Genomic DNA, 66,064 nt, shown 5'->3' with positions numbered 1-66,064 from the left:
TGCTGTTCTTCACCAGTCACACAATTATATACATTTTAGGTTGCTTCAGGGTTTTATATTACATTTGAATAATTTCTGTGTTTTCAGGGTATTCCCTTTATTGGTAAAAAGCTCTGAAAAATGTAAATAACACCACTGTCATGAAGCAAACTAGGAACATAGAGTAAGAAGATGGTGGTGATAAATAATGTTTTTGCAACCAGACATAATAAAAGCTAACTATTCTGGATGCTTCGATGCTAAACTGGAATCTTGGGATTTAAACACTACAGACAAAATGACACACACCCCCCCGGGGTACGCACCCATCATAAGTGTTTATGTGTGTCTGCCCCCCATCACTCTTCAGTGCGCACAGGATGACGGGGAGAAAAGCTGCTGACAAAGAAAGAGAAAAACATCCTCCTTCTCTTCTCTCTGCTCCTCTCCTGCTCTCCTTCTTAAAGACGTACATGATTTGGCCATTTGAGTGACAGGTAAATTGGCCCTTTGAAATCACTCGAGGGACAGAAAGACTAGTCCAAGCACTTGGCCTGGATCCTTGTATTATGTCATACGTCATGTGGGCATAGCAGCATCACAGCTGCTTTAGGATACCATAACACTGGGTATCATCAAGAAAATCCTGTCAGCACTATAATGAATGAGCCGTCAGTGTCACTCTTCCCTACATCTTCTTTCTCTCCCCCTATTGCTTCAAGTCTCCCCGTCTCTTTCTGTTGTTCATGTGTGTATGTGTGTGTGTCATTTAGCCCGGTTTTGTGGGGGCCATTTGTCTTCTCTCACAATACACCTTGTGAGTGTTGATAAGGGTTGAAAAATTACTGAACACAAGTTGCTCCCATCACATGCATGCTAGTTCAGATCACACACACACACTCCCTCTAATATTTCACATGGAGAAGAAAGGAGGGCATGCATCATTCTGACGGAGGGAGAATGGAGAGAGACATCTCTCTGTTATCTGCACATGCTCACTGTAAGAGATTTATAGTACACGGCTTTAATGGTTCTCCCCACCCACCTTCCCCCTCTCACTCTGTCTCACCTCCAACAGTCTCTCTCTCTCTCTCTCTCTCTCTCTCTTACACAAACACATGTTCTTCCTTTCCTTTCTTTACCTCCTTCTCTACTCACATGCCTCTACTCTCCTTTCATCCATCTTTAAATGTGAATAAAGACATCAATGTCTGAAGTTGGATTTGTGTCTAAAAACGAAGTATCTGTGAATTAGGACTGAGACAGGGGAGATAGAAGAGTGTAGGAGGAGAGAGAAGAGGGTAGGAGGACAGAGAAGAGGGTAGGAACCATCAGTTAGGAGGACAGAGAAGAGGGTAGGAACCATCAGTTAGGAGGACAGAGAAGAGGGTAGGAACCATCAGTTAGGAGGACAGAGAAGAGGGTAGGAACCATCAGTTAGGAGGACAGAGAAGAGGGTAGGAACCATCAGTTAGGAGGACAGAGAAGAGGGTAGGAACCATCAGTTAGGAGGACAGAGAAGAGGGTAGGAACCAGTGTGTGCGAGTGTGTTTTGTTTTTGTAAATAAGTTATGTCCCCTAGTAAACTATCGGGCTAAGCCTTGTGACATCAGTACATGACTCCCTAATAGGGGATGTATCAGTGTAAAGCACACACCACTTAAGGATGTGATTTATAATGCATGCATGTGTGTGTGTGTGTGTGTCCAAGTGTGCGTGTGTGATTATGTTCAATCAGAGTACATCAGTCCTGGGCTCCTAATGGCTAAGATGACTGGAACAGAACAATTGTTTCCTCTTGACCTCCTTTTGCTCATTTTATATAACATAAACATGAAGCGAGTGGAAGAGAGGAACAACAAGAGGGGGAGAGAACTAAGCTGGGTGTACAGGCAGAGACCTCTTTGTTGCCTAAATAGATACCCATCCACCATTGAACTATGATTTCAGGCCATGCCCTTCCCTCCCTCCACACCTATTCCATGTTTGATACAGTATCCACAAACTGCTGCCCACCTGTTCAGTATGATCAAGGGCAACACAAGGACGCCTCATTTTCTCTCTGCCTCCCAGCTCTCTTTCTCTCTCAGCTCTCTTTCTAGCACAGCTCTCTCTCTCTCTCTCTCTCTCTCTCTCTCTCTCTCTCTCTCTCTCTCTCTCTCTCTCTCTCTCTCTCTCTCTCTCTCTCTCTCTCTCTCTCTCTCTCTCTCTCTCTCTCTCTCTCTCTGTCTTTCTCTGTCTTTCGCTCAGCTCTCTTTCTTTCTTTCCCCATTTCAAATCAAATCAAATCAAATTTATTTGTATAGCCCTTTTTACACGCAAGCATGTCACAGAGGGCTTCACATACGCCCATAGAACTGCCCCTCAACCAACCTAAACCTACCTACCATTTGTCCCACAGCTATACAGTGTAGCAATAGGCTCAAAGGCCTGTGTCTGAATGTTCAGAATTCTACATAGTCAAAAAATGTCTGCATTACTTACCTAGATCACCAATCCATAAGATTGTGTGTGTGTGTGTGTGTGTGTGATTTTCCAGATATTCTGTGTGTCAATCTTATTAATTGTCCAGTTAGTAATTGGTACAGTTTGAATGAACATAATTTAATTTAAAAAAATGTTCTTGCATGTTGGTATGCAAGAATGGTTTGCACTCCATACCCCTACCCACTACCCCTCACCCGACCCATACAAGCACACACCCTTTCACCCACCAATAGAACCCTATAATTTGCCAGATGCAGCAAATCACTTGTTACCATGGCAACTAAAATGGGTAGAGTTTTTCTCTCTCTATTCTCTTTTTTGGCTGAGGTCTACACACACATGCAGCATAAAATGACAAACACACACAGATGCACACACACTGTGCTGTTACTGGTTGAGGTGCAGCAGAGACTAGGGAACAGAAAGAGAGATAGCAGAAGGGTCTCCCATTTAAGGGGGGTTCCCCCAATCATTTGATGCCCAATGCATTCTATTAAAAAAATGAAACCGTGTCAATATGAAGAAAAAAAATGGTCTGGTCTAATCCAGTACCCTTGGAAGAGATGGAGAGGATCCTGGGAAATAGAATGAGCTGAACTGACACTAACACTGAGAGACAGGCTCATTGACTCTAAGCCATCCTGCATACTAATTCAACAAAATAGAAAACACACACAGTCAAAACACAAATACACACACAAATACACACACACACAACACTGTCACTGCACTAAACAATGAAGAGGTTATACTGACTTTAAATCACAAGCTGCACAATGACACCCTGCACATTGCAATTTGCCCTATTGTATCGTTCTCTTGCACTATCTGTTTTTTTAGGTTAGATTGGTAAATTATGGCTACTTATATTTTATATTTTATTTTGTATTCCCCTTAGTATTAGCTAGAACCCCTTAGTATTAGCTAGACTTTGCTCCTTTTGTATAGTTAGTCCAGTTTCAATATTCCAATATGTTTAATGTATGCACCTCCCTGCCAAAGTAAATTCCTTGTTTGTGCAAACATTCATGGCGAATAAAATCCCTTCTGATTCTGATTCTAACGGTCAACTGGGTATGTGCATCAAACCTGTTCTAAATTTAACATCATTAACATTGATGAAACAACCTTTATGGTTAGGAGAGAAATGCTGGTGTTTCTATAATAAGCCTTCTGCAACCCAAAGTAGGGTAACGCTGAGCTTGTAGAACCTAGCGGGCAGGGGATTATCCTCACCCACACACACACACACACATATGCATACGCACAACTACACACTGTGGCTGCGTCTGGTTGGAGCTGATAAGAGGAATTTTCCTCTCCTCAGGGAATCAAGTAAGAAAGCAAATAGAGGGATGGAAATGTGGAGAGAGGGATGGGGGAGGAGTAGAATGAGGAATGGGGAGGAGTGGAAAGAGGGATGGGGGGAGGAGTGTACTGTAGCTGATGCAGAGGGGATAGTTGAGATTTGAAGGATGAGTGTGTGTGAGGCCTCCCTGTCATCTGTAACACAGAAAGGCACATGCAGCTGCCGTCATCCTTACATGCCTGACAGACATCCAGAATCCTTTGCATCTAAACCACTGTGGCCAGTATGTTGCTGGTGCACAGCACTGACCAAACTCTAACAGCAAGAAATACATATAAATTGAGGCAAAAGCATTTTCTGAGATAAAAATGAGAGTATCTGAGCAAAATTCTAAACTGTGAGACATTCTAACAGTTTGAGAATGTTATTTGGTTGTTGCTCTCTCTCCATGTGTGTGTGGCATGCTTCTTTAAGGAGATGGCAGCTAATCAATAAACACCATGTAAAGCCACATACACAATGTTCTACAGGGGGTAAGTATTGAGCATCCGACTCCATAAATCCCAATACTCCTGGCACAGTTAGCTAAGTGTCAAAGCCAGAGAAAATACGCTTGTGCAAGTCTGTGTGTTTGTATATGTGTACTTATGTGTGGTGATCACAGTGACGTCAGCATTCTCCCTCTTCACTTCCTGTCAAGTTATGCAAATCTGCATTTAGACCTAGAGAGTCTGCATTTACCTCTGCGGGGGTTTAATACTCTGGCCAATCAGAACTCTGCTCTGAGCATTTATATAGATCTGCATATAAGTAAAGTGCATGCAATTCTAGGCCAGCTTTTGGCTATGTGGGGCCCTAAGGTAACTTGATGGTGGTCCGAGGATGGGAGCGGGGGGTGCTGACACCTTCCTGTAATTCTATTTTTCTTTTTTTTCCCAGTCCAAACTACCTGGGCAAATCAAGTAGATAAAAAAATAGCTTTTTCAGGGTATTTTGATGACCATGGCCCGAGGTTGCAGGTCTGGATGAGAGGATCCTGCTGACAGGACACAAGTGGCATCTACTGTGACCCTGAGAAGACGGGGGACTCAGCTGGATCCAGGACAATCTGCTGAGAAGAGCACAAACGAGGCCTTCTCTGGAATACCAGAAGACCTCAACCTCAACTTCAACAGTGTTTCACACATATAAACACACCCATAAAGTTGAACAGGCCACGTAACAGTGAATGACCTGCCAAAGAGCAGCAGAGGTAAACTACATAATTGAGAAAGGACGGTGATTGTTACTAATAATAGGCGTCCAATGTCTGTTTACGTCATGAACTTGTGGATGTTTTTGCAAGGGCTCCCTCACATAGACTTGATGCTGATTGGAGGCAGGCAGGCTGCAGCACACACTTGAACCAATCACATGGTGATGTGTCACATTTACCCCCTTGTGGTGTCCCCATCCTCACAGCTAGTGGGTGCGGACATGATAAGCAGCCAGGAGTCACACAAACACACACACAAACATGCTAACATCACTGGACAACCTCTCACTTCCCATTAAGTTCAGCGCTGCCCTGAGGAGAGGGGTAAAAATACCTCACCATAGAAAGGATGAACCAAAACAACACTATGAATGTATGTGTGTTTGTTCATGTGGATCCTTGGTTATGCCTGGTATTACTGACCACTGCTGTATCTTTTTGTGGTTGTAATCCAAAACTACTGCAAGTTTAAACACTATCACCATCACATTTTACTGAATGTTCAGATTTAGTTCACTCAACAGAGACAAAGGTTGGTCAGCAATGTGACTGATTAAAATGACCTTGAATTATTACAATGTTTTAATGAAACACAGTCATTTGCACACTTCACAGCATTGGGGGGTAGAGTACAAATGTTATCACTGTTTAGCATTTACATGAATCATTCCTATAAATATTGTGTGTGTGTGTGTTTAAAGCCAGACAAAGACAGCTCTATCTAGGGCACTGCGTGGGTGTTTTAAGACCATCAACAAATCAGATCAAATGCTCAGGCTTTTATTGTCATCTTTCCATTTCTTTATCCATGGTTTCCTTTCTTCTCTCAAGTAATTTTATGGCATGCTTTCGGAAGTGTGTGTGTGTGTGTGAGCAGAGAGTTACGTAAATGTTTAAAACTGATTGTGTGTCTGTACAACAGGTCAACTATCGTGCCGAGTTGTCAACCATCACACTCAAACATGATCACATGCAAACTTGTAAACCTTTTACTCGACTAAGTGGAGGGCTGCATAATACAGCAGTGAAACCATGCTCAGTGACATTAACACACTCCCTGATGTCACTCAGCCAGAGGGAGGCAAAGACAGCACTTTTGTTGAACAGATTAAAGTCACACAAGCACAAACAGGAAAATACCTGTGTATAAGCACAAACAGTGACACGCACACCATGTTGACCTCAGAAAGTTAGAGATCTTTAATGGGTCACTCTGGCCTTGTTTTGCTGGAGGTGGTTACTGAGCACATGGACCAATCTAGATGCTGATGCACAGGAGTGAGATTATATATGTCATATGTACAGATCAACCAAATGATCACTGAAACTGAAACTAACTCTATTAAAAAACATACACGTATTGATATACTCACAATCTGTTTCTTTCTCTCTCTAAATATCTCAAACACACACACACAAACACTCATATGTCCACCAACACAGATGTACTTCTTTGCCATCCCGAAACACTGCCCTCACTACATGACAAATCACCTTATTAAATGTTGTCCTTTCAGATGCACCACACTTTCCTCTGATTATTGGTTTCAGATAAAAGCAATATTTCCTCTCATCTATTTCCGCCTGGTTGCTGTGTGTTTTGTGTGCGCACACACACACACATAGACACACACACACATTTCTCCCCGGTCATTAATAATCTTCTGATGGCAATACTAAGGTTAGTGACCCATAGCCAACCCATTAATCAAACAATACAAGCAGCATATGATCATAATAAATATGCTTTAATGAATGTCCTCCTGTATCATAGATGATATTTCTACTCTGCCGTGGGTACAAAAGAACAGACCCACATGTAAAAGGACCAGATGTATCCAAATTAAGGAAAGGACATGCCACCCCAGTTCAGGAGATCTAAACTCCAAAACCAGGGCAGGTGGACAGTGGACTGGATTAGTCAATGGAACAGCATCCTCCGAGGTGATTGGCCTACAATAGATCTAACTGGGACTTGAAAATAATTGATAGATATTAAGCTGATTGGGTTTTTAAATAGTCTGTTTGTATAATTTCATGTAAAAAAAAAAAAACTATAGACATGGCCTAGGTAAAAGTTAAGAACAAGTTTACATATAAACGTGGCGTCAGTATGCCCTCCAGTGGTGAAAGATGATCAAAACCCACCAGCTGGATGATGGGCTTGTAAAGAGATGTGGCGCCACCTAGAGGTATTAAATTCCAATGTGTGTGTGTCTGTGTGTGTGGTGGCAAGTTGTGAATCACAACTCAAATGGATTTGTAGTGCATCTAGCAACTTTTTATTTCACTAATCAAATCATTTTTGTTTTAGTTTTCATGAATTGGAAAAGAAGTGCAGTAGGCCTATATCTGAACAATTAGGCTTTACATCACTGCAGTACTGAAACACACGCAGCCACAGCTGCTTAGCAACTAGAAAAGGGGAGGAGTGGGGGAGTGGCGAGACCAGGGCGAGACAAATTAGGAGCCATGCTAAAACGAGGGGAGTCTTGGAAGGTGTGGTCTAGCAAATGCCGGCTAGCCAAACGAAATAAAGCGGAATCGATTGGTAACTGCCCTAGTTCAAATAGAAGCCGGCCTTTCAAGTGTTTTTATACCAGTAGGATTTCTTTGCATCAAAATTAAGACACAGCTTTATCAAAATGTCTAACGGCAATTGGAAACCATTTATTTTCGGCGGTCTGGCTTCTGTTACTGCAGAATGTGGTAAGTTGTGTGGCTGCAAGCGATTGTGTGTGCATTCATTGTAAGCTACTTATTAAGTATCATCTGTCCGTTTATTGGCCTAATCGTGTTTCTCTTTGCTTCTTAGGAACATTTCCAATCGATCTGACCAAGACCCGTCTACAAGTCCAGGGCCAAGTAGGTGATAGCAAATATAGAGAGATCCGCTACCGGGGCATGCTACACGCCATCAGCAAGATCTGCAGAGAGGAGGGGCTCAGAGCGCTGTACTCGGGGTAATTGGAATGCTATTTCTTCGAATGCTCAAAAGTCATGTATTTGTAAAAGAATACAGACGGTACTCATAATGTCTCCATCCTTTCCCCCTGTCTGTCTCGTCTTTATGTCTGTGTGTGGCAGTATTGCTCCTGCAATGTTGCGTCAGGCATCCTATGGGACCATTAAAATAGGGACCTATCAGAGTTTCAAACGACTACTGGTGGACAGACCTGAGGGTGAGTGCATATTGAGCCCCTGGACTCACTGACACACACAAAGGTTGGTGTTGGTGTGACAGTGATATTGTTATGAGGCTAGAGAAGCCCCAGGGATAGGTGAGGATCAGTTGCTCACACAGATTCCTACCACAAGTAATAGGACTGGTTATGTTGGTCTTACCTCCATGTAGTGGAAAGCATGAGAATGTTACCCCCAATACACATTCCAGAGCAGCGTGGCAACTATTCGACATGGTGTGTGAGATATGGGTATGTTTGTGAATTGGCTAAGATTGTTTCACACCTATAGTCCCCTTTCTCTCCTCCTTCTAGATGAGACACTGGTGACTAACGTGTTGTGTGGTGTTCTCTCTGGGGTCATATCCTCTTCCATTGCCAACCCCACTGACGTCCTGAAGGTACAGCATACATACATGCGATTAGAGACACACACACACACACACACACACACTGAATAGGTTTGGGATTACTAGCATATAGAAGTTTGGCTCCTGTCAGTGGGGAGTTGCTGTGTGCTTGGGGTAACGGCAGGTTAAAACATTGTGTATCAGTGTCTCTGCTGGCAGTGCTAAGTTATCATGTGCTTGTGAGGCTTTGGAAGCCAAGCTCAAGTTGTTCAGTTTCATCACACCATGTGATCAACTAGCTTGTTTTAATTATAGGTGGTTTTAAGGCATGACATTACAGGACCACATACTTTTTCTCTGGACATGTTAGTGGCTATTGGCTTGACTGGAGTCATTAAATGCATAAACTGTGTCAATTTACTGGTTTGAATGTTGATCAGCCTAATATAGGCAAGAACACTATTAATCCCCAGGTGGGGAAATTTCACACACTACCACTCTCACTAATTCTTGTGTGTGCACACAGATCCGTATGCAGGCCCAGGGCAGTGTGATCCAGGGGAGTATGATGGGGAACTTCATCAACATCTACCAGCAGGAGGGAACACGAGGACTGTGGAAGGTAGGTAGGTTGGTTGGGAGGGAGAGAAGGATTTCCACCTCCAAATTCGGCTCTTCCTCATTCTTGTCTCGTCCCATGTTCTCTTCTGCTGTAATGATCTGTTCTAGGTGCTGTTGCGAGGAAAAGTAGGAGTGCACACACACACACACACACACCCATACAGACAGGCCCCTGTGGCTGACAGACATCTCGTTAGTGTTCTGTGTCTGTCAGTAAGGTTTGAGATTGAGCTGTGCCCCCACATACCCCATACATACCCATATAGTGCACATGTCTCTTCTAGATGTTTCACTTGCCCTCCATCTTCACTTTCTTTCTCTCAGGGTGTGTCTCTAACGGCTCAGAGAGCAGCCATCGTGGTGGGAGTGGAGCTGCCTGCCTATGACATCACCAAGAAGCATCTGATCATGTCGGGTCACATGGGCGACACGATCTACACACACTTCCTGTGAGCGATTCTAATGACTGAGTACAGAGCACATACGCGGTATTTTTCACACACAGATACACCATGTGCCAACAAACGTGTCAGCACACGTAGGCTGTGTGGTCTAGCCTCTTGTCTCCTTCCTCAGGTCCAGTGTGATGTGTGGTTTGGCCGGAGCTCTGGCCTCCAACCCTGTAGACGTGGTCCGCACACGCATGATGAACCAGAAAGGAGGAGCCCTGTACCAAGGAACACTAGACTGTATAGTGCAGGTGAGGCGGCTAGGAGAGATCTGTCTGGCTGGGTGTGTCTCTTGTCTGTCACTTGCCCTCCTATCTTTGTAACCAGGAAAAAGATAAGATGACTAACAGTGATCCTTCTTTTCCTAGACATGGCGGTCAGAGGGCTTCATGGCACTCTATAAGGGATTCTTCCCCAATTGGCTCCGTCTAGGACCATGGAACATCATCGTATCCTTTCCATTGCGTCCCTCGTGAGCGCATGTGTTGGTTAATCTACACGAGATGAGCTCTGTACTCATGTGGCGTCTCTCTGTGCGTGTGAGTTGCGCTTGCCTCCATGTTTGGCACATTCCGACCCAGGCCAAACTTGGATCATGGAAGCTGAGGCTAATTCTCGCTAATTCGTTATGTAATGTCCTATTTCAGCCCATCATCCATGGGCCAGAGGCTTGGATTGGGGCAGGAGGGAGGGAAGGAAGGAGAGACAAAGCTAAACCACTTGGATTAATGGATTGCTTGAAGGAGTTGAGAGAGGAGTGGTTGTACCCACTGGTTAGAGGGGGACTATTGGATAAAGATGGTTGAGTTAGGATCATAGAGAACTGCAAATACGTCAAGTCTGGTGACATAATCAGATTATTACAGTGTGGTAACCAGGGGGAAATGGAAAGGGAGGTAGTATGGGGGATTTGAGATGGGGGAGGGGGGGGGGGGTAATTCCCTTTGCGGGAGCTTGGTCCTCCATGTTTCTCTTCCCCCTCTCATGGCCCTTGACTCCTTTATCAGTTCTTCATCACCTACGAGCAGCTGAAGAAGATTGAAGTCTGATGGACAGAACGAATTTATAGGTGAGGGGAGAACAAGACCTCTGCAGAGAAGGGAACAAAGACCAAATAAGTCCAGACAGATGTGTATGGAAGATGAATTCCCTGGACTGAATGTCTGTGGCCTTTCTTGGCATATGTGGGAAAACATCCAGTAGGTCCTCCAATCCGACTGGTCTACAGGGTTCACATAGCATGGAGATGCACACCCGTGTGCCAACACGTCCAAACTCAAACTATCTCCAACCTCAGTCTTCTGTGGACTATACCCCCATGACTGGATCAGTTTTTCTCATTTGCTGCAGTCCCAAAGAAGTACAGTAGTGAGGAAGTTAAAGAAAGATGCTAAGTTTAATGTTGTAGCTTGACCAAGGGACCTCATGTTAATAATTGCCGATATAATTTGTGTTAAATGACTAGGGCTACCTTCACAGTAAAATGCCACCCTGTCCTGAGGGTTTTCCATTTCCCCAAAGGGCACTGGGGGACACTGGCCCAATAGCAAGACTTATCTCAGATTGATGACCTGTGGTGACATTTATACTGCTCCATGTTCCACTCAGCTGGTGAACATTAGCAGTACACCAAGTGCCTTAGTATATGACACTGCTGGGTACCCAAGTTGTGAGAAACATATTTAAAGACTGTTCTTTGAATACTTTATCAAACTTGCTAATCATTATAAAAGCTCAACATCATCCATGAGTTGTACTAGATTCCCTTGGGTGTTTATATTCAGAAGAAACACTGCCCAATCTATTTTTATGATGATATATCGTGTACACCTACTTGGCTTTGAGTGTGTCACGTGATTGGACAGACTACTCTTACAAACCATTTACTATAGCACCAGCTGTAAATGAAGTGTGAAGATCAGAGGACAGGTGGCCACACACACCTGATGGGGGTCTCCATTTGTTTGTTCCCTGTGGGTGACAGGGTGGAGATGCCCATATCGGTCTGAACATGATGTACAAACTGAGGGTGTAGGTCAGATATATTTAACCCAACACAGCGTGACGCACAGCCCCAGTAACCCTCTCCATCTATTAATGGAACAGGCGTGTGCACACCCACCCATTCAGATGCCAGATATTATGTTGAATCAGTCAGGAATTACATTTTTATCAGGGTTGGCCAAGATAGTCAGGAATTACCTCCTCTGTACATCCCCCCTATGGGAAGCATCACTACAGCAAGGGTGGTAACTTTTAAGGGTACTTGGCTGGCTCTCCAGTAGTAGGCTTTTTGGCCTGTTATGTTACTTTTCCTTTGCAATGTTATGCTTTGTAAGAACATTTTAAAACAGAAAGTATTTTCATTGCTTTTTTTTTAGCTGCAAATGTTGCATACTGCTGCAGTGCCCCGTTTGTTATGTACTAGTTATTCAGGTGTAAAGGTGGATCAATTTCATTACATAAAATACTTTGCTGTTGAAAGTGGTTGTTCCCAGTGGTTTTTATGAAGATCAATGCACTATGACACTGTGTATGTAAGTCATTGATGTAAACAAGATCATGTCTATTTAAAATGTGTGACCATTAAAGATGCTGTAAACAAATTCCATCATTTGTGTGTGAAATTAGTTGCTGAAAGCATGTTCAATGCTCTAAAACTTTGTCGCACTGAAATGTAGAGTTACACCGTTGAACAGTTTCCCACCCGTTTTCAGCTCAGGTTTTGTTTAGGCGGGCCGAAACCCAACCTATCTACGTCACAGCCACCTATCTACGTCAGATCACAGATGGTTGCATTCGGTTAGTCAGCTGGTACAATGCAAAGACAAAGTAATTAATACATAAAACACTCAGACTGCAGGTAGGTCTGTTCTGATATATGCTATTGATTAAGTTAGTGTTGCTGTTGTTGCTAAATTCAATGAATTTGAGAGGGCGGAGCTTCAGCTCCTTCAGGCGACAAGCCCCCCCTGTCTCATACAGGGAAGACCTCGGATTTTCTCACAATTTAAAAGCCTAATTTAACATACTTGTCTGTGTATTTTTTTTTTTTCATTTGAATTTGGATGGGTAGTTAACAACACATTCTTCTGTGGTGTGATTAACTTAAAACTCAGTTTCAATTACACTTTACAGCATCTTTTAAAGCTATTTTCATGCTAGTGGGATCAATGTGAAGCCTTATTGCAGAGTCCTCTTCCTCCAATGGGTGGCGCTGTGAACCAAGTGTTCTGCATTTGGTTCTCACTCGCCTCTCCTTCAGGACCAGAAATCTAGCACAGCCTTGTTGTTTCAGAGCGACACCATCTAAAACCCGCGCGCACACACAGTATCTCAAATAATGACTCATGAATAATTCACAGCATCTCAGATCTAATTGTTCTTTTATTTCTGTAGATAAATTCCCAGTTTTCCTCATCAGAGCTTTTCTGAGGAGATGATGGAAACTCAAGGGACACAGTGGGAGAGATTGCCATGAACTCGATAGTGTTTGTGTGTGTGTTCCTTGTTCTTTTATTTAGGAATAGGCACCATGGGACTCATTATCTATATGAGAACGGTTGTTATTGTTCTGGTGTATCTGAGCCACTAAGGGGTGGGTTCTGTCATGACGACCCTTCACTGATGACACGTAGCTCTCTGCTTCTGCTTCTAAACTTCTCTTCTAAACTTGTGTTCGGGAGGCAAGTCTGCCTGATCTGAGCTGTCCTCGGGGCGGAGCTGTGAGCCAGAGGCGCTCCATTCTGTGGGTGTCAATAGGCCACTGTTGAAATCAGGCTTTCCGTGTCTCCTGTCAGATCAATGTTGTTTTATTTAGACACACACACTTTGGTGTGTGTGAATAGGGGGTTCTGTCTGCCTGTCTAAAATGGTGGTTCACCCAGGACTGACACCACTAGCCTGGTGTCTCTGTTCTGGCACTACTAGCCTGGTGTCTCTGTTCTGGCACCACTAGCCTGGTGTCTCTGTTCTGGCACCACTAGCCTGGTGTCTCTGTTCTGGCACTACTAGCCTGGTGTCTCTGTCCTGGCACCACTAGCCCAGTGTCTGTCCTGGCAAAGTCTCTTTAGCAGCTGTGAAACACGAGGTGCCCCGGAGGATTCCAGCAGTCACGGACACGGTGTGATTTGGGTGTTAGTTGACTGCTGCCCCCCGGAGGCCGTAGCTGGGTCTATTGTGTTTGAGGGATCAGAGTGTCTGTGCTGAAGGGATAAGGCTCTGGCCTCCCATTCCAAACAGTTATTCTCTCTGTGATAGTCTGAAACAACTGGATGTAAGGACATACTGATGGACATACAGACGGTTTGACAATTGGACGGAGATACTGGCAGACGGAAGGATAAACAGACAGTGTGGACAGAGTGCATGTGTGGTTCGATTGTAAAGCCACATTTAATTTGTTTGGCAATTGCTTTTTTCACAAATAGGGCATAGAGAAACGTTACTCATGAGGGACCACTGAAAAAGAAAGTGCTTGGTTTAGAATTGGGCCCGGGTGTCTGTAGAAACAGAACCAATGCAAGACCCTACAGCTAGGAATGGAAGAAGGCCCAAGGAATGGGTAGCATGAGGCCAGGAGGAGTCAGACAGTACTGTCTGTACAAAACTACTGGAGAGGACATGAAGACACTCCGACTTTCAGCTTCTCACTGGGAGGATGGTGCAGTGAAAAGTGTCACGCCTATTTAACACCTTTGAACCATAAGCACTCTAATTTTGCTCTCTCGATAGTGTATCAAACTGTCCCAGTCAGGATCTAAGTGAGCCTGAACCCCACACACTAGCAAAGGCTTGTGGCCTACATTTAATCATCTGAACGAGAGAGCGACCCAGGGGAAGGAGGATCACATGACTGAGCTGCTGGTGAAACTGGAGGAGTGGTCCATTTAGAGACGGGAAGTGAAGAAAATGGTTCTGGCTATGTTCCATTTCAATCTCTGTAAGTGTGATTTGCCGGCTGCCAGAGCAGGTCAAAGCCACGGTCATTCTCAGGGGTTTGAAGAATTAAGAATCCCAATACATTTGGAAGAATGTGACCTTGAAATATCCTTGTCGGAGCTTTGAACTGACGTCAGTGTTTCCCCCCCAGATACCTATCACACACTGTGAGGGAAAAGTAAAACTGACCCTCAATGTTCAGTCCATCGTTAACACCCTTATGAACAGCCATGATCTGGCCCATGTTACTTGAGGATGGAGCAGTGTCATTGCAGATACCCAAACTGACACTGGGAAGAGCTGTTTCCCTTCCGCTGTGTTGAAGAGAGAGAGAGATTGATATTATTCTCTGCTTGTCTCCCTACCCCACCCCTCTGTCACATCTCCTGCCTCATATCCCTGCTCCAGATAAGGAATAAATATTTTGAAATATCAGTTTCCCTTGGACGACCAATTTTGAAATGGTCTACCCTGAGGCATAGCAGTCAGTTGTGTGCGCCTCACACAAAGACGCACACTCACAGATGGGCACACACACACGCAGCCATGTTCAAATAACACCCACAAGCAGCATCAGCAAATCACACACAGTCACTTCCATTTCTGGTGGAGGCTGAAACCAGAGAGCAGCTCTTCCACATGGAGTCTGGGTGTCTGGTGGCCAAACACTGTGACTCTCTGTCCATCCAGATGAGAGTCTTTCAGAGGAGAGCGAAGAGAAAGACAACTGCACAAAGAGAAAGGTGGTAAGAAGAGAAAGGAGGTTGATTGGCGCAGACAGGAGGGATGAAGAGGAGGACGATAAGAGCAGTGGTGACAAGATAGACACAGAGAAAACGACAGGCACCCTGGCTGTCCAGCTGTGCTCCAATCAGCATCCATAGCAACAGTGAAGCACGCTGTAGTGAGGTGAAAACAACCCGATAAAAACGAACCCAGATGGTTCCCCTAGAGTACAGAGAACCTCTTACCCTTCTCTCTCAAAGAACTGTCAGACACGTTTTTCTTTCCTTTTTATGAAATATGTTTATATCAAGTTCAAACCCAACTCACAGGCTCTTTATTGGGATTAATTCCGTTGCCTCACTTTGTCGCAAAAGACACGTTTGTGTTCTTGTCAGAGAACACTGTAAATAAACGACAGGATAGTAGACTCACCCTCACTCCAGACCAATAACACAGCCTGCACAGGAGGTCACCCTTCACCAGCTCAAAACAAAGAGAGAGAACAGGCAGAGATAGGCTACCAAAACACACAATAGTCAAACCCATTTCACGTCTGAGTCAGATGAGGGTCACATGTGGGTAGTGAGTCTATTCCAGTGATCTCCAGCACAAACAAGCCTGCTGCTGTTCCTGCTGCTTACCAGAGCACACCTTTAACACTATCACAGCATCATTTCTCATCTCTCGCTCTCTCCCTCTCTCGCTCTCGCTCTCTCTCTCTCTCACTAACCCTAATTGAGTGATTCCTGCTCCACATCCTCACTGTCTTTCACAATGATTGTCTCTGTCTCTAAAGATGTACAGTATCCCTTTAGTTTGTGGTGCAGCAAACTGTTATGTGGCTATGCCACTGGTGAAACCAAAATTAACATGTGGTAACTACAAACTGTTAATATGCCGTGGTCATACAAGTTCTCTACAAGAAGGAACATAATTATACTGACCCTTTACTGGAATTATCTTTTTTAAATAGAATTCAATAGATTAGAATTAAAGATCCATAAAATCTTACTTACAAGAGACACTTCACCATACTATACAGCCCTTCTTTTTGTAGGTGGCACAGCTGTGGAAACAAGTCGAACAAACACACACACTCAGTTCTTTCACTGACCAATTGAGTCTATTTTATAGTTTGTTTCTTTCATCGTGGCAACCGTCTGATTTGTATACAACAGGCTCTTTCATGAAAAAATAATAAGTTGACCTAATGGCCGATGTGAAGAGTCAGTCAGTGTGTGTGTTCATGCGCGTGTGCATATGTGTCATCATGCACACACTGATGTCAGGAAATCCAAGGCCTAGTTCTATCATTGGTTTCAAATAGCACAATATAGCATAACGACCTTTTGCCCTTTTGTGTGTGTATGTGTGTGTTTAGCCCAGAATAGGTCCGAACAGAATAGTGTCCAATCAAAAGACTCACTGAGCCTGACCCATTGACATCAAGAGGTCAGTTTCATTGATCGGCCTGACTGAAAATACAATGCGTAGCATTAAGAACGTCAGGGAGACAGAGAACGAGAGGTCTTTTTGAGTTAGCTGATGGTAAAAACGACAGCCAGCCTCAGGGCATATAGTCGTTAATGGAATTCCTTCCTTTCGCTTCACTCTCCATGTCCTGTCACCCTCCTTGTGTTTCCTCTCTCTCCTTCCATATTTCAATTGATACAAAGAGGCAACTACATTGAGGAAGAACCGAGACAGCACACGTCATCCACACAGCATCTGCAGTGTACCTACATACAGTGGATGAGCTAATAACATTAGGAAGCAGTGGTCTCTCATTAAACCCTATAACTGACCACACACCCCCACCCCTCCAAAACACACACACACCACCACCACAACAACCACCTCTCCTCCCCAAGTCTGTACTCTTTAGCCTTTTCCCCTGTGCCCCAAGGTCGATTTACTCTAATACACAAGATACACACACACACTCACACACACAGAAGCCTCTTGTCCGTGCAGAGAGAGAGAGGCCTTGATGGGAGGCATGCATCGCCAATCTCGGCATTAACTCTTCATTCCTGCCTTAACCCACTTAACTAATGTCTCTCTCTTTCCTCATCTCCACCTTCCTCTCGCTCCCTTCTGTGCCCTCACGCTTTCTCTGGAGCGTTGACCTGTTCATCTTCATGGCTATGCCTCCTCTCTTTCCTCTCCTTCGTGTATTGAGCTGAGAAACACATTATTGGGTTGTAATAGTAACCTGTTCTTTGGAGCCTTCATCCATCTACTGTACTGCATGTAGCTTTTAGAGAGCTCACCAGACCATGCACCCTAGTGTCTCCTGTCCAGCATTTCAAAATGCCAGGGGCAGGGGTCGTCTCTGTGTGGCTACTATCTGATTGAAACACTGATTTGTTTTCATTTTCCCCAGTGAACGTATAACAGCTCAATAATCAATTGACACGCAAATCAGGTCAGTTCCTACACAATTTCACACGAGAACCTGAAGTCAGCGTTTTCACGTGTGTGGTCTTTGTGTGTGTGCGTGTATGTGTTTGTGTGTGTTTATGTGCATATACTTCTTATCTACCAACACCAGAACTTTGAATGTGAAAACAGACACAAGAGTAAAATGGAATGTCAATCTGGTCAAATAAAGTGATTGTATTACTCTACTTCCTTCTTCTGCCTGCAACAGCACTGTAAACATCTTTGGGACTTAAAAGATGAAAAGGTTCCCTGGTCTTCCTGGGTTTATTATGTGTGTGTGGTTGTAGATTGATGTTCTGTACTTGTCATGGTTTGATATCAGAAGTAATATCAGTGCACTTGGTTTTACCATGTGAAAGATGTCATGCGTTACGTCAGGATAACATGTGTAAAAATGGTTTTGTGGTGGTCAGATTGGATACACTGTGTGTGTATGCGTGTATGCATGTGCATATGTGTGTGTCCCAAAAGTGAACAATCAAAACATTTTACACAATCCAGCATAAATCTTCCTACATTGTTATTCCAGAAGATTCCTACTCCAACAGAAACAATAACACTGAAACTTGAATCACATCCGTGTTTTTCCTTCACATTGATGGCTTTGTTATTCCTCCATTGCTCTTAGTCTGGAAGGGCATTGGATGGATCAATAAAGGTTGGCCTCAGTTTATTGCCACTCACACATTGTTATGTGTGTTAGGAACCTGGATTACACTCACACTGTAAGTGACCTGCTAAGCCCTATTCACTGAGTTTCTTCTAAACACCACCTGTCATGAGTTGGCTAATCAAGCATGGGAGTGAGAAATGAATCCATCCTACATAGACACGGATCTCCCGCGGAGTAGGACCGAGCTGAACGCAGTTGTTTAACCCTGTAGAGGTGCTAGGAGAGCAGAAGACATAAACGGGTGAGAGGCTGAGAGGAAGTAACACTGTTGATTAGCAAATGAAGAGGACATTACAGTGAAAGGAGCGAGAAAGAGAGAATGAAAAACCAGTGAGAAAAGACGATGAGCTGGGCACAGGGTCGTGAGGAAGAGAGAGACAACAGGAGGAGGAAAGGAGAGATGGATCAAATGTGTGGGAAAGGGTAAAGGGTGTGCTTTGAAGTTAGCTAGCGTAATAAACTGGAGGAGTACAAGTAATCATATGAATCTGTGTGTACCATGTACATGGATATGAATGTTTCTGCTAGCGCATGTGTGTGAGCGTGCGTATGTGTGTGTATGCACTTTTCAGTTTTCTCGTCCAAACATTTGTGTCTGTGTTTTGCGCTTGTGAGTATCTCTAACTGTCTGTGTGTGTATGCGTGTGCGTGAGTGTGGCTGTTGTTCAAATTGGTCAATACAGAGCTTTACAAAGTTAAAGGCCTCTCTCTCACCCACACACAGGCCTTTATTGTGTTGCTGTCAGCTGAAGCTCAGTGCTAATAGGCTATCACCACACAGAGAACGGGCCCTAGGGGGCTCCACACATGGTCCTCCACACTGGGATGCCACTTAGCCTGAGGCTGGGGCTTAGCCAGTGCAGCACGGCTTCATGAGGATCTGAAGACTCTGTCAGAGGTGGACAATCTCCCCATTGTCTCCTTGTGAGAGTCAGAGGGGAATGCAGGCTACTTAAAAGACAGACAGGAGGAATAGTGTGAAGTAAAGAGGGGGGAGGGATGGAAGAGAAGGAGGAGACAGAGAAGGGCAAACTGAAGAGGTGGAGGGAGAAAGTTAATGAACAGGCAAGACGATGGGAGATGACAAAGATAGATAGAGGGAAACGTTAGATGAGTAACAAGAGGAGGTGGTGGCAGGGGCATGGAGTGGGGAGGGGAGGGGTGTTTGCCCCAGGGTTCTTCTGAGGGGTGCTAAGTTTCAAAGCCCTGGTGGTCTGTGTCTAATGAGGTCCTAATAGACTGGTCACACTGGTAGTGGTGCAGGGGTTGGAGGTCAGTGTCCCTAGACAGAGAGCTGGGGTTAGGAGCAGCCAAACACACTAACCTTCACTCACATTCATACACACCCTTGCATGCATACAAACATTGATTCTAAAGTGTGTGGCACACTGTAGTCCTGATTAGTACTATAAGAAGCAATACTTACTTTAGGACAATTCTTTTTTCTCATCATGAGGTATTGGTTTTCTTGGAACAATCATATTCGTATGTTCATTACACACTACAGTGTCTCAAAACACTCTATATACAAAATGTAAGATACTTCACAGAAGAACAAGTACATACGTGCATTAACCAAAAATTAACCAACGATCTGATAAAGATTCTCTTGGTCTCAGGCAGACACACACACACACACACCACTCCTTCTGGCGGGAAACCAAACAGAAAGGTGACTTGGAGAGCACACATTCTCAGTGGACCATTAACTTTGTAATGATAAAGACCATTGACAGACAATGCTGCACACACCCACACACACACACAGCCCTACACCTGTAACAGACTTCTCTAGCACTACTGGGATGGTGATCACTCAAACACACATCTGGTTGTGACTGTCTTCTGGCCCAGATGATTCCCGATTCCCAGAATCCTTGGAGCTGAGAGTTGGACAGCAAGCTGGGCCAACTGCAGGTGGGGCAATAGACAGCCCATATGGAGGATCAGACCAATGACAGAGACAGAGAAATAGACAGACAGCCAGACACACATGCAGGCTGAGAGACAGACAAACACACATTGATTTTTCAGAGGGACATACAGACAGAGAAGCAGGCAGGTAGAGTGACAGAGAGAAAAGTAAACACAAGCAGGCGCAGTCTGTCTGTTCCTGAGTGAAGTAAGGTGGACCTTCCAATGATCAGTACATGGCCTGAAGCAAGAGACTCAGTCGGCTCAGTCCTACAGTAAGGTACAGTTGAGCATGGCCACAACATATACACACCTCTCCTCTTCTTACTTCACTTCACAGAACAATGTGCTTTTTTTTGTTTTTTTGCTAAGAAAATTGCAGCTGTATCATGATTCATGCATCCCTCTCTCTTTTTCTCTTGTGGAAAGAGGAGGGGTCGATCTTTGACAGTGATCATTGTTACTGATGAGGGGCTGGTTGGTTTAAAGTTGTTAGACAGAAGTGAGAGCTAGCACACAGTTCGGTAACGGAGGGAAGAAGGTCATGACTAACCGGAGTTCCAGATCGGATTCGGAATAACGGTATATTTGAGAACATATTTTTTCGTGATTGATTGACAGACGTGATTGATAGACTATGAGAATATGTCAAAACGACAAAACAAGTTTAATTTCCATGAATCAACAGCAGCATCCAACATCAAAGTGACGTCTAAAAGTATAAGAAGAGTGTAGGCAATGAGTGGGATATAGTATTGTATACTTACTTTTGAATTGTCTCATTTGGTTTATCCTAAACAAATCACACAGGTAAGACAATTTGGCTTTAGTACTTGTTGTGCTGATGTCGGCTGTACGTGTCAGTTTAAAATGTTTAATGGAAATCTATGTTTGTGTTTTAGGACAGAAGTGTTCTTTCAAGGACTTAACGTATATTACCAAAATGACGAAGACCTTCCACATCTATTTGCCATTGGTCCTCTCGGCGGGATATCTTCTCTTGGTTACTGGACAAGCGGACGATCATAACCGACAAGCAGCTCCTCAAAACACGCATCCTGAACTCCCTTCTGCCACACAAAAACAAGGACTCATCGGGAGAGAACATAATCCCATTGAGTACAATGTCTCGATTCCCAGGCGCACACGGCCCTTACCCCCCATGTGCTCTGGACCCACAGAAATTAGAGACACTTTTAAATATATCAACACTGTGGTGTCGTGTTTGGTGTTTGTAGTTGGAATCATCGGTAACTCCACGCTACTTCGTATTATTTATAAGAACAAATGCATGCGCAACGGCCCTAATATTTTAATTGCGAGTCTAGCGCTTGGAGACCTGCTGCATATTATCATTGATATTCCTATCAACGTTTACAAGGTGAGAAACTACACACGCCTATTAAATGATAGACCTTCGAGACATGCTTTGTCTTGTTTTGTTGAACATTGATATACCGAATTTTTTTTTCCATATCCCAACCCCAACTACCATCAGTAACACACTGTACTGAAGAGCAGCATTTTCTTGAATGCTTTTGATTTGGGGGCTTCTGAGACAATCTACCTCATATCCTTCACTTTCCCTGGAATGTTAGGAGGTATTGTGTATACTTAGAATGTGAGTAGCCTATGTTTGTGGAGGCATGTGTGTTTGTAAGAGAGAGATAAATAGGCATAGTGTGTGAGAGAGAAAGATAATGTGACATTTAGATAAGAATGTGAATATTTTGTATATTTGGCCAGTGGGAGGCCAGACATGTTCAAATAATTGAGTGCATTCCAAAGAAATATGAGTGATGTAGGGATACTGCTGCATATGATTTCAATAGTCCACACACACATTCCTGTAGACCATTATTCGAAGGCAAGAAAACACACATGGGTTAGCCAAGGTTCTGCTGTCCACCAGCCGCCTCACTAAAGCCCCAAGCTTACACAGGCAGCAGTCTCCAGATCTGCATCAGTCTCCAGATCTGCCAGTCTCCAGATCTGATATCACACAGTAGAACACAAAGGGTAGAGTTCAGACTGGACAGCAGGAGTGGTTTCTTTTTGTGGATGGTCTCTCAGCAGGTAAAATAGTAACAACAAAACTTTTGACATGCCACTTTAACAGCAAATGTAACCGGTTGAATAAAATGCGATGACGTCCACTGCACTGTAGTTTTGATGAAAGAGCTCTAACTTGTGTCAATAAACCTTGTTTCTCGCCCCTCCCTCCTCTCTCACTCTTTTTCCCCTGCCTCCTCTCTAGCTGCTGGCTGAGGACTGGCCTTTCGGTGTGGGTCTGTGCAAACTGGTGCCGTTTGTTCAGAAAGCCTCAGTTGGAATCACAGTCCTGAGTCTGTGTGCTCTCAGCATTGACAGGTGGACCTAGGGCCACACACAGTCAGACACACACACAGTCAGACACACACACAGTCGGACACATATACATGAGTTGATGTCCTTGATTGAATGTCCTCCTCCTCCCTCTCCCCCAGGTACCGTGCAGTGGCCTCGTGGAACCGTATCAAGGGTATCGGTGTTCCCAAGTGGACCGCTATCGAGATCACCCTCATCTGGCTGCTCTCCATCCTGCTGGCTGTCCCTGAGGCGGTGGCCTTCGACATGATCACCATGGACTACAAAGGAGAGCACCTCAGGATCTGTCTTCTGCACCCCATGCAGACATCCGCCTTCATGAGGGTATGCAGCTGCACACGCAGTGACTCACAAGTCACAAGTGTCATCGACACCCACATACACAAAAATGCTCAAGATGCAGAACCCAGACTTGCATACAGTATCTGTGTGTGTGTGTGTGTGTGTGTGTGAGACAGTCTTCTCCTGGGGTCTGGAGGACAAGGCATTTCCTTTGAACCTTGTAGCGTTGGTAGCTTACTTCTGTAAACATATATCTCCAGCTAACAGCTCCCCTGCTTTACTTGATAAACGATAGTGATAACCGTGATAAACGATAGTGTGTGTGTGTGTGTGGGGGGGGGGTTAGAGGGGGGATGTGTGTTCTTGGTGTGTGTGTGCCAGAATAGTCTAAAATTTATAGAACGAGCTTGTGTATTGTGGTCCCATAGATGTAATTCAGTGAGGTGATAGAGGATGTTTTACCAGAATTCATCTCACTATGGAGGCATACATCTTCCTGGTCTGCCAGAGGTCACTGAGGGGATATGCACTTCACAGAAAGACTGTATTAAGACAGAAATTAGATCATTTGATCCAATCCTTTATTTTGTTTCATACCGCATGTCATATCAGTCTGGTAAGAGTAGATTTGGTGAAGCTAACTGATGGGTTTTCCTATCTGTGTTTTGTCCTGTGTGTAGTTCTATAAGTCTGCCAAGGACTGGTGGCTGTTCAGCGTGTACTTCTGTCTGCCGCTGGCCTGCACCGCTGTCTTCTACACCCTGATGACCTGCGAGATGCTGAGGAAGAAGAACGGCGTCCAGATCGCTCTCAGTGACCACCTCAAACAGGTGCAAGGGAATGACCCGCATGGATGGCTGAACATACAGAATCTGCTGGTCAACATATGTATTTGATGTCATCCTACAGAGAAGTGGTGAACCATCATACATGTTTGTCTGTGTGTGTGTGGTACAGCGGAGGGAAGTGGCTAAGACAGTGTTCTGCCTGGTCCTGGTGTTTGCCCTGTGCTGGCTGCCTCTTCATCTGAGCCGCATCCTAAAGCTCACCATCTACGATGAGAAGGACCCCAACCGCTGTGAGCTGCTCAGGTATGGATCACATGTGGGCAGAACAAACAACAACAAAAACATCAACAACACATTCTGGAAGTTGTCCTCTTTACGTAGTGTTCAAGACATGTCTGACACATTCCAAACAGCAATTTATCCAGTGTCCCTATTAATCGGTCATGTATATGTTCAAAACTATTTTCTGCTACTTTCTGTAGTTTCTTCCTGGTTCTGGACTACATAGGCATCAATATGGCATCACTTAATTCCTGTATCAACCCTATCGCTCTCTACATGGTCAGCAAGCGGTTCAAAAGCTGCTTCAGGGTAAGACACAATACTGAGTCTGTATTATATTACTTGTTTCTTGCACTTTCTTCTTCTCCTCTCTGGTTTTCTGGTCCCTTAAACCATCAACACAACACGCAACACATCAAGTCCTGATTCTGAAAGTGTTCTACAATCCTCTGTTTTCCCCCCTCCAGTCATGTCTGTGTTGCTGGTGTCTACCAGCGGAGATGCTGATGGATGACAAGCAGTCATGTATGAAGCTAAAAGTCACCGAACGAGCCTCCGACCAGAGCAACTCTCGCGTCACCAACAAGTACACCACAGCATGAGCATGCACTCCGACTGAGTCCAAGTGCCTTTAACTGGGGATCAGATGATCCTGATCCAGGCCTGTTTAGAGAAGAGTATCCTTGTTATGTGGAGAGAAGTGCACTAAGAAGGAAGTGTTATGAGATGCTCTGAGGGACTGATTTAGGAGCATGTTAAGCCCGAGCCACCGAGAAAAATGCCCTCATTGACAGAGGCACACACGTGTACATAGACTATCAATTCCCCTAAAAACTGGGTCTGGGACGTTATATGTTGGAGAGGGTTTAGAGTTGTAGAATTATCAGCAAAGGATGAATGTCTATGTTATTTGTTTACTACTAGGTGTGGCTAGCTAGGTCTGGGAGAATTGTTGAGAAATGACTTATGAAAACTCAGCATGTGTGTGTTGTCAGCCAAAAACAAAGAGGCTGGGGTAGAGTGAAAAATCTTGGGTGGATTGGGAATGTTAGTGTTGAAAGAATGTCTGCTGTATATTTTGTTGCATGATATTTTTTGTTTAACATGTATCTGGTATATTATAGCAATTTTATGAATAGTTACCCAGGTTTTGATTTGTTTAGTTTATTGTTTATTCCAGTAAGTAACAGTAGCATTTGGCATATTATTCTGTGAGTGGATGTTTTCATACTATAAATGTTTTATTTTGATGCTGAATGGTCACAAAGTCCTCTGTTGTTTTGTGAACTCCTGATTAGTACAAATGAACAGTTGGGGTTTTTCAAGCAGTGGATGTGAACAACTTCAGTGTCGACCACAGATAAGGAAAAATCACACTCTCTTTGAACTCTAATGGATCCTTTCTGATTGAAATGTTACACCTCAACCTGGATGAGAATATTGTGGTTTGATAGATTTTTTTGATTGATCTGTCGATTCATTGATGGTAATCTTATTTTATATTAGTAGAACAGGAAGACGCTAGCATTGCAGGGTCCAGGGACTGGGATGTCCAGGAACACCACCCTTTGACTTCCCTGAGGAGTTGAAGTAGACATGTTTTTAGATGATACAGTAAGGTGTGTTATTGCTCTATAATGAAGGATATCAAGCTGTTTAGCTCATGTATATACTGTGCATTATTTTTTGCCTATAAGTGATAATATGAGTAAATACAGTGCTTTCGTCTCAGCTGGGACAGTAGGTGAGGTCTAAAAGAAATGACAGAAAATTATGTTGGTTTTGTTACTACTTTTAAAGCCAAACACTGCTCATGTAAAGTAGAGAAAATGCAAGTCATCATCAGTAAATATGTTTTGCTTGAGCTATTTCTCCATCCAGAACGATTGCTGTGTGTCTTGTGTGCGTGTGTGTATAAGCGCGCGTGAGCTCTCCAGCGTTGAACCAAACGCTCCTATCATGTGAGCCTGAACGTAAGCACAGAGCACCCCTGTGAACACTAACTCATACACACACACAGACAGACAGACTCACACATCTCCACATGGAACACTGCTTTGACCGGGGAATGTTCCCTTGGGCAAAACGAGTGTCACGCATGTCACATTACCCATCAAAGACACCCTCTGTCCTATCTCTCCTCCCCGCTCTTCTTCACTCTGTCCTCCCTCAATCTTCTGTCTATCTCTCCTCTATTCAGAGACACTCACGGTTGTTCTGTTTCCCTCTCACACCTCTCCTCTTCTCTTTCATTTTCTTTACTACCACATTCTTCCCTTCTCTTTCATTTTCTCTACCATCACACCTCTCCCCTTCTCTTTCATTTTCCCTAATACCCCAGCTCTTGTCCCCTTCGAACCCTCTCTCCATTCCCCCTCCATGTCCTACCCAAAGACAGCTTGAGATTAGTTGGGTTGTTTGGAGAAAACCGAGTGTCCTATCAAGGCTCTTTATTCAATCAGTTGCCATGCCCGAGATCAATAAAGAAGCTTGTGTGTGTGACCCAAAACATCTGAGCTCTCTGCTTCCTATTACTCACACCCCCTCCACACACTCTCACAGCAGGCTCTGCAGGGCTCCTTCGCTGTGCTTTATCTCCTGATAAAGAGAACTCTGGAAAAAGTTGGCTTGAATAAATGTTCAAGAACTCTGTGATTGTCTTTATTTGGTTTCTGTTCACAGAATAGTATTTTGTTTCACTAACTTTAATTGCTATTGTCTTTTGTCGCTCTCTACTCACACATCCTTACACACACTCGTGGATGCAGGCTGTTGAGTGTATTAAGTCTGGACTAGCAGCAGTGCAAGGAGGAGAATTGTCTGGCTAAGGTTACACTAACATTTGGACAAAGCAAAGCAAATATCTGGGTGTGTGTGATTGTGTGTGTGTGTCTGTGTGTGAGGGAAAAAAAACACTTCAAGGCAAAAATGTTAAACTGCCCGTAAGCCAAGAGCCTAACACAGCCAAGAGAACACCAAGCTAAGGTATGAGAGGTTGGAATTTGCAGTGAGCCCTTTCACTTTGTAAGGGGAAGACACACAAAAGAACAGGACTATGTAGTCACACCAGTGATGCATAACACAGGTTTGATCAGTTTGAAGTTCTTTTGAATGAACATTCAGTCAATATTTTTTCATCAATCTTATGGATTGAACAAACATGTTTTCAGTTAAACACAACTGGATCCACATCCATGATACACATTCACACATGCACACGTTGTAGTAATAAACCCTCTGCCTCTGTGTCCTCTGCTACTTTATAATAACAATATGGGAGTTTCCTTCTGTCTGAGCCAAACCAACACATTCTTGAACCAGATTATGGATGCTCAATACACGGAAAGAGAACAAAAAACTGACAGGAAAAGAAAGAACGACAAGAACTTTCACTAAAAACAAGCCAAGATCCCACGATAGTGGAGACAGTTACTAAGTCTCCTGTTCTCTTATATCCCATTTGACCTATCCCTGAATGACTGGATACTGGACATGCAGACCAAAGCTGACCAATCTCTGTGGTCTAGGCCTCAGTCAATCAGATGAATCAGAGGTTGTTTCACTCCCACTCTAGTCAGGAGAGAGAGAGGGCCTCCTACAGGCCTTACATTTCAGTCCTTTATTCAACTCCTCCTGGGACAGAACATGTGATGGCACACACTTTGACCACCAGGGAGCACTAGCGGCTGTGTAATTGTAGAGCACAACTACAGGTTGATTTTATTCCTGACGTGTGAGGATATACAGAATATCCCAGGTAACAGTGTTGTTGCTTTGTATGTATGTAGGGGGTCAGATGGTTAAGCGGTTAGGGAATTGGGCGATTAATTTGCCGGTTTGATCCCCGGCCGTGCAAAATGACGTTGTATCCTTGGGCAAGGCACTTCACCCTACTTCCCTCTGGGGAATGTCCCTGTACTTACTGTAAGTCACTCTGGATAAGAGCGTCTGCTAAATGACTAAATGTAATGTAAATGTATGCATGTGTGTATATGTTTGTGTGCATGTCTGTTTGTGAGCGTGTCTGTCTGTGTGCTCTGATCTGATCCCTGGTGCTTTACATTGCAAATAGACCTTTGTTTACCTTTGCTCTTTGCTAACAATGGTTGCTATGAGTAACCTCAACTCACCGGACAGGTAACCAATCAAAAGCCACAGAGGGAGGGGTCTCAGGAGTAAACGGAAGCAGAGCAGTTATTTGTTCAGGCGGGAGAATCTTTCCTCCTAAAAGCTGATCTCGGGTCTGTTAGAAGTGTTTTAGGTTAGGGTTAGTGGTGGATACGCTGATCCTAGCTCAGAGCCAAAAGGCTGCTTGTTTTGTGTCAGTGCGGAGAGAACAATTTCCTGTTCAGACCTGGAAGTTACAGCCAGCTGCTACACAGACACAGCATATCAACAACACAAGGTAAGCCTCTATTCAATTACTGTAGTCTTTCCAAAGATTCATTTATGTTGATTATCTACTTAAGTAGCTAAGACTCCAGATGATGTAATGACCAGAACAGAGTTCACATAAACCATGTGGGTGTGCTAAAGTGAAAGTGAAGGTGGTTCTGTGTTTCTGTTCAGCATGGTAGTCCCATGATCAATGTTAATCATGTCAAGATCACTGATAAATATGGACATGTGAGCAGGTGCACACACACTCACACAAACATACTGTATGCAGGAATATAATCACAACCACCCACCCCGAACCATATTTTGCACACATCATATTTATCACTGCTAGGTTGGCCAGTTCTAGTTACCCCAAGCAACAGCAGGGGCTTATCATCTTCTCTCTCTGCTATACTCTTATCTGCCTTGCCTCTCTCACACACACACACACACACACACACAAGCACTCACGTACACACACACACTTGGAAATGAGTGTGCTATGGAGCTTATCTGAGTCCTTTGGGGCCTGGCAGCCACTTCACAGACTTGGATGGATCACATGAGTGTGACCATAGAGACAGACCTGTACGACCAGAGACTTAACACAGAGACAATGGAGCCTACTTGTTAGCATTACCTCTGGGAAAACTATCAGGCCTGTGGACATAGAAACAGCTTTGTGCATGTCCAGATGGCTGGCAATGCTGATCTGAGAATCCCTGTCCTATAACTGAGGGAGAATTTCATCGTTCCACTCTGCACATTTCAGTTTCTTCATATTAATGTTGTTTGGGGGCATGTTTAAGTTAACTGGAGGCCTATAGGGACAAATCATTTGAATATTTTGAGGCCAACGGCTCTTGTGGCATGCGTTTGTGACCCTAAGATGTCAGCAGAGACAACAATGGCCCTATCAAGAGGAAGCTAGTACTCGTAAACTTGGCAGTGCTTCCTGTTTGATAACTGCCTCGCTCATGTCTTGTTTTCAGTCTCACTTACACCACATGCAAAAATACACAAAAAATACATGCAAGTATTCACAAACACACCAGAACACACGCACATGCACACACACACAGAATCCCAAGATTAAGCAAAACATGCTTGGGAAGCTAAGATGACAACGCAGTTCAACCAGCATGAGTCTTTTTCTCCTCTTGTTGCAAAGATGTATAGGAGTTAAGAGAGTCCCTTCCCAGCCCTGACAGGAGGAGGGGCTTAGGCAGATACAGGTGTGTAGCATGATAATGTGTTGTCATGGTACAGTGGCACTGTAATTTGAGACCTCTGGCAGAGATGACTTGCTATGAACAACAGCAGAAACAGGATTTTCAGGTACTAACCTGAATCCCATATAAGCATCAATCACGTCACCATGGAGACAGCATGACAGGAAGTAGGAGGAGAGAATAATTGAGGTGGTGGTGTAACTGAACCAGGGAGGGATGGAAAGGAAGGACAGAGAATGAGTGTCTAATTGGTGGAGAGGTGGCAGATCAATCAATTGAAGAATGGACTGGACATTGCGTTAGAAAACAGGAGAGGAGGAGACAAGAGGATGAGAAGGGAGGAGATAAGATGAGCGGCATGGTAACAACAGGGCACGTAGGAAGGTTACAGGAAAGAAGAGTATTAGAAAGTAAGAATGCCAAGCACACGTCCACTCACTGTAAGCCTACATACATAGAAAGTAGTGGGAAAGTGCATGGTGAATGTGCAGCCTTATTTGAGCCCATACAGCTGCTGCTGTTTGACTTTTCCCTTCCTCGTACACATGCGCACACCCACACATACGCATGTACGTGCACAAAAAACACACACTGTGATGCAGACCGGATGCCTACTTCCTGTTGCTAGTTTGGCCTGTTTTAGAAGGCAGATAAGAGCTGTGCAGTGAAGTGAAGAGGGGGTAGGGGTGCTGTCTACTCTGTTTGGGCTATCCTCCTAAAGGAAACTATAAACATTTTTGCCAAAAGTATAACAGCACTGAGCATGTGAATGTGACACACATGTTGAAATGTCACGAAAATGTAACTTTCGTTTTTTTTCTCCCTCTCTTTTTCTCTCTGCTTCTCTTTTTGTCAGGTTCAGACCACAGGGCCGTTTGGCAGGCTCCACTTCCTCATTGTCAACAGAAACTGAGAGCAAGACAAGAGAGAACAAATAACTGTGACACCTGTCTCTGTTCAACGCCTACACATTTGACCTGTTACAGTTAACTGTGTGCAGCAGGACTTACCTCATCACAAGCAACCTGGTGTACGCAGACTTGATAGACTAAACTGGAGTGGGGATCTTAAGTTGGACAGTTACTGCCAGAAATGTACTAAGCAACTTACCCCAAGGTAAGGTTAGATTCAAGGACACTGAAACAGTCAGGGCAGAAAAACTGGAACCTCTGGTTCAGTGGAACTTACAACGTTATCTGACTGTGCTCTGGAACGCCGGGACTTTTGCAGTGGTATCGTCATCAATACAATCCAGTTCTACACTTATGTGTACGCTGAGATTATGTCACCATAGAGTTGTATAATTGTGTTCTGGAAAATTCAACATGCTGCAGCAGACAGAGCTAATCTTTGAGTATGCCAGCGACCGTGTCAACAATGGACCTCAGGTAAGAGTGGCTTGTTCTTCAAGTGTGTGACCTTTTTGCATATCTGTATATTACTGCATCAGTTGTCTAACTGTGTTTTACAGCAGGAGGAGCATTCTGCGTTCCCTGCAGTGATTGTAGAACAGGTCCCTCACGCACATCTACTCTCCTACTCAGGCCTGGTCTGTGAGCAGACACACTCTGAGGTCCATCCACTCTCAGGTAACTCTAACTCACACTGAAAAGCACACTCTTGCCTTACAACAGTTTGGGTTGAATAAATCATCTGTATTATTTCAAGAGTTCCATTCCTTTTTTACCTTGGTTGGGTGAGGATCTACACATGCGTACCGGTGTTGTACGTAGAACAGCGACCCATGGTCACAGTTTTCGATAGGTCACCGTTTTCGTTACAACACCGGAATCCTCTTGACATGGACCACCCCCTCAAAATGCAGGAAGTCAACAAAACATTCCTAGCTGCTCAGACAGTGCTACAGTAGCTAGCTAGCTGCGCAGCTAGTGCTTGAACATTAGCTTTAAGTTGGCCACTGTTTTTGGAATGTAGAGTTTAGCAAATCTATCCACAGTAGCTACATTAAAGCCATCGGCAAAAGTGAGTGTTGTCATTATTGTCTAATCCATCGGTATCAAACGTTTTTTCAGACAGTTATCAGTCAACTAATTTAAACAATTACAGTAACTGCTAACTAGCTAACTAACAGACTGTTTTTACCTAGCTACCTAAAGTAATAGCTGGACCGCAGATAATTTTATTAGCCAAGTTTAATCAGCGTTTAGTAAAGCCAATTGCATGTAGTCAACAACTAGTAAAACTTTAGTTTTCTAGAGCTAACTACCAAGCAATTTACGGTAGCAAACTACTGCTATTAAATACCCCTTTTCGCTACATAGCTGTGTTGGGTATCTGCCATGTTCTGGCTAACTTGCTTTAACCTGGAGAACCTTTGTCTTTGTTTGACAGTGGAGTGCAAACTTGTTTGGTAGCTAGCTAATAGTACCTGGATACAACTTAAAAACAGCTGGCAATACTGTTCCCTCCAAATTCCTTCCAAAGGTCTTACATCTCCTTGCAGTAGTCCTGCACTGTCACTGTATTTTCTCAGTCTCTCTTCTCTGCTCTCTTATTATCTCTCTCTGGCCTGTCTTTTCTGCCTTTCTTCCTGCAGTGGAGGGGTGTGAGAGTGGGGATGAAGAAACCATGGAAACACTGGTTGCTGCTGAGACTATCCTTAACATGGATTCTACTGACACTCTCCTAGAGCAACAGCACTACTGTAAGTCAAACACACACACACACCTATCTATAAATCTAAACATCTGGAATATTATAATGTTTAAAATATGCCATCCACTACCACATCATTATTAACTTTTTATATTATTCCATTTTAACATTGTCTTTGTGTCCCCTCCCAATCCCCCCCCTGCCAGCCCAAATGTTTGTGCCACTTCTTGGGAATGTCATCACCGCTCCTGTTACCCAGGTGACCGTGTCAGCAGAGGGGATTGTGGGAGCTGTGGACCAGCCTCAGTGGTTCACATCCCCTATGGAGAATGCTGTGGCACAGCCACAAAAGAGGAGAGGTCTGTTTTTTTTTTTTTGCTTACAGGATGAACAGGACTACAAACCTAGATTATTCGTTTTAAAAGATGTTGTTTCATCACTTGCTTTCTAACCACCCTGTCTTTTACAGGGAGGAAACCTCGACACAGCAGGCCTGAATCACCCACCCCTGACATCATAGTGAAGAGGAGCAAGTATAAATACAAAAAAGGTATTCTCTCCCCCTTCCATGTCTTTTGTCTCACTAATTCTCTCTCAGACATACAACAAACTCCCTCTATGTTTAAATGGTCTCATCTGGTTTGTGTCTGTCTCCCCTCTCCTGGGGAGCTACTGCACCTCCCATCTCTTTGTGTGTGTGTGTGTGTGTGTGTGTGTCAGGCAACACGTTATACCTGTGGCAATTCTTGATGGAGCTACTCCAGGATAGGCAAGCTTGCCCCCGCTACATCAAATGGACCAATCCCCATGCAGGAATCTTCAAGCTGGTCAACTCGAAGGCTGTGGCCAGACTCTGGGGAAAACACAAGAATAAACCAGACATGAACTATGAGACCATGGGCAGAGCCCTCAGGTTGGATGCATTTGATCTTACATTGTTGATCTGTGATGGCTGTGCAACAGATATCAAATCTCCCAAAGTATTGCTTGTGCGTGTGTATGCGTTTGTGCACTGATGTGTGTGCGTGTGCAGTTTGGTAATACCACTGCTCTGTGCTCATCCAGGTACTATTACCAGCGAGGTATCCTAAACAAGGTGGAGGGCCAGAGGCTGGTCTACCAGTTCACCTCGCTGCCTGAAGACATGGTCTACATCACTGATGGTAAAGAAGAAGCTGATAATGATGATAAAGAAGAGGAGGAGGAGGATAATAGTGATGACGACGCAATCTGTGACAACCCAGAGGACAGTTCTTCTAGTGATGATGGAGGTTCCTATGAGCATTCACCCCCCGCCTCTAGACCTGTCCACCAACCTGGCCGAAAGACCTCCACCAGAACAAGGGAAACAAAACCTCCGGGCCAGCCCAGATCCAGGCCTCGCCCCCCCGCCTCTGCCTCAGCACCAGCCCAGCGCGCTACTGTCCTCAGGTCCACAGGGGACAGTCTGATCCAGCAGAGGCATTTGCCGATCGTGTCTGCTGAGATGCTGCGGAATCTACAGAACCTCGAGAGAGTCCAGTCTCTGCAGCCAGGCGGCCACGCGTCTGTCTTCAAAACCGCTCAGCTGCTCGGGAGTCTTTGTGAGAAACAAGCCTCTAGTAGCAATAAAACAGAAGGTCGGCAAGGGGTGATACAGGTGCTGAACCACCCTGATGGGACTACTGCCACAGACGAGAAGCTAGTCTCTAAACAGCCTGCCAGCCAGCCTCAGATAGTGACCCTGCAGCTAGCACCCCTCACTAGTTTTGACCAATAAAAACACAGGCAGCAGTCTCAGGACTAACTCAGTGCCCTGTCAGACTGTCAGTGCCTTGTCATCAGGGCAACATCAGCAGACACCCAACAACCAAATTGCCTGTGACAATAACTTTCTTATTGGGAGTCCCTCTAGAGAGTTACAATCTTAGAAGTCTTTGTGCCCTTATAGACACCATTAGAAGTTATTAGATCTTCAACTTCAACCAGAGACCAAAAACATGCACTGGAATCTACAGCCACTCTGCGGAAATGTATAGCTGTTTCTGCTTGCACTTCATCTCCATTGTATGGGAGCTTATACTCTGATCAATACACTGTTATTTGTTCTCTCTTTCTCTCACCCCCCCCCCCCCCCACACACACACACACACACACTTCACATTTGCCTTGAACATTGCCTTGCACTAATTGTAATGCACACCCTGTCCTTGTCCCCTTTTCCACCTTTCCTTGTGCTTCAGACCGACCTGATGCAACACTTAACCAAAGACATTCCAGATCAGTTTAATGTGGGCCACTGTACTGTCAATGTTTTGAATAGCATGCTTGGTACATAAGTATCTATTGTACAGGATCAAACAAACCTGAAAAAACACCAGCTGCATTCTAAACCGGTTCTTCTTGATATGCATTCCACAGACTAACATTATGAATGTTGTTAATGGATACAAGTTGTGTCGTGTAGAAATCATAAACTATAAATCTAACAATCACCGGTGCCTTGGGAACATTTCTAATGAATGACAATCAACAAACAAAAAAAGGGATATAGACCAAACCTGTCCTATACACTTATTTTAATGTATCTTAATGTTAGCATTTCTGCACTCAATACTGTTCTATTATGACTGTAAATATACTTACTCCACCATATACTCCTTTATGTATTTATGTATTTTGTCTTATATATACTTTTTGTGAACTTGTGCAACTTTATATTGTTGACACTTGCCAGCTGTCTCTCAGGATTGTAAAATGTTTCCGCATATACTCCCACCCGAACTTAATTGTCTATGCAAGGAGTAAGAATAAATTACAGAAATGTGTATTGTTTTGATTTTTACCTCCTTGGTCTTAAATTTGTTGCTAGGGTTCAGACAAGTGAATTCCACCAAGATCTATTGACCATTTTACAAATACAATTAAACGTCTAACTAGGGTACTGCCCTTGCAATTGTCTGTGCTCACAATTAAATGTATTTGTTGTGGAGTTATAAAGGTTAACGCGTACCATTCTTTTTGTTATATACAATGTGTTAATTTGTCTAATTTGATAATAAAACATTTTTTGGGAAAGATTCTTATTTTCATTGTTGCACAAACAACGTCTAACCCTAGCGCCAGATATTGTGTCGTATGTACCACTCCATGTTGGTAGGTGGCAGCATTACATTATCACTTTGTTTTCTAGCTACTGTAGGAACTAGCTATTGCCTACCACTGCTGACAGACAAGCCCGTTGCTAACAGTTCGTTTTGCCATCCAGAACTTTCTACTGTCCCTCCACGACACAATATTTTAGCTAGACCCATGGCTACCGAACGGCAAGTTAATCCAAATAATTTAAGTTAATGTTCATGTACCTTTGATTTCATTCAGCAAGATAATTGTGGCTCTTTTTTCGTTTCTAGCAGTTTCCCAGATAGCTGCATAGATGAGGACCCCCAGAAAGCTTTGGAGGTAAACATCAGCCAGCTAGCTAATGCTACCTACCGTATGTTAGAAAGCTGTCTAGCTAGCCTTGTTCTTAACCAGTTTATTTACATTTGATAACATTTACAGCTAACCTGCAAACTAGAGTGCACACAAGTTATACGTTTAACAAATGATTAAGCTCGCAACATGTTACTATTAGCTAGCCAATATAGCGAATGCTATTTTGGTTGAGACTACAAATTTAAATATTTCTACCTGCTTGCATATGTTTACTATCCAAACTCCAACTAGCTATCAACCGTTTGTTTTCAGGGTTAAGGGATGTCAAGAATGTAAATATTATCACCCATATGCAGCGGACATCCCCATCCGGTATTTGGTAGCTAGCCAAGCTACTTTAGCTACTTTAAAAATATAGTAATTATTTGAAATAGATCGGGTGAGCTAGTTGGCTCTAGCTTAATGTCAATAAGCAGACACGCTTTCAGTCTACACTTGCCATTGTAGGCATATCATCCATCGGCAGACTCCCACATCTAAACTTTGCTTGCGATCCTTATCAGTGATCTTAATGTAAAATGTATGTTTTAATTCAGGAGCTGAATGAAGCCTTGTTGGGAAATCCTGATAATGCTGAGTGGTTTTGCCAACGAGCCTATGCCCACCTACTTCTCAAAAACTACAGTTGTAAGTCTGTTCCCAGGCTCCCACCAACTTATTTTTAAAAGCTGTGGATGTTGCACTGTAACCGTCTGAGCCAAACTGAAGTAGTATGTATCTGTGCATGATGTCATTGCTGTTGTAGGTGCTGCCAACGATTCCAAGAAAGCTCAACTGCTACAGCCCAGCCTTGCACTTGCCTTCATGAGAACAGGGTGAGTGAGCGATCAAGCGATTTAATTGACCTTCGGTGAAAAAATACTTTTTTTGTTTAAATCTGTTCTCCATGTCTCTGCGCTTTTCACCCTGCAGAATAGCAGAGTACCACCTCAACCACTATGAGTCCTCACACAAGGCCTTCACCCAGGGACTCCAGCTGAATGGTGAGACCCCACAGAAAGCCTGTGTACAGCACAGATACATGACTACATCAGACCCAGCCCTCAATCATGGCTACAAAATTGGCAAAGTTGGGGGAAACATGCTCTCAATAACTCCCTCGTCTGGGCAGTCAGTCCAGCTAAGCAGAGTTAGGTCTCGGCCATCTAGGCCAGATGTGGAACTATCAGTAGGTAGCAGTGTCTAGCCAGATGGACTTCTAAAAGAGCCCCATCAATGCAAACTTAAAGGCAATCCAACATTGCCATGTTGGTTCCAGGCATTGCTGTCGACAGCTGTCAACATCAAGTCTATGACATCGTGTCTGATTAATAATTCTAAGTATGGAAGAAAGTGGTGAATAGCCCCTTGAGGTTTGTTTTCTCTGTATGCACCCCACAGATTCAGACAAAGATTTTGAAGTTTGGATCCAGCGCTGTGAAGAAATGATGGGGAGTAAGTGGGACAGATGTTCATATACATACGTGTGTGTGTGGATGGAGCTGACATGTTGCTTTGGTCTAGAACGTTTACATGACACCCTGAAAGGGTAACACATACACCCAAATATGACTACCGTGTTGTATTCATGTGTTCTCAAAATTGTCAAGTGAACTCAATTATCAAGTGAAAACATTCTTATGCAATCACACACACCTCGGTTATCTTCAGCATTGGCCCCAGTGTCCCTTTCATGTGCTTAATGACGGTGTTTACTGGTAACCCAGTAACTGGCTGTTTCTCCATGCTTCTGCTTCACACCCCCACACCATCTTCATTCCCCACCAGTGTGCTCCCATCACTTCCCCATTTCAAAGGCGACCTCATTTACGCGACATTATCACTCCCTCTTCCCGGCTCCTTACATCTCGGTCTCTCACCCATTCCCGTCTCAGTAATGAAAGCAGTAAATAATGTATGATAGCTGGTTTGTAAACGGTGATCAGGCCTGTTAGGGCTCCCAGGGCCTTTCATGGGCGTGGATGGACCAGTAAACAAACTGCTGGTTGTCATCCTAAGAGAGCGGTGTGTGCGGGAGGGGGGGGGGGTGTTGGTGTGACTTTGTCTACGTGTTTCCATTGGTGTGTATGGAAGCATGCTTGTGCAATACGAGCAAAGATTATTGGACGCAAGTTTTGTATCTGGTGGGACTAGGACACATCCAGCTACTCCAGGATGTAAAGTAATGTTTTGGTGTGTGTGTGTGTGTGTGTGTAATAAATTGTCTTCTCTCCTCTTCCAGAACAGAGCCTGAATGGCAATGCGAACATGGTGAGTGCTGCGCTTGCCTACACCACTTGGGGGCACTGTTGATCTCAGCATCTCCAGATCAGGCTCGCTCACACTACTGAAGAAAAACCTCCTCTGGGATCCCTTTGTGTCTCTCTCTGTCATCTGTTTGTTTTTGTCCATCTTTTCATCTAACTTGTTATCCCTTCTCTCTCTCTCTCTCTGTCTGGGATGACTGGATGCTACAGCAGCCATCTGCAGCACCACCGGCAAAGTAAGTAGACTGTAAGTAGACCTGCTGATTAGGCATGTTTCATCCAGCCACCTGACCACGTGAGCTTGTGTGTGTTTTTTCCCTCAGACACGACTGGTACCAAACAGAGTCCCAGGTCATTGTCACCATCATGGTGAAGAACGCCCAAAAGGACGCGGTCTTGGTCAGCTTTGCAGAGAAAGAGGTACATGGGTAACACTATACACACACTACACACACACACACAGTCTCTTTGGCAGAAAAGTTTGAAGAATATATAAGATGGAGATGAGGAGAGCCTGTTCTGAGATGTTCTGTTTCTGGAACTTGTAGAGAAGGCTTTATGGGATAGCCTTCGGCTTGCACTGGCGGTAGATGAAACGGGCATCTCTCTATCTCACACACAAACACACACACCTAAAACACGCACACACCCGTTCCCTGTGGCCATGCCTCCAGCAGTGCCTTGAAGAAGGCGCCCCTTTCTTCAAGGCACTGGGAATACCCTTCCCAATGTTGTCCCAATGATCACCTTTAAGTGTCATATCAGCACTGCAGGAAAGCCTTCAGAGGGAAAATGCACAAACAGCAGCTCTCTGTGTTTTTCCTTCCTGAGGGGTGACTAGAGGGAAACCAGGGTCTCTTAACCTCACTCTGAAGGCAAGGTACAACTGTGTACCCCTACATGAGAGATCTTTACTCCACCACGGTGGTGCAGATACACAAGGCGTGTGTGTGTATTGTGTGCGGGCCAGAGACTGACACTTAGACTCCTATGAATGGGAGAGATGCTAGACCTGTCAGCCCGTCCCTCAAAAAGAGTGATAGACACTTGTGCTGTTAGCGGCTGTCTCATCCCCCCCTCCCCCCCTGCCCCATGGGGACAGTGTGGTCCGGCTGTCACACTTCCCTGAGACCAGCACACACAGGGGGACAAGGGGACTCTCCTCTGCCATAGTGCACTAATGTCAAGTGCATTCATACCAGGATTCATTTTGTCTCCGCGTTCTATATAAAAAGACGAGTGTCAATGTGCACGTGTGAAACGCAGTGTGTGTGTGTGTTTCGTAACGTTTGTGTTTTTCCCCCTTAGTTGTCCGCCAGCATACGGCTGGCGTCGGGGGAAGATCTCGGCTTGAGCTTTCACCTCTTGCATCCCATCGTGCCTCAGCAGAGCACCTTTAAGATCCTCTCCACCAAGGTACCCGCCCTACACGACGCTCCTCTGGCAGCTCTGTGGCTTTTGAAACCGGCGAACACAGCCACTCCACTGTGTCTGGGTCACTTTCGCTGGTGTCCTCTGTCCAGTGCAGAGGCTGCGGCGTTGAAACCTCATCCAGAGGTATACATGGTGATACACATCCGGAAACATCAAGAAAATCCTGCCAATGGCTAGCAAAACCCTCCAGTTTCCACTTGAGAAAGGCAATCCCAACCCTCCCCGCATACCCACACACACACATACAGCGGCCATTCTCACACACACACACACTCTCTCTCCCCTTGCCATGGCAACAGTAGACACCGCATACCAGAGGTGCACGTGTGTTGAAGCTTAAACAAGAGCCCAGTCTTAGAGACAGGGGAGGAGTCTTCACTAGACACACACACACCTTAAATACACACACACACTCGCACAAGAGCGCAGTCTTAAAGGGAGAAGGGATGGAGAGGCAGAGGGAGGTGGAGAAGAGAGAGTTCAAGCTCCTCCCTCCCCACAAAGCCCTGTCTGTTCCCTGGTCCACAGGGCTCCTGGGGTACGCACGGTCTTGTTGCCCACACACACACTCTTACCTTACATAAGACACTTCAACCCAATATTAAAACACATATGATGGTAAGCGAATTCCTTGTTTTGCATTCTGCAAATCCCTGGGCCACTTTGGAAGCTCATTTGACTTCATCGGGTGTGGGTGTGAGAGAGAGTAATAGCCATCCATGTTAGAGTGCCATAGAGACAGACGCCAGAGAAGAGAATGCGCCGTGTGGTTTGAGGGACTCTTCTCTGCCAGCAGTCGACTGGGGACGGCCCCCCTCAGAGAGCAGCCGGGACAAGCAGTCACAACAACGGCCCCGTCCTCCCAGGCTACTGTTTAATGCAGCAGTTTCCCGTGTTCTCCGGTCGCCAGCCCTGTCCCTGGCTCCTCTACCTGGAACAGGGGCCCTTCACCCCCCTTTTCCAGGGTTAGCGCTTCGCTTGCCTGCTCTCTTTAAAGTCACCCGAGAAGGGGAAGGCTCAGCCTATGCGCACACACACACACACACACACTGTATGTGCTCACACACACACACGCAAAGCTTTTAACACACTTGTGCCATCTTGGCAGAATGTTGGTGTTCCCTAAGGTTGTGGGTGTGTGCAAGAGTGTGTGCGTGAGAGTGTGTGTGCATGAGTGTGTGTGTGTGTATATGTGTTCCAGTGTGTGTGTGTGTGTGTCCTCTCACATTCTTGTCAGTGCTGCCCTATTTGACCTCCTCCTGTCTTCAACCACGACAGACTTTCTAACCCCTGGGGTCACCACGACAACAGGGAGCCAATTACATACCAGCGTGTTTGATCAGAGCAGACGGCTATGCGTGCACACACACACACTCTCTCACTGACACACACACACACACACACACACTCTTCTCATTTCTAACTCATCTCCTCTTGCGGAATAGATAACACGGCGGCTCCCACTTTAATTTCCATGCCTGTCAGTGTCTGAGGATGTTTATGTATTTCTTTATTTATTTTGTGTGTTTATTTGAGTTTGTTTTGAAACCCGTGGTGATTGAAAGTAGGAGAGGCACACTAGGAAGGGCAGAGGGGACGGGGGGTAAGGACACGTGGGACTTCAGACACGGGACTGAACTCTGTGTGTGTGCGCGTGAGTGTGTGTATGTGCGCGTGTGTGTGTGTGTGTGTGTGTGTAGCCCCTGGGGTTCTGTGGGTGGTGGCCCTGTATGTGGCAGTGCTGTCACATCCCTTTAAGAGACAACGCCTTGCCTGTCACACACACACCCTCACACACACACACACATACAGACGCACGGCGCCTTCCCTGTCACGTCCCTTTACAGCCAGAAGACACAGATGTGGCAGCAGATTAATGTTGGATGGCCTCGTATCACGCGCACACACACACACACACACACACAGAGACCATGGTCTCAGCATGGGTTTTCATTGGTTATCAGCACACATGCAAAAGCACAGAGAACAGGGTATTTGTCAGTCTCTACACACACACACACACTCACACCTGCATCAACAGCACTGATTCAGCAAAGCACAGAGATGACAGCCATGCTGTAATATGTTCTAGAAGCACCTGTACCATCCCGACATTGCTGTGCACCATCTCCTAACCTCTGTAGAATGGGACCATAGGGAACATCTTGCAGTGATCATATTGGCTTCTAGAACCAATCTCCTGTTCCTTCCCATCTGTCTCCTCTCTCCGTTTCACTCTCTCCAAACCTCTCTCCTGTGTCCCATCACCCTCATGAATGAATCATCTTATTGCCCAACAGAGCAGAAATGCTGTTTAATTTCACCGACATAGTGCTGGTTGTTCACTCACACACACTCATTGCTGGTACAGCAACACCATAACAGGGAGTAAAGAACTCGGTGTCTTGCGTGTCTCACTGGCATGTGCCCTGTCAATCCTGCTCAGCATCTCGTGTGTGTGTGAGATAGAGAGAGAGAGAGAGAGAGAGAGAGGGTGTAGGTGTGTGTGCTCGTCCTCTTTCCACCTCCAAATTCGGTTCTTCCTCTCATTCTTGCCTCGTCCCATGTTCTGTTCTGCTGTAATGATCTGTTCTAGATGCTGTTGCGAGGAAAAGTAGGAGTGCACACACACACACATACAGACAGGCCCCTGTGGCTGACAGACATCTCGTTAGTGCTCTGTGTCTGTCAGTAAGGTTTGAGATTGAGCTGTGCCCCCGCATACCCCAGCATCTCTGCCTGTCACACACACGCAACGCACACCACTGCCAAGATGGAGGCTCACTGTCTAGGCCTTCATTATGATGTGTCATTCTAAGCGTCCTATATAGAGAGCGACATGTAATATCACTCTCATAGGGTTAGGTTTGATTTGTTAGCACGTCACCGGCTGCTGCAACAACAAACAGGGGAAGGGTTTCATCTCTTTCTCTTGTTCTTTCTCTGTTTTCTCGCTCTCTCTTTCTCTTTCCCGCCTCTCCCAGGTGGAGATCAAGATGAAGAAGACGGAAGCAATCAGGTGGGAGAAGCTGGAGGGAGAGGGACAGGAGTCCAACATCAAACACTTCACCCCCAGTGAGTACCCCCCCGCTCTGCCTCTCTATCTGCCTCTGGATCAGCAGGCGTCAGGAGCCGTGCTCCTTCATGACCACAGTGCACGCCCTCGGAGCAATCTGCCCGGCTCTGCCCACGCCAATCTAGCTAGCCTGCGCCTATGAAAGCCTGCGTGCGCACGTGGACGCGCATGGTGATGTTGGTGTGTGCGTCTCTTCCAGACCAGTACCCTTCGTCCTCCCACTACACGCGTAACTGGGACAAGGTGGTGGTGGACATCAAGGAGGAGGAGAAGAAGGAGAAGTTGGAGGGCGATGCGGCGCTCAACAACCTCTTCCAGCAGATCTACACGGACGGGACGGACGAGGTCAAGCGGGCCATGAACAAGTCCTTTGTAAGTCCACGCAGATATTAAAGATATTTGTCCTTGTTTCAATGGATATCAATCGTGCATTTCATGAAATACAGTGTGTGACTTTTGTTTTGGCATAAACCCCTTTCCCCCTCCTGCCCCCCCCACCCCCCTCTCCTCCTACCTCCCCTCTCCTCCTACCTCCTTCAGATGGAGTCAGGCGGTACAGTCCTGAGCACCAACTGGACTGACGTGGGGAAGAGAAAAGTAGACATGAGTCCTCCTGACGACGTCGAATGGAAGAAGTACTGAACTGAGCTACTCCTCCCCCCCAGCTCTCCCCTTTCTCTGCCTCTAACAGACTCCCCCTTCTCTGCCTCTAACAGACTCCCCCTTCTCTGCCTCTAACAGACTCCCCCTTCTCTGCCTCTAACAGACTCCCGCCAGTCCCTTCCAAACCCCTGACCCCACCTCCCACTCCAGGCCCATCTACCAATATTGGTTTTAGAGATTCTGTGTGTCTCTTAGCCCCAGTCCAAAGGACTAGTGTTGAACCCTTCTCCTAATCCACTCTCATAGATAACTGACAGGCTCTTTTATCTATCAGCTCTGGAACAACAGTATTTCACTAACATTCTGGAGAAGTTCCCTGGCTGACATGTCACAGAGAGTAGTCAGGTTCTGGCACCTTGATCAAGGGAGAGGGTTGGTTGAGCCGTGGACTGAGAACTAGGGTTGAGGAAGCCTAACCAAGATGTCTTTGATTTAAACTTTGGATTTGGTTTTTCAAATATACACCCCCTTTGAGTGGTCCCTTATTCCCAGTTTACCAGGAGTCTGACAGTTTGTACTGCTGGGGTCTATAGCCAAGCTTTCTATGGTCCCCATCACTTCATCTTGTATAGAAAATGTAAAGAATAAAACTAAACAAAAACACATTTGAAACAATAAGAAAGTTATAAACATGTTTTGGGCACATGTGATTTTTGTGTACACTCAATAAAAGGCCAATCCTTTTTTCCACAATAGCAATACAATATACTGATGGTCTGGAGATTGTGGGATATGTTAAACATGGGGTTAATACCAGGTTCTGTGTGTGATTCAAGATTCTGTGTAAATAAATGGTTTGTTTTTGGGTCACAATCTTACCTTGTTTTTCTGTTTTGGTATCACAGTATCAAGTTAATATTGTGTTTCTTAGGATCATGACATTTTCTAACACACAGGTTCAGAGGTTTGAAGCTAGCCTTCAGAAACAATCTGAATATGCTGGTGAGGGTTGTTTGGTTGGGGGGCTATTGTCAGCCACACTGAGACACACACCTAGAGCCCCTGGCTCCCTGGGCCTGTCTGCTGTCTCAGCAGGCTTCATGAAACTCAGCTTGCCTCTTACATCCACACCAACCCCCTAACCTACATTCACCACTGTGCAACAAGCATGTGGGTGTTTCACTGAAGGTTGGGATGGGTCATCTACTAGCATTCTCTGTCCAGCCATCCACATGCTCCAAGGTGGTTTATCCAGCCTCCAGCCCGGATGGTGTTGGGAAGATCCAAGAGGGGAAGAACAAGGAGAGGAATGGAGGGAAGGGGGAGGAGGAAGAGGAAGAGAGAGGTCACAGCCCAGACCAGCAGGTTGAAGCAGGAAGATTAAACCTTGCCCTGACAGCAGAGGAAGCTCACCTGACACACACACACACTCATCTGCTTGGCAGTGAGTGGGTGTTAAAAGGCACGAGAACCTTCATATGGAGATGTCTCCTCACCAGATCGTCAGCCCTCTCACACTGAGTTAAGTGTTAAATTTACTGCACATCGTTTCATCTCTCGTGACGATCAAACGCCGCTCTGTGACTCCGGAAAGGACAGCACTTTCTCTTCTCTCTCTTACTCTCTTTTGCTCGCTCGCTCCCTCTCTCACACCCACATACACGGCCCCCACCCTTACCCCTACCCTCGCCTGAAGCTGGTCCCTGACATCAAAAGGAGCTAAGCGCTTTGCATCGTGGGTAAGATCTCAGAGCGTGACGGCTGAAGAGTCTTTAGTCTCATTAAAGAGTTCTAGAACTGGAACTCCAACATTAAAGCAGACTCGAACTCCAGGACTGGGGAAAGGAACTCTACTCTCACTACACTTCCCTCAGGTCTACTGGGTTTGACATGTCGAAGGACTTTCAGTGAGTGTGGGTAGGGTGAATTTTGGTAATCTGGGACATTGGGTAATGTGGGACACTTAAACTCCAGAGTGTTTTCTTCCCTGCCAAGACAATGTCTAGTCCACAGAACTTTGAGGTTAAGCATGGATGTTGTGACTGAAATCACAAAACGTGATTGGTGTGGCGTCACAGAAAGGGTCAGGGCAGAAGTTAATCAGGAAACTCAGATGATAAAATGCATGCAAAAAATGTCCCAGATTACCAAAATTCACCCTGTTAATGTAATTGCATTGTTTAGCATATTTACTTTGTATAGAGCTGCCACAAGAATAGGGAACATGACTTTTAATAATTTTACTTACAAAAGGTTTATTCGTTTATTGCACTTTGTAACGGTTTCTGAAAACGCTGATAAAATCACTCAATTTTGGGAAGATTGCAAGAGAAAGCCATTAGTACACTTTATTATTAGTGGATGGAAAGAAAAAAACTGCCAGGGGGATCTGACAGAGTTAAAACAGTTGGGACAATAAAAATGTCTCACTAGTTTGAGGAAAATGTAAAGAAGTTGTACTATAGACCCACTGTCTGAGCAAACTCCTGTTACACTCCCTATGTCTAACACATACTTATCTCATACATTTATTTACATCATCAAGCTAAAAGAGATAGAAAAGTAAGGTAATATGAAGTAAAAGTATCAGTCTTTTTAAATACAAGTTTACACCTAAACTTTAGTTTTCACTGATCTCCGTTTGTGCTATGTGCACATTCCTGTTAGTTATTCTACTGCATGTGCAATATACCTAGTTTTATGACACAGCATACAGTTATTGAATATTCATAACCAACATACCAGTTATGTTCAGGTAGTGTCAAGTAGTGACTATAATTAACTGTGTTGATTACTTTGCCATACACATCATTTGTTTATTGCCTTTCCAACCATCTCACATGAAATTACAGGTGGCTGGGGAACTACACATCACTCCCTCTTTCTCTCTTTTTATCTCTTCCCATTTTATTTCCTGCTCTCCCCTTCCACTCCTTCCCTTCCCACCCACTGTCCTCCTCTCTTCTGGACTGTTCCCCCATGGTGCAAGGGGTGTTTAGAGTATGCCCATGATGCGCCCGACCCACCAGCGACAAGGCATGATGACTCTGCAGGCCACCCTGCACCCTGCATAGTGGTAGGGCCAAGGGTGGAACCCACCCAGGGGCTCACAGATCCTCTGGCACTGAGTGTGGCCGCGGCGGCACTCGATACAGCACACTCCCTGGTGGTCCAGCATGGGGTCAAAGGTCATGGTGCCCTCGTCGCCCTCCAGACCGCGCTGAGGTAGTGGGGGGGGGGGGGGTGACAAAGAGAAACAGGGAAGAAAAATAGAGAAGGAGGGATATCAATAAGATGTGCTCAGATGAAAGAAATTCAAAACCAAAAAGTGTTGGAATTTGGTATAATAATGATATATAAAAAATATTATAATGAAGACTAATATTCACATTTAAATGTGTTCTTTAAAACAATGCAGTTTTGTAATTATTATAAAGAATACTATTACAAAGTGTGATATAGAGAGTTTCTCACACCAGTTGTGTGTGTGTATGTGTGGGGGAGGGTGGAGGGGGGCTTCTGCATCTCAAGAGGGATTAGGAGGGAAACGGTGGGCCTTCATACAGGGAGGGGGGTATGATGTGTGTTTGGGAGAGGGAGGGGGTAGAATAGGGGGACTTGAGTGGTATTATTCACACAGGCTCAATGACTCAAAGGGGCTTTGGAGAGCCATTCTAAAGAGGTCTGTCAGTCCAGACAGGCTCACACCCGAAACACACACATGCACACAAAACATGCATGCACGCACACACAAATTCGCACTGACAGGCTTGGCCCTTTGCAGTGACCTCAGCATCTGCTCCGACTCACACAGCTGTGAGAAACTGTGAGCAGAAACACCATCCTCAGGTACCATTTGAGATCTGAGTGGACAACAAAACACTACGGTAATAAAGCAGTTTCAGTTGTGTGTGTGTGTGTGTGTGTGTAGGACTCACGTGATATGGGTTCTCTGGGTTGAATTCTGCCTCCACATCCGCTTCCTCTTCTGCCCCAGTTGCCTGGCGACGCTGACGGGGGGCAGCCCGCCTCTTCCTCTGCCCGCCTGCAGAGATATAGAGGCTTAGTAACTGACATCCCACATGTAGGTCTGATGATTCTGCTTCCAACCCAGCACTAACACTATTTACATTATAGTGACTGGGCCAATATTGGATGTAATCTGTGAGACAGGCATTAACAACTGCCTTTAGAAGAAGAAAGGACTGTTTATCAAGTGAATTGGGTACCATTGGGGTAGGTAGGACGGAGCCAGAAGATTGGCAGATCCCCACACAAATCCTTAATCTTGTTGCTGAGGAAGGTGGGGTCTGAGAGGGGTGTGTCAGCTGCCACCCAGATCAGAGAATCTTCTTCAAACTTGGCTGGCATCACCTCATCTTCCTGTGTCAAACAAACACACATGAATACAGCAACAAACTAAAAGATCGCATAGTTACAGCTCATAGCCTGTTGCTAATAAGCTGTTAGTTAGGGTTAGACTGACACTTGAAACTGATCAAACATTTAATTAGGCCAATACACTACAACCAAAAAGGAAATTAATGTATTGTTTCACTAGGTATATATACAACCTAAAACTATATTCTAATTTACATGTTTAGAATAATGACATTCTTAATTTTCTTAATGCATTGCACAAATGTGTTTGCACATGAATAAATATGCATTGTGTGTGCAAAATACCTACCTTCACTATTCTGAATGCATTGTGGAATTTCCTCTTAATTATTTCAATTATGTGTTTTAATGCAGTGTTTGTAAGAACAATAACATCAGGGATGCCCAAGGCCTTAAGCTGATTCTGCCCTGTCCTCCGCGGTTCCAGCATTTACTCACTGAATATCAGGGTTCATTAAAATCTGAACAATGCAAAAATATGTTGGCCTAAATTTTCAAGGTTTTTTAAAACAAACTGAAAAACTAATGAGATTTCCAGTGAGGAACCATAGCATAGTCCACACAGTATGTGCACACACACCCACACACACCCACCCACCCTGGGGGTAGAATACCCAGAAGGGGGCTATTCCTGGAGCATCCCAAACATTTGACAGACAAAAATATTATACTACAACTTACCAGACAGCTTGATTTTTTATGTTGAGTTATTTGCTCCAGGGACAAATAACAGCAGGGACCCTCCTCTGCAGGACTGATAAGAGTTTATCTAAACCCACTGTGTGTGTGTGTGTGTGTGTGTGTGTGTGTGTGTGTGTGGGGGGGGGGTGCATGCGTGTGTTGTACTTATTTAAGCCATATTTCCCATCATCATGAATTACTGCAGATGACCCGCCTGCAGTGACTATTATAACTACATCTCCCTATCTGAACCGAACACAAAAATCCCATATACACACCCACACACACGCACTCACACACTCACACACACAATAAACGATTGTTTATGAGACTGGAAGCCAATTACAGCAGCCCTGCGTAATCGTTAATTGTGTGTTTGTGTGTGTATATTTGTGTGTGTGTGTGTGTGTTAGAGGACAGTGTGTCTTAGATGACAGTTTGCATGATGTTTAATGATGTGTGCACAAGGCATATGCAAGGCTATGCTAAATGATTTCAATAATCAGACGGCCTTCGTCCAACAGTGACAGGGTGTCTGAGTTTGTGTGTGGGTGTGTGTCAGTGTGTGTGTGTGTCTGTGAGAAAGAGAAAGCATGTATGTCTGCAAGACAGAGAAAAAGGGGAGTGTGAATGTGTGTGTAAATAGAGAAAGAAAAAAGGAGCAAGAGAGGGAGAGAGCAAAAAGAGAGTGAGAGTGTGAGTCAGAAGAAGGTAAAGGTGCTTCGTGAGAGCCGACTTGATCCCTACCAGGTCAAACAACAGAGAGTCTTTGTTGAGAGTTTCCACCTCAGGGAGACGAGCTTTGACCTGGGTCTTGATGTAGCACTTCTCTCCTCCTGCAAAGCGGATGCCTGTTATGCCCTTTAGGGGTTGAGACAGAGAGGACAGAGAGAGGGGACAGAGAGAGGGGACATGAAAGGAGGCAGGAGACAGTCTATCTCCCTATGACATTACACACACACACACACATACTGCCATGAAAGAGGCTGCCACCGTTGCAGTCCCCCGTGTCTGCTGTAATAAGTGTGTTTTCTTACAATCTGGAAGTCGTGAACCTCCACGGCCTCGTCTGTCCCACTGCCAGTGCGGAACCTCTCCACGTTGTTCCCAGAATCGATCTCCATGGAGCCCTCCTCCACCTTGCCATTGATACTCATACTGTAGTGGACATTATACACCTGCAGACGCACACAACGTTTTAGATCGAATTATAGAAGGCTAATATGAACGCATCATCCTTTCATACTATGTGCAAGTTGCCACATCAAAAACAGTTATATTGAAGACGTCCACTATATTTTGTTCATGATGGCCCAAATTATATATGGCATCCCCCCCCCCCCCCCCCCCAAAAAAAAAAATGGTCAACACTACAACCACAAAAAAAGAGAAAATAACTTGTTCCTAAAACCCCATTCCTTCGCACACCTCTCGCCCCTGGTGCATCAACTGGACCATAGAAGAACCCCCACCCTCCGTCCCTACCTCCTCCCACACAAGGCTTCCATTCACCTGCACCATTCCAGTCTGACTGGGAGCGCTGTGAACGTTTACTCAATCATATTAACTTTATTCCAATTTCTTTGCATTAGCGTAAACTAAATTTGACCAGTAAGATACCCATGCATCTTCGAGATTAGGACAGACCATTAGCCAATGCGGCAAAACAAGAGATATCCTCTCACATGCTTGTTGTTATTCCAAAAGTAGAATGCTCCAATGGCCCCGAACAGCAAAAGAATCGCGCCAGCGATCAACACCGCAATCCCGGCCTTCAGTAAGCGCCCGCTGGCTGCAGGTTTGACGGCCACCGGGGTGTATGCCTGCGTTAAACCAGAGATGAGAATCCAATCGATAGTGCACGCACAACAGTTCCAGTGAGATAGAGTCCATGCCACATAACCAGTGGTCTTAAAAATCCAAAAGGTAAAATATCACAGAAATGTTGGTTTACAGGCTACTGTGTCTTATGTAACGATTTATGTAAGATTATTCCAGTTCAAGTATTAGGCTGTCTCCAAGTTAACAAATGTGTTACCAGGTGAACATAACATATTTTCAAGACTTTATAGCAAAGCCCCCGCTTTACAACTGGCCTTACCGGTGGCATAAACTGTTGGAGGTCCTCGGGTCCCGCTGAGGCAATAGGCACTTTCTCCGAGCTCCCGGCCATGGCTGAGTGTCGTACTGAACACCTGAGCAGATGATTCAACAAACTCTCTCTTACACACACTCCTTCTCCCTCTTTCTCTCTCGGTGTGTCTCTTTCTGACACACACCCCCTCTCTCGTTCTCTCCTCTACGGTGGAACAAACCTGCTCATTCATGCAAGGCGTGCTTTATTACCAGTCCCAGCACACCGGCAGAAAATAAGCGCGCGCCACCAGTTCTGTTTCCAAACAGCCATTGCGCCAACTTTGGTCCCCTGTTCAAAAGTTGAAAGTGGAATGTTGTGGTGTTGTACACTGTGATTTACAAAACCACATAGCAAAATATTGTATTTTGTTACTGTAATTTATTCCAAACTGGTATGTTTCAGTGGTGCCTATATTGGAAGAGGAATCCCAATATAAGTGCATGAGCTTACACATGATGCGTGCGCTTATACATTCTCACGGCGGTAAGGGTAGGAATTGCCTCAAATAACCCTGATGTCCCTCGTGAAGTTCCCGGATTTCTTTCTGTCTCTTTCTTTCAAACGGTGCGAGAGTTGTGAAAACGTATAAACGTCTTTGACCAAGATGGAGAAGTAGAGAGTGCGAGAGATCCCTATTCAGCATCCAGATGTCAAAGAGAAACAGCTACTGACATGACATTGGTACTGTCTCGTCATGCACAAATTTGCAGGATAGGACACGGAGAAAGACTCGCAGTCTGGACCTCCGCTATCACAACAGCGACACCTGTTGGCTCAAAATGATGAAGAGGGATTTTGTGTTTTGGAGGTATTTGGATTAAGAAGCAAATCAAGGTAAACTCGAGACTTTTTCAATGACTGTGCTAAAATTACAGCAACCATTTCCGATTTCATAACACAGTATTTCAAAGTTTATTTTCTCTTAGAAGATCGTGATAAAAATCTGTACATTATTCATTTCAAATAAATTCGTACACGGTTATCAACTTGATACATTGGGTCTCCGGCCTCAAACTTAGTAGTTTCTGGGCCATTTAAATAGTGAGCATGCTTTAGAATCATTAATTACAATCCATATTTACATTTCCTTAGTTCTTAATTATTACTTTATAAAAAATAAATTATCTGTAGCCTATGTACAAAACGTTGCATAAGATATACAGTATGTCCACATAAGCATTTAAAGTGATTGGATGGACAAAAATGCATCACATTGAGACATTTAAAACCACACAAATATTTAAACTTACAAATAATATCATACATCTGTGATTCAAATGATTCTCATTATTACTATTTTTATATTAAAGGTACAGTAAGTAAGATTTCGGTCAAAAAAGAAAAGTGTTGGCCTCTATCAACATGTTTGATTGGCTAATGAGGCCCTCTGAGAGTTGTTTAGTAACACAGTCAACTCTGTGCCAGTGGAATGTCAGTTCATAATTCTTGGAGCATGCCACAATTTTCCAGCCAATTATGGTCCAGCAATCCTGTTCCAGCCAATCACCTTTGGTGAGGCATGCCTCCATCCCTGTCTTATTTTGTGAAACCAATATCCATCAAACTGGAGCAGGAGCAAAGCAAGTGTTCATACAAGAATTGGGGAGCACTTTCTCATATTAGAATTTACCTATTGCAGCTTTAACACTTGAATGCATTTTTTAGTCTCTCTCTGTCTCTGTGTATGTCTTGTTTTCAAACTTCATTAATGGGAGACCGTGTGGTGGTAGGAGCATAGACAGGGATATTGATATCACTGATCTCCTGCATGTGTACAGGTCTGGGCGGGGTGACCAGGACAAAGTCAAATTCCCTGTGCAGCACCTTCTCATACACGCTCTGCAGGCCTGTTGTCTTAGGGATGTGGGCCTGGTAGTAGTTGTCCCTGCGGTTTTGGTCCCGGGGCAGGGAGGCCGTCTTGGAGAGGCTGCTGAATGACGAGAGGGTGGGAGCAGGAGAGAGGCCAGGTGATATTCCAGTGTTGGCCCTGACCGCCGAGGGACTCCAGCAGCGATCTGAATGGCCCAGGACTTTACACTCACTGGTGCATGCCCACAAACCTGAAGACAGAAGAGGCACTGTTAGATTATGTGGGTAGGTCTCTTGATAGCTTTTTCATCATGCTATTTAGGCTCTTAAAACTCTTACCACTCTGGCTGCCAATGGGAGGAAGCCCATCTTTCTTCAGGTCTCCACTGACATCACTGTCACTATCGTTGAAGTCACTGTCCCCTTTCCCACTGTCCTTTCCGCTGAAGGCAGGGTCTCGTGCAGAGATAGTGGTGTAGGAGTTTCCCTTCCAGATTGTGATGGGCCTCACCGCCTCTTTACCATTGCCATAGCCAGGTAGAGTGGAATAGCCCTACCAAGACCAAAGAGAAACTTTGAGTTAGTAAAAACAGAAAATATTCCCTGGTGCCAAGCACAGTTGACACAAACAGTAATGGATTTGAGTAAAACATGTGTAGCCTCATCTTACCTCAAGTTTATTCCCACATAGTTTGCTGTCAGGGTTATACACGCAGGGTGCTTCACTGCCATCCTCTGAGGCCGAGCACAGTTCGGTTCCCCCGGGGTTAGCAGAGGAAAAGCCACCGGGCTGGCTGGAGTATGAGTGGCCTTCAAATCTGCCTCCTCCAACGTTTCCATGAAGAGGAAGCAGGGGGTTGTCGCCATGGTTTCTTCCTCGTTCAAGGGACCCCTTCTCTCCATATGAGTCGCTGTCCTCTCCAGTTTTGTCTCGTTTCCGCCGGTTGCATGTTGTTGCTATGAGGATGATGGCGAGCAGCAGGAGCGTGCAGCTCCCAGCTAGGACAACAATAATCACCACAGACAGGTCCCACTGCGCTTGTATCTCATCTCCACTGCCTGCTTGGTACACGGTCCTGTCGCTTGGCGGGGAGCCAGCTATGATGAGGAAGTGGAGCGTGGCAGTTGAGGTGAGCGCTGGCCTCCCATTGTCACTGGCCGTTATGGTCACACTCAGGATATCGTCCACTTCATGACTAAGCGCGCGGTTGAGATAAATGTCTCCGGTGGCTTTGTTCACAGAAAAAATAGACGGTTCCCCGGTGGCCAGTCCATACGACAGCTCGGCGTTAACTCCTTCGTCTGCGTCTCGTGCCTCCACCCTGGTAATAACGTAACCTGACGGCGCGTCCCGGGGCAATAGAACTTCAGCGGAACCATTATTTAAAGTGGGCTGCGTTATTACTGGTGAATTGTCATTCTGGTCCACTATCCGCACAAACACGTTTGCGCTGCCGGTGAGGGGCGGGGACCCACCATCGCTTGCCGTGATACGAAGCTCTAGCTGTTTCATTACCTCGTAGTTGAAGCTCCTGAGAGCGTAAAGTGAGCCGCTGGCGGGGTCCAGAGAAACGAACGTGGATATTGGAGAGCCCATGAAATAGGTGTCCGCGAGCTTGTAGCTAACCTTTCCATTTTGCCCCATGTCAATGTCTCTCGCGACCACGGTGGCGATGTAAGCACCGGGTGCATTATTCTCCACTATTGCCACCTCATACACAGGTTTGCTGAACACAGGTGCATTGTCATTCTCGTCCGTTAACCGAATGGTATACTGAGTGATGGTTCTGAATGGCGGGGACCCTAAGTCTTCAGCCACAACCGTTAGATTATACTCTGGAATTTTTTCCCTGTCTAGTGGGCTTGTACTCACAATCATAAAGCTGTCTTCGTAAGCCTGCTGCAGCCGAAAGTGGTCGTGGCCATACAGAGTGCAGTGAACCTGTCCATTTGCGCCAGAGTCCCTGTCCGAGGTGCTGACCAAAGCAACAAAACTCTCTCGTGCCGCTGCTTCAGTAATGTACGCAATTCCCGCTGTGATGGACGTCATAGGAGTTATGGAAATCTCCGGTGCGTTGTCGTTCACGTCTTGCACCTGGACCACAATTTTACAGATTGCTGGGCTAGGGTTCGGACCCAGGTCGGTTGCTTGAACGTCGAATTCATAGGTATTCTTACTCTCGAAGTCAATAGGGCTCTCGAGGGTGAGACGTCCAGTTTTTCGGTCCACTCTGAAAAGTTGCCTTATCTCAGAAGGCACCTGGTTACCAAAGCCGTACACCACTTCCCCGTTCAGCCCCTCATCCGGGTCTTCTGCGTTCAGGTCCAGCAGAAGGAACCCAACCGGTGCATCTTCGGGCAGGTCCACAGAGAAGCTGTTCCGGTCGAATACCGGGCTGTTGTCGTTGTAGTCTTTCACCTTGACGTTTATGCGCGTGGTTCCTGTGCGGGACGGGTTGCCGCCGTCCATAGCGACCAGCTCCAGTGCGTAAGATGCCTGTGTCTCGCGGTCGAGCTCCTTCATAAGCACAAGCTCCGCATATTTAACCCCGTCGGCTCTGCTGAGCACGTCGATGGAAAAGTGGCTGTTAACAGAAATTTGGTAGCTCTGGATATAATTTAACCCCACATCTTCGTCCACAGCAAAGTCTAACGGGATCCTCGTGCCGATTGCCGTGTTCTCAGAGATCTCTAGACTCGACTCTTTCCGGGGGAACTCGGGGGAGTTGTCGTTAATGTCCTTGACCTCCACCTCGACGTGAATGAGTTTGAACTGCTCTTTGGAGAAACTGACCACATCAAATGCAATGAGGCAGTGAAGGGTGTGTTTGCAGATTTTCTCTCTGTCTATTCTTTCCCCAATACTCAGTTGCCCGTCGCTCTCTCTCAAACGAATAAAAGATGAGTTGAACTGTTTCATCATCCTAAAATTATTTTTTGAGCCCGCGTGAGTAGATGAGATGTCCTTGGCCAAGTTTCCGATAACAGTCCCAGGTGCGTCCTCTTCAAATGTCTGATATTTCACCGTCTTTCCCTGTGTGAGAACAGTTAGGATAGCCAGTAAGGTGCACGGCACCAACCAGTTCCACCCAATTTCTTTCATCCTGCCACTTCAGAAAATATCCCAAATCAGCCAAACTGGCCTCACTTAACTCAACTATCTATTTGCTAAAAGCACTTGTCAATTTGAATGTCTTCCTGTCCACTCAGCTCGTTTGGAACGTTGGGATTAAATTGCCATAGGTTGTCAGAGTGCGCACGCTGTGCTCTCGTCGAAGTGTGCTCTCTCAGCTCGAAAGGGCTGCAGTGGCGGGAGGGTTTATACGGCGCAGCATGCAAATGAGCTCCACTGTGACCAATCGGCACCATGAAAAGCAAAAGGAGACTTCTGAAAGACCTCTAAGCCTGTTTGGAGATTCCTGGACTGTGCGGGGAAACTTGGCACCGATATGTTTGCTAAACGCGGGAGTTGATTTAATATAGCCTATTTAGTTTCTTTACTTGTTTATGTTCCCGGGGCTCTTAAATGAGTTTGCGCATAACACAGGAGGGCACGAAGAGATGCGCAGTGTCCCTGAGCTAGAGGACAAAGCATTTGAATAACATTGTTTACTATTCAGAAGTATATGACAGATTTAAGCAATATTTGATGTCCTCGGGCAGAAAAGACACGATGAAATGCACAGAGTACTGGATGAAGTCATGCCCAAGACGTGTGTGATGTGGCCAATCAGTTTGTCCTCCTTCAAATGAGATCATAAATGCATGGATAGGTGTATTGGAGTTTACTGAGCCGTCCAGAGAGAAAGTTTTAAGACTTTTAAGAAACTTTCATTCCAGTCACAAGAAGAGCTGCCTCAACACGTTGGATAAAAACATAAAACACTGTGTTATGCCAATATAGCCCACACACATGTATAGGCTATTATTTTATTGATATTCACAGTGTAATTATTCAGATGCCTTATAGTGATTGGTTTGGCTGTCATTCAAATAGCACTTTATTCACTATAAAATCCCTTCTAGCTCAATAAAACGGCAAATAACATTGATCATATTCTAATCCAGCTCATCTGCTCACGCGATGTAGGCCTATGAGCGTTAGTGAGGATTCGTTCGTTGCCATTGTAACGGGCTGGTTTAACATGCGTGTCAGTGCTTCTTTAGCGCCTCTCGTCTTGCCCTCGCCTGCCAGAACAGAGCCACGCAGGTGAAGACGAAATACACAATAACACACACATAACACACACACACTCCTCTGACGGCACACACCCGTTACAAATAGGATTTGGCTGCAAACGCCGAGGGGATTTATTGGGATTTCAATAGTGAGATTATATCAAAGGCGCATGAAGCCCTCGTTAGTAGCAGCGGTATAATGGCATGGCAGGGTCTCCCTTTGCAGACGTCGACTGGTGTATTGTGCCCATGGGTCGGCCTGCAGGAACCCCAACCCCTGCTGCTCTCACACGGCTCTCCGCCTTAACTGGAGCATAATGAGCCAGCGCCACATGCTGTCTTTGTCCCCCTGCTATCCCTGCCCCATGCCCCGGCCACAACTCCATTCATTAAACGGGAGATGAGAGATGAATTTCCCAAGACATGGGGGTAGCTCTTATTAAAATACATTTAGAGAACGGCCTGGGCCCCGTCACGCCTCTTTAAGAGATTTTCGTTTTCTTCACACACACACATACACGCACACGTTCTCATAGGTCTGAAGGGCAACACTTCCTTTCGAGAAGCTAATATGACTTATAGGCCTAGCCTATAAAGAATCCATCTGTCACAAAATGTTACTGCCTGTATGAACTAAGCCCAATGTCATCTCGTGAGATGACATGCCAACGCAACACGACTGGACCAGTCAGATACAGCAGCAACAATCAGAAACATACACTTTATCAAATTGTTTCACATACGGGGATTAAACGCTTTTTATTGCCATTTTATTCAAATACTGTGCTCGATGCGGCTCTTATTCTGCTCTGTGAGAATATGGTGTTTATTCTTTATCCTTCATGGCTGCAAGAATAATGGTATTCTGATAGACGTCTCAGTGTTCTAATAAAGAGAGAGCAATCAAAAGCAAATTACACTATGTTGAGTCTCGCTTTGCGGATTAAGGTTTGTGCGTGTGTGTCTGTATACGTGTGTGTATGTGTGTATGTATGTGTGTGTGTGTGTGTGAGAGAGAGAGAGAGAGAGAGAGAGAGAGAGAGAGAGAGAGAGAGAGACAGAGAGAGAGAGAGAGAGAGAGAGAGAGACAGAGAAAGAGAGAGAGAGAGAGAGAGAGAGAGATAGAGAGAGAGAGAGAGAGAGAGAGAGAGAGAGAGAGAGAGAGAGAGAGAGAGAGGGAGAGGGAGAGGGAGAGGGAGAGGGAGAGGGAGAGGGAGAGGGAGAGGGAGAGGGAGAGGGAGAGGGAGAGGGAGAAAGATAGTTTAGGGACACTTGTACAATTATACAGAACATATTTTCAAAACCAAACTGTCCACTGAAAGAACTTGCTTTCACTAGCCCAACGCTGTGAGTCACACACAGACTTGCACCTCATTCTCTCACGTGATTGGTGTGTCAATCTTGCCCGTCTGCACGCGAGTTCAACAATAGTAGAATTAGAGCGAGGCTCGAAAATCCCTTCAATTCTTCACGAGATGTATTAGCATTTTCTTGAAAAATATTTTTGGGGACTCCCGCCTCCCTCCGAAGCTTTGTCGTCCCATTTGCTTTAGTGATTGCAGGGTATTTGAGGTCTGGAGTTGGTCGCCTGATCCCTGCCTCTTGTTGAGGCTTAACTCTTTGAGATGGAAACTAGGCGATTTGGTCTCCATTGTCCGCCTGATAAGCGGTGGTGAATGGAAGGAAAGGGGGACAGGAGGGGTGTGAAAGAGAGGGGGTCTAAGATAATCGATCCTCGAGCCGTTCAGACAGGCTCCTGCGCCCCTTCAACCCCCCGCTAACCTTTGCTTTAACTCGCGTGCCATCGCAAGCACACTATCATCTAATTAGTTCCTTGCTTGATTCAGGACTAATTATCCAATTATCACTTCTCTCACGGAGAAAGTAGGCCTACTCAAGGGTCTGTCAAAGAGAATGGTATACTCAAACCATTGACAGATATAAGAAATGTTAGGCACCGTTCAGATCAGCACAAAAGAGTTTTAGAAGGGTGAGACTGGAGAGGTGGCCTTTTCGAGTGTTGAGAATGCCATCGAACCAGAAGATAGAATCTCTGTCCATGGCCTACATTTTAAATTGGACAACATGCAGGCTGTAAAGCCCGTATTGCCTAAATTAGAACTAAAATAGAATAGTGACAAAACAACGCTCTTCCAACAGAAACAAATTAACATAAAATGTAAAAAGGGGTGTGTGTGGGCACATTTAGAAGCTTGTCTCATTCAATATTTTGTCCGATCATTTTAACATCTTAAGTTTTATAATGTTCACTTCCATCTAAATTGGGTTTTGGTGCAATGTACTCATTGGCGCCTGAAACATCAAGGTCCTAGACATAAACCAGGCTGGTAAACTCCATTAACTATTCTTAACATTCGATTCCTCCCTTTTTCTTTCCTCTCTTAGTTAACTTCTGGTCAGACTCATTACTGTTTGGCCCATCTGTCGCAGATAGCTGCAACACTTTGAATAAATTCCCCATCACACAAACAAACGGTTAACATCTCATGAATACAGCCTTTTACACCCATACACATACACATGGAAACTTTAGTGGCAGCGGAGTAGCTAGTGCAAAGAAATCTGTCTTCCGACACTCCCTCCTAGCTTCCACTTCATTACAGGTTTTGTATTCGGTGGCGGGCAATCTGTGCGGCCGTCCCGTCTAGTCCAGGCCAGATTTCTAATGACTTTCCAATGATGATTTAAGGGTCTCCTCCCCTCTTTCGTGCTCCTCCCTCGCTCCACTCGTTCTCTTCGTCCTTTCAGGTCTTCTTTTACCCCGTTCGAGTCTCATCGGCTTTTGTCTTGGCTGTTTCTGGCCTCTCCGCTGTCACTGAGGCGTTTCTCAGAGAAACCAAAGGTCAGACAGCCCATAAAGTTTCTCACACAGAATGGATGTAATAGGAGAATGGTCTTACGTTATTTGGGTAATAATGACTTTGCTCCATACTCTAAAGTTAGAAGAACGTGTTGGTGAAAATAGATTACTAGGAATTTAGAGGATCTTAGGTTGTGATCGGCGGTGACAGAGAAGGCTGTCATATAGAATCAAAGGAGACAGTCAGTCACACACGTGCACACACCTGCGGCAGTGATGGACCAGATTGGGTCTAGAACAGATGGAGTGGTTGAATTAAGAAAGCTGCGCAGGGGGTGGCAGACGTTGGTTATCACTCATGTGAAGTTATGTGGAGCCCCCACCCCCCTTCCTCCCCATACACACGAACTGAACCCACACTGAACAATACTGAGCAGTTAAGGTGGATTTACTGTTTTTGTTTGTCTAATTGCTAAAACGTGCCCAACTGCGTGGATAGTGTCATAAACATGAAGGAATACGGGAATCATCCCAAATGTAGAGTGTAAAATGGTTCAGACAATCCGACCGGAGGCTCATGGGGACAGAGGGATATTAGTGAGGCTATCAGATAACTCAAGCAAACTCAGATCTCTAAAAAAGTCCTGGGCCCATTTAAACTCAGGCAATAACCCAGTAACCTACTTTACAGGGCTGATGAGTCACAGAATGCATTAAAATCCGTGGTGGAAACGGGTCTTATACTTAGTCCTTATTGACAAGCCGAAATAAATTTTCACATTTCCTCCCACTAGGTTCTTTGGTTAAGACCCCCCCCCCCCCCCCGCCCACAACTTTATGCCTCACTCACACATCCATTGAAATGTGAACTGCCAGGTAGCTACTGAACTTTTGTACTGTTCTGTTAGAGTTAGCCAATAGGAATTTGCACAAAACGCTCAAGCTCATATCAATATACACGCTTCGGAGCGCAATTTTCTAAAGCAATTGCCAATATAGGCTAAGGGTAGGTAACCAATAGGCCTACAGCACTGCACACAAGAACATTATGCTTAACTTTAACGTATCACCCTTGTTCCTGCAGCAACGTACACAATAGTGGGTTTGAGAAGGACTCCGTGTCCCGCGGAAGTGTAGGCTACAACCACAAAAACAAATAGGCCTGTGCTATGCTGCAAACCGCTCGCAAAACGGTCAACTTTCGCAACAGACCTATCCGACACTGATCAATAGACTATTAACTATCAACGTGTACTATCAACGTGTGGCCTTAATGGTTTGAAAGAATGAAACGCATAATTTTACCAAAAATAACTTAGTTTTTACATACAAAAAAGAGACAGTAGCCTCACGATTATGCATATATTTCATTAAATGGTGCTATATCTTTGAGATTGCGCAAATCCCGCTTCTCCCTGAAATGTCGCGTAACCTATCCTGCGCCATCAACACGTTTTTCAACAGCACATTCCACTTTATTCATGTAGGTTATAACTAGGTTATATCACGTGTTCATGAACATGCACACTCACACAGGAAAATGAGATTAGCAATCATATCATTTGTTTTGTGTGTAAAATGATTATTAGAGAAACGAGGGAAAACATCTCCAGCCTCATCTGTAAACAGACCCAAGCCACAACGCGAAATGTAGGCTATGTCATAAAAAGACAACCACGCCATCAAAGCCCTCCCTGAGGAGGACATGTTCAATTGAACGCGCTTCCCGCCAAAGCAGCCTATATTTTGCGGAGTCTGTGTTTGTAGTTCTCTTCCATCATTGTGTAAAATGTTCCATTCCTCTCATAAAAAATGGGGGAAAACTTATAAATTCTGGCTTTGTTGCTGGGTAACAGAAGCCATGGAGAGATTTATAAAGGGGACCACGAAGTTCTGCTTCATTAAATAGAATAGCTGCTCTAAATTCAGAGTCTCAGTGAGCAATGACTGGACTAACTGGGTTCGTTTCGCATGGGGAACAACCTTTTGTGTGAGGAGAAGGTCTGGAAGCCAGGGAGGGTGTCTTTTCTAAATCACTGGTTCATGTGGCCCAAAAACACGTGACCAAGGAGTTAGGTAGTGCTGTTTATGACTTTGACTTAAAATCATCAAGCTGATTGCTATCAAACAAAGCAAAGATATGCTATCTATCACAGTTGCATTGGCTCTGTAACCTTACTGTAGGCCTATTTCATTTAAACATGTCAAATATTAGTTTAATGATAGCCTAGGCTTATGGTTTGTTAATAGGAATCATGTTTATAGTACTGTGATTGTTTTTTTATTGGCTTAAACGTCTGATTTAGCTTACAGTGGATTTCATGTGCTTTAGGATTTTCATTAATGCAATAGGTTAATCCTGTGCACAGTCAATAATCATTGCATTTGCGCACGTAGGCTACATTGGTATTTTCTGGGCAGATGGACTCAGCTCGCGGGGTTATCCTCACCCCTGACCCCCCACAGATGTCTGGACCAAACCAAAACTCTTGCAAGAAGGAGTGGAAAATCGGTAATACACCGGAACCGAGTTGTCAATAACTAGGACAATTAAGCGCGTTTGAGCGCGAGCTCATGCTGGGCTGCGGCGCTCCTTACTTCGTAAAAGATGTCATGATTGTTGCAAGGATGAAAGAGGCAAAGAGGTCATGTGGCGTGCTCTATGTAGGTCTGTTTGACCGATGGGCATTGCATGCATGGGGTTGTTGTGGTCATACATAAATTAAGGGTTAAATGAGCTATCTTGTAAAAATAATTGCATTTATTGACAGAAGTTAACGTGATTTTTACCACCGGTTATGTGATTATTGGCTGCGCCAAAGAGTGCAACAAGCCTTATTCATTCATACTCTTTATCCTTTATGATTATTATTATTTTCTGTCTTTAAGACTAGATTTCATATGTGGTTGACCCCTTCTCTGTCTTGTATGAGTCTTTTAACATGTCTACTTTTCAGCTTTAACCACGTTGTCTACACGGCCAACATTTCCAAATTACATAATGTGAGGAACTCCGCCGACAGGGTGTGAATGGAATGCACAAGGCAGGTGTAAATTTAAACTGCTAATGAGGCGCATCAAAAGCATCAAAGGCGCGCCGTGCTGCGTCATTCTACTACTGAATTTAAAATAAACAATACCCATCAGAGAGTTTTCCTCGCTAAACGGTATTGAATGGACGTTAGCAGCGGGAGTTATGATATCCCCCCCACTCCACCCCCCGTGGACTGTAGGTTAACCAGCCAGGGCAAGAGAATACTACAATTGTAATATTAATAGCCAAAAGGTCTACTAAATTATGTTATCTCTAGCCTACTAGCCTTTAGGTGTCCACTGTTTAAATGCTTCTTGATTCAGTGGCCATTCACATTTCAAGAAGAGATTTTATTCACAATTGTACAAGTTTATATCATCATAATTTATTTATGTACCCACACGGCACTTGGTTCTGCAGCAAGACCTACAGACAAAACAACTTATGGCATAGATTTAAAAACACCATTAAAATAATATACAAAACAAAAACACAACATAAAAACCCACAACAACAGCAGCAGACAATACCTCCACTACCGACTACCCCTGCTCCCCCATACCCACATATAACAGAGAAATAGCAGTGGAAATGAAAGAATGTCTGTACCTGTTACTCCTCGGGGATAGTGAATCGAGATCCTGAAGGTAAAAGATGAAACTCGGCATAGAGAAGGTAGGAATTTACTCGTAAGATGGATCAACCTTTCCTCACTACCGGACCATTGTACAGGTCGGTAGAGTGCAAAACACTTAAAATATTACTACTGGCATTGACTATTCTTAACAGAGCAGTGTTTGCCTTCACACTGAAACTGCCATACCACCATTGAAAATGTTATAACAGACTCGATACAAGATTTGTAAAAGAGAGACATCAGGGACCTGTTTATGTTCAACTTTGACAATCTCCGAAGACAGTATGCCCCATGTTGGCTCATTTGACAAATCTCTACATGTACACATTTTAAGATAAATCTATTTATCTGCCTGCTCCTGTTCCCTCCAGGTGATTAAATACCAAGTTCGACACAGTGTCTGTGGCATCCTTCACCCCTTAACCTTGTAACTTCTACTGTAACTGATGGGAGTCAGGGAACACTACCACCTCCAAACCCCCCTCATGCCACAGGTAGGATATATTATTAATTTCTCTGCAATGAGCGTGTGTGCATATCCTGCCACGAGGCTTGAGTGCGTGCAGTAGTTTGAGAAAAAGGCAGATTATGCTACTGAGATTGTGTGGCAAACTCAAGGAGGATACCTCACGCAGTGTTTATGTTGGGCTTGCTCTCTCGTGACTCCAACAGCCAATCTGGTACTTGAGATGAAGTGACCGTGATCATATCTCAAGTAGAACTTCAATTTCGTCATCCCTGACCACACATGCATCGGCCTGACCTATTTGACTTGTGGACAGGTGAGGGTTTAGTGTACGTAGGTTAAGATCAGAAGTTCTCTGTTCTACTACCTCAATAGCCAGACGAGACATCCATGTGTCACTGGTTTGGTAGGGAGGATGTGTGGGCATGAGTGTGTCCTCTCCTGTCACTCAGCCGTGGGATGCACAAGAAGGTGCTAGAACACAGAACTTGCCCTACTTTCTGCTCTTATGGAGAATGTAAATGAGCTAAAGTAATTTATTGCTAATGCCTGTCTGATTTTAATTAACATTGCATCTGTCACTATAAAACCACTGTCTATCTCACTGCGATGCCACCCTTCATCTGCAGTCAGAGAGAAGAGGGAGGGAGAGCTGAAATTCATAATTTAACTGAATGCCCAGAAGCTCTTCAGAAGAACAGGGATTTCAACATGGCTTTCTCAGGTCTAATCAACATGGGGGTGTTTATCTGCCTAACAAACACACATTCACACACTAAATGAAATTCCTCCTATCCACATACGCTTCATACCCACACACTCATTTTCATAGTTTTACACGCATGCACACACACACACGCACACTCAGGCTCTGTCAACGAATGATTCCATTCTATATTTAATTGCATGTTTTTTTGTTTTGAGAACCAGCACTGCACATTTTCTTTCTCTTTTTCCGTCTTCCATCCCTCTTGCGTTGTTATATTCATATTGTATACCAAGTTTTTCAATCCATGTCATACCTTTATGTGTATTCATCTGGAAATAACAACATTGACAGCAGCTTGAGAGACAGAAAGAGGGAGAGAAACTCATTTTAAGCATGTAGCACTAACGAGCTGTATTGTGCTCCAGGCTGTGTGTGTGATGGCTTGAAGCCGCTGTGTGTGTTTGTATGTGTGTGTAAGTGTTGTGTATTTATCCTTATTGACTGCTGAGGGATTCAACTGCTGAGGGATTCAAATCTCATTACTTTCTTTTCCCACTCTTCTTTATTTTGGTAAGGACAATGAGAAGGGTGGGAGTTTTTATCATACAAACGTAATAATTTCCATCTCCATTCTAATGTGTTCACACCACTGTACAGCTCTGTGACAAAGATACATTCAGTGCACACACACATGTACTCACAGACAAACACACACACACACAGAGAAGCACAGCTCTGAGCCCATTAGCTTTAATATTTCAGTAGCGTCATAACATGCGCCAGCAGCCTTGTCACTTGCTCTCCCCTGGGAGGCAGATCTGGGAACAGCCTTCCCTGCCCTAACGGAACCTCCAACATCATGACGGAAACTCTCTACTGACCCTACATCAGAGCCTGTGGAGCCTGCTGGCCCCAAGAGAGAAGACGGAGGGAGACAAGTGGAGGGAGGGAGGGACATAGGGAGTGGGTGGAGTAGAGAGAGAGAAGAAAGGGTGAAGGGTAGAGGGAGGGAATGGGGATTGAGAGAAAAAACAAGTGAGAGGTCTGGGTTTGTGTGGGAGGAATAGAGGGAGGTAGAATAGGAATGAGATAAAGAGAGAGAGAGAGAAAGATAGAGATAGTTTGTGTAGGAGGGCAATGGGGGGCTGATTAGGCCCTGGTTTGAAGTGCTCAGGGGCTTACTCTCAAACACACATTCTCACATGCACACGCACACACACACACACACATTGTAACTAAAGCTTTTGAACTACAGAAGACAGGGTGTCACGTTTAGGCATTCTGTCAGAAACCTCTATTCTTTCTGTGAGGTGGAATATTTCCTTTTGTTCTGAACTTCATGTCTGTGATCGTGGGGTACAGAGAGTTAGGGCTACTGCATTATGGAGATGTGCGTGTGTGAGCATGTCTGCAATAGGGAAAGTGATCAGAAAGGACAGAGTAAGGACTAAACACAGAGAAGATCACTACAAGGAATCCAGGCTTGCAGAAACCTATTAAAGCTGGAAGGTTTATACAGTTGTTTCAAATTCCAAACACTGATGCTGGCCACACACACAACACACACAAAGGATCTGGTCACTGTCAACAGAGGGGTAACTCGTGCATGATTACTAAATGGAAAGCATTTGTTATCCACAATTATGCAGCCCTAGGCCTGAATCTTTCATACCTGCTCCCTTCTACACACACACACACACAAACACACAGTGGCATATTCACACAGAAGCACCCACACACACTTTGAGCTAACAGGTCAGACTCCTGAGGAAAACCTACAGCTAACAACCATGAAGCCCGAAGGAGTCGTCTAGGCAGAAACAATTGGGCCATGACAACACCTCCCAAAAAACGTATGGTCATGAAACATTAACAAACACACAACTCCATACACACATGGGAGATCACACACACACTCATGACGCCTCAACAAACATGTCATCATGAAACATTCACATGCACATGCACGCAACTAACGCCTCCATAAATGTGCTGTTAAATCATTCAGGTGATTGTTTAGAGGTGAATGCTGTTCTTCCTCCTCATCCTCCTAAACATTCCTGTATGTCTGCCAGT

At 44.9% G+C, this 66,064-nt stretch overlaps 6 protein-coding genes across 13 annotated transcripts; 4 read left to right on the top strand and 2 right to left on the bottom strand.

Moving 5' to 3' along the window:
• Positions 1-7,499: 7,499 nt before the first annotated feature.
• Positions 7,500-12,238, top strand: LOC146271672 (kidney mitochondrial carrier protein 1-like). The gene is made up of 9 exons (XM_084708397.1): positions 7,500-7,739; positions 7,846-7,993; positions 8,118-8,212; positions 8,528-8,613; positions 9,089-9,184; positions 9,508-9,632; positions 9,760-9,883; positions 10,001-10,081; positions 10,640-12,238. The coding sequence occupies exons 1-9, from the start codon at positions 7,676-7,678 to the stop codon at positions 10,679-10,681; spliced, it is 861 nt and encodes a 286-aa protein (XP_084564523.1). The 5' UTR covers positions 7,500-7,675; the 3' UTR covers positions 10,682-12,238.
• Positions 12,239-20,621: 8,383 nt separating this feature from the next.
• On the top strand, positions 20,622-26,702 carry ednrba (endothelin receptor Ba). Of its 2 annotated transcripts, none has more exons than XM_084707809.1 (8): positions 20,622-20,913; positions 21,234-21,712; positions 22,589-22,701; positions 22,818-23,022; positions 23,661-23,810; positions 23,938-24,071; positions 24,251-24,359; positions 24,518-26,702. In XM_084707809.1, the coding sequence occupies exons 2-8, from the start codon at positions 21,275-21,277 to the stop codon at positions 24,650-24,652; spliced, it is 1,284 nt and encodes a 427-aa protein (XP_084563935.1). In that variant the 5' UTR covers positions 20,622-20,913; positions 21,234-21,274; the 3' UTR covers positions 24,653-26,702. The 2 variants fall into 2 exon arrangements, with proteins under 2 accessions (XP_084563935.1, XP_084563934.1); XM_084707808.1 differs by having other exon boundaries at positions 20,622-21,141.
• A 1,685-nt stretch (positions 26,703-28,387) lies between these two features.
• LOC146271670 (ETS-related transcription factor Elf-1-like) lies at positions 28,388-35,335 on the top strand. 3 transcript variants are annotated; one of them, XM_084707408.1, is made up of 8 exons: positions 28,388-28,455; positions 30,519-31,050; positions 31,134-31,251; positions 32,220-32,327; positions 32,485-32,637; positions 32,748-32,828; positions 32,999-33,191; positions 33,344-35,335. In XM_084707408.1, exons 2-8 carry the CDS (start codon positions 30,988-30,990, stop codon positions 34,035-34,037), a joined length of 1,410 nt encoding a protein of 469 aa, XP_084563534.1. In that variant the 5' UTR covers positions 28,388-28,455; positions 30,519-30,987; the 3' UTR covers positions 34,038-35,335. The 3 variants fall into 3 exon arrangements, with proteins under 3 accessions (XP_084563534.1, XP_084563535.1, XP_084563536.1); XM_084707409.1 differs by lacking the exon at positions 28,388-28,455 and having other exon boundaries at positions 30,447-31,050; XM_084707410.1 differs by lacking the exons at positions 28,388-28,455; positions 30,519-31,050; positions 31,134-31,251 and adding an exon at positions 31,453-31,645.
• A 97-nt stretch (positions 35,336-35,432) lies between these two features.
• Positions 35,433-43,987, top strand: sugt1 (SGT1 homolog, MIS12 kinetochore complex assembly cochaperone). Of its 5 annotated transcripts, none has more exons than XM_084707415.1 (13): positions 35,433-35,583; positions 35,671-35,719; positions 36,292-36,382; positions 36,501-36,570; positions 36,668-36,738; positions 37,136-37,185; positions 37,982-38,005; positions 38,215-38,237; positions 38,325-38,421; positions 39,310-39,417; positions 42,420-42,510; positions 42,711-42,883; positions 43,052-43,987. In XM_084707415.1, exons 1-13 carry the CDS (start codon positions 35,570-35,572, stop codon positions 43,151-43,153), a joined length of 963 nt encoding a protein of 320 aa, XP_084563541.1. In that variant the 5' UTR covers positions 35,433-35,569; the 3' UTR covers positions 43,154-43,987. The 5 variants fall into 5 exon arrangements, with proteins under 5 accessions (XP_084563541.1, XP_084563540.1, XP_084563539.1 ...); XM_084707414.1 differs by having other exon boundaries at positions 38,212-38,237; XM_084707413.1 differs by having other exon boundaries at positions 37,136-37,189; positions 37,977-38,005.
• Positions 43,988-45,373: 1,386 nt separating this feature from the next.
• LOC146271668 (leukocyte cell-derived chemotaxin 1-like) lies at positions 45,374-50,426 on the bottom strand. Its single transcript, XM_084707923.1, has 7 exons — positions 50,298-50,426; positions 49,882-50,019; positions 49,234-49,374; positions 48,944-49,057; positions 47,344-47,497; positions 47,053-47,159; positions 45,374-46,334 (listed from the first exon to the last, which is right to left on the bottom strand). The coding sequence occupies exons 1-7, from the start codon at positions 50,367-50,369 to the stop codon at positions 46,110-46,112; spliced, it is 951 nt and encodes a 316-aa protein (XP_084564049.1). The 5' UTR covers positions 50,370-50,426; the 3' UTR covers positions 45,374-46,109.
• Positions 50,427-51,982: 1,556 nt separating this feature from the next.
• Positions 51,983-64,846, bottom strand: LOC146271667 (protocadherin-8-like). The gene is made up of 5 exons (XM_084707597.1): positions 64,833-64,846; positions 64,678-64,723; positions 52,813-55,176; positions 52,482-52,695; positions 51,983-52,393 (listed from the first exon to the last, which is right to left on the bottom strand). Exons 1-5 carry the CDS (start codon positions 64,844-64,846, stop codon positions 52,029-52,031), a joined length of 3,003 nt encoding a protein of 1,000 aa, XP_084563723.1. The 3' UTR covers positions 51,983-52,028.
• Positions 64,847-66,064: the final 1,218 nt, after the last annotated feature.

This window comes from Hypomesus nipponensis, chromosome 10 (genome assembly GCF_054491055.1).
Source record: "Hypomesus nipponensis isolate SF chromosome 10, ASM5449105v1, whole genome shotgun sequence".
Classification (NCBI taxonomy): Eukaryota; Metazoa; Chordata; class Actinopteri; order Osmeriformes; family Osmeridae; genus Hypomesus; species Hypomesus nipponensis.
Note: the sequence above shows the minus strand (reverse complement) of the source record. Positions and strands in the feature narration are given on the sequence as shown.

Excerpts from the sequence above, each read along its gene's own strand:
- LOC146271668 (XM_084707923.1), bottom strand. The coding sequence starts at position 50,369 with ATGGCCGGGAGCTCGGAGAAAGTGCCTATTGCCTCAGCGGGACCCGAG. Across the intron at positions 50,020-50,297 it reads TCCAACAGTTTATGCCACCG|GCATACACCCCGGTGGCCGT; the intron begins GTAAGGCCAGTT and ends GGTTTAACGCAG. Across the intron at positions 49,058-49,233 it reads AGGTTCACGACTTCCAGATT|GGCATAACAGGCATCCGCTT; the intron begins GTAAGAAAACAC and ends CAACCCCTAAAG.
- sugt1 (XM_084707411.1), top strand. Across the intron at positions 36,571-36,667 it reads CTTGCCTTCATGAGAACAGG|AATAGCAGAGTACCACCTCA; the intron begins GTGAGTGAGCGA and ends TTCACCCTGCAG. Across the intron at positions 39,418-42,419 it reads TTAAGATCCTCTCCACCAAG|GTGGAGATCAAGATGAAGAA; the intron begins GTACCCGCCCTA and ends CGCCTCTCCCAG.
- ednrba (XM_084707809.1), top strand. The coding sequence starts at position 21,275 with ATGACGAAGACCTTCCACATCTATTTGCCATTGGTCCTCTCGGCGGGA. Across the intron at positions 21,713-22,588 it reads TTCCTATCAACGTTTACAAG|CTGCTGGCTGAGGACTGGCC; the intron begins GTGAGAAACTAC and ends CCTCCTCTCTAG. Across the intron at positions 24,360-24,517 it reads GGTTCAAAAGCTGCTTCAGG|TCATGTCTGTGTTGCTGGTG; the intron begins GTAAGACACAAT and ends TCCCCCCTCCAG.
- LOC146271672 (XM_084708397.1), top strand. The coding sequence starts at position 7,676 with ATGTCTAACGGCAATTGGAAACCATTTATTTTCGGCGGTCTGGCTTCT. Across the intron at positions 8,213-8,527 it reads ACTGGTGGACAGACCTGAGG|ATGAGACACTGGTGACTAAC; the intron begins GTGAGTGCATAT and ends TCCTCCTTCTAG. Across the intron at positions 9,185-9,507 it reads GAACACGAGGACTGTGGAAG|GGTGTGTCTCTAACGGCTCA; the intron begins GTAGGTAGGTTG and ends TCTTTCTCTCAG.
- LOC146271667 (XM_084707597.1), bottom strand. Across the intron at positions 52,696-52,812 it reads TATGTGGGAATAAACTTGAG|GGCTATTCCACTCTACCTGG; the intron begins GTAAGATGAGGC and ends TGGTCTTGGTAG. Across the intron at positions 52,394-52,481 it reads TCCCATTGGCAGCCAGAGTG|GTTTGTGGGCATGCACCAGT; the intron begins GTAAGAGTTTTA and ends TTCTGTCTTCAG.
- LOC146271670 (XM_084707408.1), top strand. The coding sequence starts at position 30,988 with ATGCTGCAGCAGACAGAGCTAATCTTTGAGTATGCCAGCGACCGTGTC. Across the intron at positions 32,638-32,747 it reads ACAGCCACAAAAGAGGAGAG|GGAGGAAACCTCGACACAGC; the intron begins GTCTGTTTTTTT and ends TGTCTTTTACAG. Across the intron at positions 33,192-33,343 it reads ACCATGGGCAGAGCCCTCAG|GTACTATTACCAGCGAGGTA; the intron begins GTTGGATGCATT and ends GTGCTCATCCAG.